This window comes from Macrotis lagotis, chromosome 2 (genome assembly GCF_037893015.1).
Source record: "Macrotis lagotis isolate mMagLag1 chromosome 2, bilby.v1.9.chrom.fasta, whole genome shotgun sequence".
NCBI lineage: Eukaryota > Metazoa > Chordata > Mammalia > Peramelemorphia > Peramelidae > Macrotis > Macrotis lagotis.
In genome coordinates, this window is record NC_133659.1 from 187,209,541 (window position 1) to 187,281,044 (window position 71,504).

The 71,504-nt window shown below is 40.7% G+C and overlaps 3 protein-coding genes and 1 pseudogene across 3 annotated transcripts in view; all 4 read left to right on the top strand.

The window, feature by feature from the left end:
- The first annotated feature begins 503 nt into the window (after window positions 1-503).
- LOC141512044 (keratin, type I cytoskeletal 19-like) lies at window positions 504-24,570 on the top strand (annotated as a pseudogene).
- Window positions 24,571-36,051: 11,481 nt separating this feature from the next.
- Window positions 36,052-41,626, top strand: KRT19 (keratin 19). The gene is made up of 6 exons (XM_074223945.1): window positions 36,052-36,609; window positions 39,556-39,638; window positions 39,946-40,102; window positions 40,525-40,686; window positions 40,822-40,947; window positions 41,208-41,626. Exons 1-6 carry the CDS (start codon window positions 36,187-36,189, stop codon window positions 41,451-41,453), a joined length of 1,197 nt encoding a protein of 398 aa, XP_074080046.1. The 5' UTR covers window positions 36,052-36,186; the 3' UTR covers window positions 41,454-41,626.
- Window positions 41,627-49,498: 7,872 nt separating this feature from the next.
- On the top strand, window positions 49,499-57,725 carry LOC141513779 (keratin, type I cytoskeletal 15-like). The gene is made up of 8 exons (XM_074223946.1): window positions 49,499-50,055; window positions 52,066-52,148; window positions 52,418-52,574; window positions 53,292-53,453; window positions 53,580-53,705; window positions 53,797-54,017; window positions 54,972-54,997; window positions 57,305-57,725. Exons 1-8 carry the CDS (start codon window positions 49,576-49,578, stop codon window positions 57,427-57,429), a joined length of 1,380 nt encoding a protein of 459 aa, XP_074080047.1. The 5' UTR covers window positions 49,499-49,575; the 3' UTR covers window positions 57,430-57,725.
- Window positions 57,726-69,982: 12,257 nt separating this feature from the next.
- KRT13 (keratin 13) overlaps window positions 69,983-71,504 on the top strand; it is a 4,466-nt gene continuing 2,944 nt past the window's right edge. Inside the window, exon 1 of the mRNA XM_074223947.1 lies at window positions 69,983-70,542. Within this exon, the coding sequence (XP_074080048.1) occupies window positions 70,063-70,542 (480 nt within the window). The 5' untranslated portion in view covers window positions 69,983-70,062. The remainder of the gene's footprint in view (window positions 70,543-71,504) is intronic.

The following is a 71,504-nucleotide window of genomic DNA, read 5'->3' on the forward strand; positions in this document are numbered from 1 at the left end:
TTCAAAACAGTTAGCATGACAATTGAGTGATGTACCCAGGAAAATGGCCTTAGTGTGTTAGGAATTCTTAGCCAAGACCATGAATCTCAAATGTACTGTGTTCCAAGACCAGGTTGAGGGGGGAATTCTGGGATCTAGGTCATCTCTCCTCCTCTCCCTCCCCATCCCCGCCACTTTCCTTTGGCAGCAGATATAATTTATGGTGCTCCTGACAGCTATCTGTCATTTTACTCCAGACAATAGAATAGAATAGGTTAAGCAGAGGGCTTGGGCTATTATAGGATGCTTTGCCTGGGGCTCCAGCCAGCTCCCAGATTTCACACTTCTTTTGCTGTGTTTGAGTGTTTTTGGCAAGGACAGGGAGGCAGACTTGGGAAGGGGTAACACCCTCCTGGAGCCACCCACTGCTAGTGGTATAAATAAGAAGCCAGGGGACCACAGTTTTGTATTTTCCATTCCAGAAGAAGGTTCAGGAGTATTCCCCAAATTTAAGGGACAATATCATGAGCTGTAGACAAAGTTCATCCTATTCCTATCGAACCCGCAACAGTTGGGGAAGTGGAAGTCTGAGAGGTACTGGAGGGGGACGTTGCAGCATGAGGGCCTCTTCTAGTTGATTTGGATACTCTGGGATGGGAGGAGGAAGATTTTCTTCAGGCAGTAGTTATGGTGGTGGTGGTGGTGGTGGCAGCAGTGGTTGGGGATCCTTTGGCATGTGGAGTGGAAGCAGTTCCAGTTTTGGGGGTACCCATGGTGGTGGTGGTATGAAGGGCTCCAGCTTTGGAAGTCACTCAAATAGTGGCTATAATATTTCCAAGGGCTATGGTGGTAGTTCTGGGGGCTTCAGCAGTGGCTCTTATGGGGGCTTTGGTGGAGACATGGGGGGCTTTGGTGGTGGCATGGGAGGAGGTGATAGCCTCTTGATAGGTGGTAGAGAGAAGGTTACTATGCAAAATCTCAATGACCAATTGACTTCCTACATGAATAAAGTACATGCCCTGGGGGATAGCAATACTGACCTGGAATCAAAGATTTGGAATTGGTATGATACCCATGGTCCTTGTTCAGGCAAAAAGAACTATTCTCACTACTATGACATCATCAATGACCTCAAGAACCAGGTAAATGGGAAGTGATATCTCTTTTCTCTATTTGCACTCATGTGTCATATTTTGAGATGAGACTAACACCTCTAGAGATGAAGGTCCTCAATGGTAGCTGCCATAGTAATTCTCTTGGTCACCAGAAGGACAAAGGACTGAGTGAGCATTGTTTCCAGAAAGTACAGAGAAAAGTCAGAATTTTTCAGACAATTTTTCAGCAAACATTATTCATCATCAACTACATGTTATTCTCTGTTGGGTACTAGAGTTGCAAAGACAAGTAGAAAATTGTGTTTTACTCTCAAGCAATTTGTTTTAGTGGAGGAGACATGTGCATAAATTTATGTAAAATATATTGCAAAGTTATGGGAGTAAAGGGGACTAGCTTAGTAGCTCAGAATAGCAGGAAGAGCTTCATGTTGAAGATAATGTTGAAGGAGGAAAAAAGAGGTAAATATGAGAGAATACATTCCAGACATGAGAGAGAAAATGCAAAGTGCAGAAGTGGGAAGTTGAGTGCTCTGGGCCCTTGACCTCAGTTTCTTCATATATATATATATTGGATTGGATCATTAGGTGTTCAAGTCCCTTCCAGGTCTAGATCTATGATGAATTTTGTCTTCTGTTCCATAGGAGAAGGGTGGGAGATGGAACTTCATGGCTTGTACATTGACCATATTTACCATTGCCAGGAAGATTATCTGTCAGAAAACTTGAATTTTATCAGAAACAAGCCAGAAGTCTATCCTTTTATCCCACCTCTCCCACTACATGTAACAGAACAGAGAAATCCAGTCTGAGGAATTTGTGGGATCCAAGGAAAGGTTATATTCAAAAGCAGACTTGGTGTCTATACTAAAAGCTAGGTATGAAAGTGTCCCATGCATATTTCTGTCTGGCTATTCCATTCTTGCTCATAACTTCCTGGCAAGGTAATACCTCCTCACTTTCTTCCTTGTACAGGCCTCTCTGGATCTTCAACGGATCTTTTCTTTATTGGGTTACTGATCCAGATCCTTGCATTAGCTCTCTTAATGTTTTGGGGCAACACTGGAGCAGGTGCAGATAGAAGGGACCCTGAGACAACACCCAGAAAGTTAATGGTATTGTTTACTCTGAACTTTTCCTGTGAAGGCAGTAGAGAGAACCTGGACTCTCTTGACCCCTGGTCTATAGTTCTGCTAGTATTGCAGCAATGGGATATGATGGGGGAAGGGAGGATGGAATCACCCTTAACATTTACCCCTGTCTCTTTCTCAGATTTTCAGTGAGACAATAGACAACAACAAAGTCATCCTAGATCTCGACAATATCCTTATGACACTTGATGACTTCAGGATGAAGTGAGACTTTGTTCATCTCTCTTTATAATCAAGGAATTAGATGGGGAAGTTGATAAAGTGTTGGGTTTAGAGTCAATAGATTTGAATTCAAATCCTACCTCACTTATTTAATTATGTGACCCTGGGCAAGTTATTTACCCAATTTTAGCCTTAGTTTCTTCATCTGTAAAACAGGGATAATAATAATATCTACCCTCCAGGGTTGTTGTAAGGATTAAATGAGATAATATATATATATATATGTATATATAAAGTGGTTTTATATAAATGCTAGCTTTCCTTCCTCTTCCTCCTTGTCCTATCATAATTCTTTTTCTTCTGGGGCTTTTCTTTAAAGGTTAAAAAATAGAAATAATTTTGGAAGGGGAAGGCCATCAGGAAGCAGATAGTCTTTTCTTTACATAGTGTCCTCCAGTCTTTGAAGGGGAGGTCTCTGTCCTTTTTTATCCCACTCTAACCCACCTGAACCTGTCCTGCAGGTATGAGATGGACCTGAATCTAAGACAAGGAGTGGAAGCAGATTGCAATGGGCTGCACTCTGTATTGGATGATCTGACCTTGCAAAAGGCTGACTTTGAGATGCAGTATGAGACTCTGAAGGATGAGCTACATTCCCTGAAGAAGAGGTAGCCTGTCTGATTCCCAGAAGCATGATGAGATGAACTAATAGGATTCACTGGGAAGGGGAGAGAAGACAAGTACATGGAGGCTGACCTAGAAAGGACTTAACAGTCCCAGGACCAGGGGTTTCAGTATTTTTCTTGCCCTGGTAGAGCTTTTTGATAATTGGGTGGAGTAGGTGACCTCTCAGTCTAGCCTCCTGAGATCTGCTCTAGCTGAACATTGGCTCTCCAGTTCTACAGTCTTCTCTATTTGAAGGGTTCAAAAATGGGGATAGTTAAAGGAGTAACAAAAGGGGATTAGTTGTCTCTATGTATTTTTCGAACTACTTAAACTGCCTCTTGACCATTCTTCTTTTCTGACAGGAGCTGAATTGATTAACTGGGCAGAACAGTAGTGATGTCTGTGGAAATGAATGCCGCTACTGGTGTGGATCTGACTGACGTCTTGAATAACATGTGTGAAGATTATGAGAAACTTGTTTCTAAGAATCACAAGGATATTGAGGATTGATTCTAATCCCAGGTGAATAATCCATGATGAGGGACTGCCAAGCCTTGGCTGAGAAGGCTGAACAAGATTGTCTTGGGCATTCATGAGGCTGGAGTGTGGCAGGACTCCTGAGTCCCAGAGAAACTAAGCTCTAGTCTCTCCCCATCTCCCACACATTTAGGTCACACTCTAGGAGCAATTTGGTGGGGATACTGGGTTCCCAATCTCTAATTTCAGTGGTGTGGGGATTTCCCTGTAAGGAAACTCTCCACCCAGAAGAAAGGCAGCTCCTTAATAAATTACAGTCAGTAACCTTCAAAAAGCAAGCATGTCTTAGAATCAGAAAGACCTGAGTTTTGTATCTTGCTTTTGGCATTTATTAGTTTAATTAATACTTGTTGCTTAATCACTTAAACTCTGTCAGCCTTAGTTTGTAAAATGGGGATAATAATACATAGTATTATTCTCCCTTGCAAAATGGGGTGAATAATGACTATGACCCTTAGAGTTATTTTGAGAATCAAATGAGAAAGTACTTCAGAGGTTTTCCAAAAACTTTAGTACAGTCTTAAACTTTATTAGTTTGAAATTGCATTAAGATTTTTATGGCCTCTCATATAAATTATTGTTGTTGTTATTTTTGCCTTTTGCCTTTTGACTTTCCTGGGATATCAAGATGCTAAGTGACTAGCTCAGGGTCATGCAGCCAGCAACAGGTATCAGTGGAGAGACTTGTATCCAGATCTTCTTGACTCCAAGAATGGCTAGCTCTCCCTGCCCCTGCCATATCATGCTTCTTCCCTATAGCATTTCAAATATTTTCATAAGGCAGTCCAGAGCTCAGAAGATATCCTTCCTCTACTCTCCCTTTGGCAGCCTCCCAGTTTGACCTTTGCTCTAGCAATGGGCATTCTAAACCTTGGCAAAACCCAATATGAAGGAAGTGACTGACAATTCTAGTCTTCAGTAAACTTTGGGTTTTGCTGATGACTTAAATAAGCCAACAAGTGACAACTAGCAGTCAGCAGATAGAGACCAGCAACAAGGAATTGACTCAAGTCCGACACAACTTCTAGAACCTGAAGATAGATTTGCAATCACAACTCAGCCTGGTAAGTAAATATGACCCCGATCTCTGGGGGAACTTGAGAAGGAGGGATGACCAGTCTCTAGTTATAAGAGGAAATGGCCTAAAACTTTCATCCTCAATATATAAATGGTGCCTTCACCTCTTAGCTCTTTGCCAGGAGATCCCAATGGACACCCTCCATCCTTCCACCCTCCCATCTACTCTTCTACTGGAAATCTGCTCTAGAGAAGAGTCTGGAGGAAATGAAGGGGCAGTCCTGTAGCCACCTGGCCCAGATCCAAGCCCAGATCAGTGAAATGGAAGCCCAACTGAGTGACATTCAAGGAGAGATAGAACGTCACAACCAGGAGTACAATGGCCTGCTGAATGTCAAATTGAGACTAGAGGAGGAAATTGCTGTTTACCGTCAACTGCTGGAGGAAGGACAGCAAGATGAATATGTAACTCATTTAAAAAAAATACCATTTCTTCACTCCCTCCTCCTTACCATCCCTAGGACAGAAAGACCCCCCCCCCCCGGATGCTGGGTTGTTGGAAAGAGTAGTGTCAGGGGTTTGCTTCTGTGCTTCAATGCTCATTGTCCCCTGGGCAAGTCTATCCCTGGTCAGATGGGAGCCCTGGGGAGGAGGGGACATAAGCATGGGAGAGGGGAGTCCATAGTTGGAAAGATTTCCATGGTCTTTAACATCAGAACAGAACTTAAAGAGAGCTTTGTGTGATTCTTCTTCATTTGAGAGAAAGAAACTCATCTAATTGGTCCCAATTTATGTCTCCTTTCCATCCATTTGGGAAGTACTGGCCATTGACTAAGTTTCAGCCTTGGTTCTCATGATGCTAAAACCAAGAAACTTGTAAGTGGAGAGAGTCATTGAGGCTCATTCACCCTGTCTTGCATAGTTCTAGCTCTCTCTTACAGGGAGGTCTCACTCATAAGCTCACCAATATCTTTTTTTTTTCTGTAGTGCCATTGATTTTGGATCTGGAGGAAGGAGAGGAGGGGGTAGAGGTGGAGGAGGCAGCAGGTATGGAGGGGGAAGTGGAAGTGGAGGCAGATATAGTGGTGAGGGTGGCAGTGGAGAAAAAAGCAGTAGCAGCAGGTATGGTAGAGGAAGTGGAAATGGAGGCAGTGGTAGAAGTGGAGGTGGGTACAGTGGAGAGAGTAGCAGTAGAGGAAAAGGCAGTAATGGGTATGGTGGAGGAAGTGGAAGTGGAGGCAGCTATAGTGGTGAGAGTGGCAGTGGAAGTAGAGGGGGTGGCAGCTCTGGATGTGTCCAGTCCTCCTCCCAATGTGGCTCTTCCATTTTCCAATCCTAGACTAGTGGGAATAATTTACAAGGTAAGAACAGTTACCCTTGAAAAGATTTATTTTTTTAGGTCTTTTTTTTTTTTTTTGCAAGGCAAATGGGATTAAGTGGCTTGCCCAAGGCCACACAGCTAGGCAATTATTAAGTGTCTGAGCCCGGATTTGAACCCAGGTACTCCTGACTCCAAGGCCAGTGCTTTATCCACTACACCACCTAGCTGCCCCTTAAAAAGATTTAAAAAAAAGTTTTGTGACATTCCTAATTAACTGGGCCAGAGTGAGATAATTCCACTGCCTAATCTCCATGCTCCCTACCTCTAAAACTCTCCTGGCCAGACATTCTACCCACTTTGTATTCAAACAAGTGACTCCATCTCTCTGGGTCTTAGTTTCCTCATCTGTGAAATGATAGTTGTTTTAAAGTCCTTTTTGGCACTAAATATTAGACCTCCCACTGAGCTTTCTTGTTGTCTATGAGCCCTTTGTTTTTACCCTTTCTATACTTCTCCTGTTCAGCCTCCTTCCATTTTCCCTCTGCCCTCCCACTGTCCCCAAAACCTATTGCTGGGCCTGGAAGAGCACATAGCCTCCTCTCTTAACCATTTTACTCCTATCTTTTTTCAGGGTCCCAGAAAAGATACTAAACTCCTCCAGAAATGCCCTACTCACTTCCACCTGAGCTACATCTGCACAGTTCCTGGAGGAAGTAATAGCTTTCTATTTAGAAGTCAGGACCAGCAGACAACATTGAGAACACTGGGAATAGTATCCTGTTGTAGCTGAGTGGATCCCACAGGGGAATCCCTGTCAGCCTTTTGGAGTGCTCCATTGGCTGCTTTGGACTCCCTTTGACCTTCACTTTTGACCAAAGTTGTTAATCCCTGCTTCACCTTTTTTTCCCTAATAAAGTTTCCCTGTTAACAAACCAGAACTTGACTTTTGAGCAGTTTGTTGGAATTTGTAACCTTATTCTTTGGATGATGATCCTTAGGAAGGACAAGATGGAGGAAGAGAACTGAAACTGAGAAAAGAGAAGAGGGGCAGGATCTAGAACCATGTACCAGGGAGCTAAGCAGAACCATATTTAATTCATAGTGAACTGTGAAGATGTGGGCACTGTGCTTTGTGGAGTCACTGTCTTACATTGCTTTGATTTATAAAACAAATGAATTGAAGGTACTTAACCCATGGAGGGGGATGAGGTAGCTTTATCAGTTGGCAACAAAAAGTACTAGAGGGACAAATACATAATATACATTCATCATTCCTCTGTAGGAGTGGTGGAATTCTCCCTTCTTTTCTCATACTAATGTGTTGCATTAGTCCTTTGGGGACTCTTTTTCCTTTTTACTGCATTTTCATGATAAAACAATTTTTCTTGAGCAGAAATGTTGGTGGTGGTAGGAGGCACACCATATTACTTTAAAACCCTTCAGGGTTAGCACAAGTGAAGAATACATCTTGGATGTGGGCCTCCAAAAAAAAAATACCAGGCAAAAGCTACTAGGCAATCTATGACTCATCACTAACTGGAAACATAATTCATGAGCAAATGCTAATGAATTTAATTTCACTGCCCAACCAAAGAACGTATCAATTTGAACAAAGGACATTTAATCAAATAACATAGCAAATTAAGGAATAAGAAAAAGACCCCCTCCCTATACATGTAAGGTATGTTTTCCCACCAGTGGGGAAAGAGGTACACACAGATCTAGAACTGATTGGCCACCTAGTCCAACTTCCCTTATTTCGAAGATAAGGAAACCAAGGCCTCATGAGTTTTCTTATTGTCAGAGACCAGGGGGAGAAGTCAGGCAACTGAATTAGTAGAGACAGGATTACACCTAGCGACCTATGGAGGTCAAAAAGATTGCCTGGACTTCTCTATTAGAGACAGCAATAGAATTCTGTAAAAGGGGTGGGAAATAGAATAAAGGGGTTTGCTATTGCTGCAGTCTTATTCTTTTGGAATTTGACCTTTGACTCACCTTGGGAATGTAGAATTTAGAGGAAGGAGTGTGGAGGAGGGAGGCCCCACCATGACAAGTCTTGGGGGGGGGGGTGGAGCTTGAGCCAAAGGGGAAAGAATTTTTACTGATAGTGATATATTGCTTTTATAAAGCTTCCAAGAGTCTATGTCTTCTTTGACCACAATGACTAATATGGTAATATTTTTGCATGATTGAACATGATTGCTTACTATCTCAGGGAGGTGGGAAGTGAGGGAGGGAGGGATCGAGAAAATTTGGAACTCAAATTTAAAAAAAATGAATGCTAAAAATTGCCTTTATATATAACTGAGGAAAAAATAAAACATGCTCCCAAGATTATTAACCCTGAGTAAATAGGTTTAATATTTAAGTTGTAGAAGAAATGTCTTGGGTAAAGAAACCAAGATACTTTCCCTAAGAATGGTCCCTCAGGCAAGTTCACTTAAGTCTGGTCTTCTCTGAAACCCATCTCCTCCTCAGTGAGAGGTGGAATGGAGGCATCAGCAAAGGATAATTCACACTTCATGGGTCTACTTAGGGAGAAGTTAGCAAAGAGAGGCTCCACATACTTTGAAAAAATAAAGGATTCAAATGAGCAGTAAATTACTGATTTGTCTGTGATACTAACCACCCCCAGCTGAAGTATCTCCATAATTAAGATTGCACTACATGATAGGCACTGTTAGACATGGGGTGACAAAGAGAGATGTGAATGTGTACCTACTAAAAGATGACTCTTAATGGTGTGGGTGGGAGGGGGAGATGGGAAACTGCAAACATAAATGACTATCAGACAAAGTAGAGTAAGATAAAGAAAGAAGAGGAATTTGAGGAGAAAGAGGTATCTTTGAGGGGAGACACTTCATGGAGGAGACAGTTTAGTTTGGTCTTCAAGGAAAGAAGGTACATCAATAGATGGAGATGAGGACAATCCAGGCCTGGAGGATAGCAGAACAAAGTCAAGGAGAAGGTAGAGAGCAGAGTAATAATGGAGACTAGAAAGTGACCCGGTGTGGAAAGAAGGAAACATATAATTATTAAGTACTGACTGTATACCAAGAAGTGTGATAAACACTTTATAAATATTTTCTCATTTGATCCTCCCAACAATCTTGGAAGTTAGGTGTTGCCATTATTCTTATTTTACAATTGAGGGAACTGAGCCCAAGAGAAGTTAAAATGGCTTACCCAGAGTCACATGGTTAGTCTGAATCTGGATTTGAATTCAAATCTTTCTGACTCCAAGCCTAGTACTATATCTACTAAACCATTTTGCTTCCTCAACTTGCTTTGTATGACTGAAATGAGAGTGTACAAAGGGTGAGTTATATCTTAAGATTTGAAAGGTGGTTGTAGCAAGATTATGAAAGAGTTTTGAATGCCAAGAGCAGGGTTGAATTTTATACAGGAGGCAATGAGAGTCACTGAAGGATTTTGTACAGAGGTGAGATCTGATCGTGGGGATAAATTAGGTGGAGACAAAAAGGATGGATCAGAGAGAAGACAGACTTAAGGTGGAAGAGTGAATTGTGTTGTTGTTCACTCATTTTGATTCTGTCAAATTCCAAGAAGAGAAATTAGGGGGCTATTATGATGGTCTAGGTTAAAGAACTGAGTACAGGCTATTGTAGAGAAACACAACCAGGCTAAATGTGCCAGGAAGCTGTTCTGAGACTGAAGGGCCACTTTACTAGAGATCTAAGACACCATAGTATTTAGTGTGATGTGAGAGGTGTGCTATATTTCTATAGTGACCCTGTGGATGATATTGGGCCTCCTTCACATTTTGTTGTTGGTTAGTCAATTCATGGTATCACCTCCCTGATGTCATGGTATTCTTTGAGAATAAAACATTATCATCATCATCATCATCATCATCATCATCATTATCAGTAGTATCTGATCCCATTTGGGTTTTTTAAAGATACTGAAGTGGTTTCCCGTTTTTTTTTTCCAACTCATTTTATACATGAGGAAACTGAAAAAATTGGGTTAAATGATTTGCTTAGCTAGTGTGTCTGATGCTAGATTTGAACTCAGGAAGATGAGTCTTCTTGATCCTAGACCTGGCTCTCTGTGCAGTGACCAGCCTTTCACGTTACCCCCCCCCCCCCCACCAGGTAATGAGATAAGTACTCAGAGGAGCTTGGGATGGCCCAGGGATCTTTCTTATAGGACCCTGCAGCCACAAACAGAGCAGAAGGCAGGTAGCCAGCTATGACCACACAGAACTCCAGTTGAGTGCCTGGGACTCTGGACAGAGCTTTTCCTGCTTTTCTCGTGTTACCTTTCATATCAAAGCAGGTGAAATAATCAGGACCAAATTCTAGGACCAAACTGGAAAACTGGAAGAATAAAAAGAATCCTAGTATCAAGACCCAAGGGGTCTATCTCTTGGGGCAGTAGGAGCTTGAACCAATTTCTTAAATTTTCTGGACCTCAATTTCTTCATTTGTTAAATGAGAGGATTAGATTAGAAGTCCTTTGAGGTCCCTTCCTGCTCTAAATCTGTGACCCCAGCCACCTGCAGTCTCAGGGCATCTTAATATTAGTGTGTGGAAATTGTGGATCTGTGGAATCAGTGACTGACAGCATTATTTTACATTTGAGAAAACTGTTTCTCAGTTTCCTTCTTTCATTTTGTTTCTATCTCTGTTTCTGTCTTTCTGCCTCTTTTTTTCTCTCTCTGTCTCTCTCCTCTGTTTCTCTCCATCTCTGTCTCTCTGCATATCTCTGTCTCTCCTGCCTTCTATTTTTCCTGGCAAGAATGATCTTTACCTTAGAAAAAATAGGAAAAACATAACTACTAGTAAATTGATTCCCAGAATAAGTAAAGAGACAATCTATCCCATGATAGATTCAAATCATCTGACTCAGAAGAATTTGCCTGCCTGAGAAAATTCTGGATTAGTTAAAGAGATGATTAATAATATTAAAAAACCAAACAACCCCGAAAGCTATAAGGACTATGATTAATACAATGCTCATTTATAATTCCAGAGGACCAATGAAGCAACTTATTATTCTTCATCTTCTGACCTAAAGGTAGCAGATGTATGGTGCTGAGTGAAACATATTTATTTTCATATACAGGTCAATGTGGAAATTTATTTTGTTTGAGCAGGCATATATGTTACAGGAAACCTGTTTTTCTCTTTTTATTAAAATTTATTTTAAAAGAAGTGTTCAGATCTTCATTCTCTCTCTCTCCCTACCCCAAGAAAGCAAAAACAAAAATCTCTTTTACAAACTCAAGAGAGAAGCAAACCCAATTTCCAACTTCTCCATGTTACAAAAAGGCTGTATCTGTACTTTGAGTCATCATCTCTCTATGAGGAAGTGGACAATATGTTTCATCTTTTTTTCTTCCCCCTTCCCTCCAGTGGGCAGCTAGATGGGACAGTGGATAGAGCACTGGGCCTGTAGTCAGGAATATCTGAATTCAAATTCATTCTTAGATACTTCAAGTCACTTCACCCTGTTTGCCTCAGTTTTCTCATCTGTAAAATGAAATGGAGGAGAAAATATCAAACCACTGCAGCATCTTTGTCAAGAAAATCTCAAATAGGATCACAAGAGTCAGGCATGGCTGAAATGATTAAATAACAGCAATCTCTGCCCTACAGAGTGATGGGAAGAAGGCAAAATATACTTCTGTTAATTAAAAAAAAGTGGAGGTGGTGAATGTACAGATGTGGAATATTGTAAACACTTTTAGATGAGGTCATGGTATTTCTAGTTTTACTTAATTGCTTTACTTTGTCATGAGAGACTGCCAGTGGAGTGGGGAGTAATCTGTAAATGTTTATAATATGAAAATAAACATCAATACAATTTTTAAAAGAGAGATGGTTAATGAATATCTAGAATACAAAGCAGAAATTATAACAAGCTAGCACAGCTTCATCATGAACAGGTTATGCCTGGCTAACCATTCCATTCCTCCCTTCCTCTCTCCCTTCCTCTCTCCCCTCCTCTCTCCCTTCCTTCCTTCCTTCCTTCCTTCCTTCCTTCCTTCCTTCCTTCCTTCCTTCCTTCCTTCCTTCCTTCCTTCCTTCCTTCCTTCCTTCCTTCCTTCCCTAAATGAATAGATCAGGGTAATTAGTAAATTGCCCTATAGCAAAGCATTTGATAAAATATAGTTCTATGACTTGAATTGATTGACTTGTCAAGCCTCAAAGAATAGAATGGTTCATTATCAATTTAGTGGAAGGTCTCCAGCTGAGTGCCCCTTTGACTCTGTGCTATTTAACATTTTTCTCTGTGTTTTAGATAAAAGCATATATTTTAGATGCAACAAATTTCCTTATAATACAAAACTGAAGGGAGATCTAATTCACTGGGTGGACAAAGTCAGAATCCAAAATATCTTGGCAAGCTAAAAACTTGGCTGGATAGAATAACATTAAATTTAATGGAGTTAAATATAAAGTCTTGTACTTGGGTTCAAAAGATCAATTTTACAAGTATAGAATGGGGGACATATATTAAACAATAGTTTGTCTGAAAAATTCTGGGACTTTTGAGAATCATAAACTTGATATAGGTTCACAATGTGATGTGACAACCAAAAAAAAAAGAGCAAATAGGACTATGTAAAGAGAAGCAGAACTTTGCTAATAAGTAGATTCTCCCCCTCTTTCTGTTTTACTGTGGCTAAATCCCATCTCAAGGCTTGTGTTCTGCTGTAGGAATCATAGGTTTAAAAACATGTTGATAAATTGGAGAGCAGCTACCCACAGGAGAGCAGTCAGAATGGTGAAGAGTTTGAGTACATGTCATATGAGCAATTGAAGATACTAGTCACTTTAACCTAGAGAAGAGATGGGGGTGGGGTGCTAGGGGTGAGCAAGGTAACAGTCTTCAAATATTTAAAGAATTGTCTGACAGGGGTAGTTAGGTGGTGAAGTAGATAGAACACTGGTCCTGGAATCAGGAGGAGCTGAGTTCAAATGTGACCTAAGACTTAAAAATCATTTAGCTGCGTGACCTTGGACAAGTCACTTAACCCCATTGCCTAGCAAAAACACAAAAAATCCCCCCCCCAAAACAACACCAAGAAACAATCCCCCCAAAACAAACAAAAACAAAAACTAAGACTTTTCTGGAGAAGGGATTAGATTTGTTCCGTTTGATCACTGAGGTAGAAGCAGGAATTGGTTAGAAGGTATAGAGAGGTAAATATAGGTTTGATTTTGAAGGAAGGAAGAAATTCCTTCTACTTGGCTGCTTCTAACCCTGGTTCTCTCCACCACTGTGGTTGCATTGCCCCCATGTGGCCATATCATGAAAGATCACAAGGTTCCATAATCCCTCATGGTTTTCTCATTCTCATCTCTAATATTACTGCAAGCTTTTATGAGAGTGTGATGGGAGGACCTGGCCCTGGGGTATCTACCTTTTGCTGAAAACAACAAGATTTGACAGATTTTTCTGGATTTATTCCCAGGAAACTGAAGGAGCAAGTCCAATTTCTGTGTGTGTGTGTGTGTGTGTGTGTGTGTGTGTATGTATGTATGGCCTTGTTGCCATTATAACAGTGACAAATTTTAGATAAGGACAAATAACTTTCAGAAGAATTTTACACATTTGCCTGCTCTTTGCACATGGAAATAGGCATTTGTATGCCCTGGCTATGTGTTTTTTTTTTCACCCCACGCCCAGCATGGGAGACACACCTGTGATCTTGATAAGGGTGTTTTTCATCTGGGAGGTAAGCTTGTAAATTCAAGATATCCCAGGATATCTAGATCTAATTGGTTCCCTCAGCCAGTGCTGGTTGTGTTTTGGGAGGTTCTCTCTCCAATTGGTTCATCCACCAATTGGTAAATGACCACTGACAGGGAAGATGAGAGGATAAGCTCAAACTGCAGTCTGGATTTTCCATGCAGGGATTTCATGGGGGATTAAAATATTCACCATGTTTTCATGTTTTAAATATCAATTTCACATGAAAATACATTAATGATTATCATTATTATATCATGTTTAAATTATTATCACTCATGCTTTTGAGTCTTTTGTGATTTTTAGCGTTCCTTTTGCAAAGAGAAAATGAATAGCTGTCCTATTGTTCATTGAATACTTCTTAAATCATTTTTTTGGGAGACCTTGCAGTTGAGCCAAACCTAAGTTTTATGGGTAATCTCAATTAATGCAAATAATGAATTCCTTAAAGTAGTCACATGCATTTGAATTTGCACTTTTCAAAGTTATAATTATGTAAAATATGGTAATTGAGTTTGGCTCAATGGAAATATAACCATACAAATTTGAATAAGCAAACTTTTAGGAGTTTCTTTATTGTATTAATCAGGACCTAGTAACCAGTTATAATTAATGTTGCCTTTATTGTGTGTGTGTGTGTGGGGGGGGGGTTCTAAAGATCCAGAATGAGCAAGGAAAAAAACCTGACTCCTTTCTTTCTTTTTTTTTCCAAAATTCAAGAAATCTTTTATTGGTTATTTTTTAAGACATTTATGCCATAAATTCATAGGGGATTGGTTCCAACAGCTCAGGTTCCTTGCCATTGGGTGGAGCAGGTTGACGTTTTAGTTGAACCCAAGTGCCATTTTCTTTGGCTTCTTTCTTCTTCTGATCATTTTCCTTTACTCGCTTCAGGAAGCTATCTCTGCTCTTAGAATGCTTAATTTGCTCAATATGCACATTAATTCTCTTGGCTAGAATCTTGCCCTTAACCTGTTTGTTTACAACAATGCCTACAGCATGCTGTGTAACATTATAGACTCATCCAGTCTTGCCATGGTAACATTTGTGGGGCATTCCTTGCTGAACTGTGCCCATACCCTTGATATCTACAATATCACCTTTCTTGTATATGCACATATATGTAGCCAGAGGGATGACACCATGTTTTCGAAAGGGCCTAGAAAACATGTATCGAGTCCCTCTCCTTTTTCCTTTTGTGTTTGTCATTTTGGCAACTCACTGGAATATGGCGGAGCTGGCAGAAAGCAACCTGACTCCTTTCTTTAGAGGTTTGGCTCAGAGCAAGCATGCCAGACCTCCATAAGCCTAGTAAGTCTGTTGTTATGCAAACATACTAATATGCTTCACTGGTTTCTCCCACACCTGGAAGATTATGCCTACCTTATTGCCACCTCATAGGCTCTCTCCCTTCTTTCAAGACAGTCTGAAATACTAACTTTTCCATGAAGCTTTTCCTGATTCCATCCTGGCATATATTTATTTTTATATGTTTGCATATATACCCATTATATCCCCCAATAGAATGTAAGCTTTGTGTTTCATTTTTGAATTTGAATTCCCAGTACCTAGCATAATGTACATAGTAGACCTTAACAAATACTTGGTAGATTAGTACAGATTAGTTATGTGTACAAATGATATTATTATTATGTTAGTAATTATATTATGTTAGTTCAACATTAGTTGAACATTAACTTTGGAAAGCAATTAAAAAATAGCAATTAAAATGTTCATATCCTTTGACCTAGAGATTTTACTTCTAGGTATATTACTTCCTGAGGGTCAAGTTCTAAGTAAAGTAAAATTGAAGTGCTTTTTGTGAACACAAAGAACTTAGTGAAGATTGTGGTACATGAATGTAATGAGATATTTGTTATATAATAGATTTATATTATTTAATAATTTATAATATATTTATTATAATATGAATATGAACAATTCAGAGAAACAAGGGAAAACTTCATGAAAACAGAAATGAAGTCAGCAAATCTAAGACAACAAAATTTATAATGACTACAAAACTGTAAAGAGAGGCATCAAAATGGAACCGGGCAATTTAATTATAATAGCTAAGAAGAGAAAAGAAAAAGTGCTTCTCTCCTTTTATTAAATCATGGGTATGAAATGTTTCATATATTGCTACAAATGATGAATATGTTGTCTTTTCTGAACTTTTTTGTTTTAAAACTAATTTTGCTAATTTATTTCATTTTTATTATCACCTTTGTTTTCCCAATGTGTTCTTATCCTCTTTGTCATCCAAAAAGGCATCCTTAATAATCAAAAAAGAAAAAGGAAAAAAATACAATGTAAAACTTTTTCTTTTAAAAAAAGTGTTAAAAGGGAAGACTTATTTGGTGAGGGGATTCTGAAATGAATATGTAAAAAACAAAAGGTATTCATAATGTTTTTAATAAAAGGAAAATATAAAAGAGATAAAGCAAAAGCAAAATTAAGGTCTCAATACATCTTCCAGGCCAGGATTGCTATTTCTCCATGAGACTTTGATGACCCAGGTTCAGAGGAGGGAGCCATGTGTTGGGTTGAGCAGTGCAGAGTCAATCATTTCTACTCTAAATGTTCTAAAGGATCTGTGGTAATGCCTTCCAAACACATATGGGTCTGATAAGTCATAGTTAAACACACCATCCCTTGACTCCAACATCATGATGTTATCAGTCTTCTTTGAAAATGAAGGAACACAACAAGATTGGGTTCTAGGCTAGATCAGGACTGGGTAAAATCATAAGAGCTCTCATCCCCCAGTCTTCTATTCATTGAACCATTCTGGAAACAGTCTCACTTGACTGTTATATAGGGAGCAATGAAGAGAAGAAAAAGGAAGTTTTGCTAGCTTGGAGGAAGCTAGGTCCTAGGCTAGGGGAACTTAGTGATGATTCCCTGAATGGCCTCCAGAGGATGCTGTGGCTACTGAATTATACTTGCTCTTTCCCTTTACTCTAGTGTTCACTACCAGGTAAAGGTAGCTTAGTTTCCCTGATGGTGGAGTGAACTGGAGAAAGCAGAAGTAGGGATAAGGAACAAAGGAGTGGCAGTCTATTACTCCAAGGCTCGGCAGCTCAGTGGAGAGTGGTTGGAAGACATGCACTGTGGTCACTGAGGGATCTTCCAGTCCATTAGGCCATGTCCATGATCTGTTCTGTACTAAGGTGCTTGTTTGCCATAAATTCTGGGTACATGCCCCTAGGCTTGGCCCAGGGACCTTGTAGGGACATATCCAGTATGTCATCCAAGAACCACCCAAGGGCCCAGAATGGGAACTCCAAATCCTCCTTGCTCTTCTAGGACTGGCTGAGACTCAGGTAGGAGAGTTGGGGAGGAGGAGACAAAGATGGAGCTAAGTGCTAGTGGAGGAAAGCAAGGTGGAGGGGAAAGCAAGGTCAACCAGCAAAGATGGGGGAGGGTTCCTGGGACTGTTTGAAGGATGAGTCACTGGTGGAGGCCCCAGGAAAGAGTTGGAAACTGGGCCAGGAAGCACCAGGTACACTCTGTCCCCTCTTTCCCTCTGCCCAGAGAGGAGGAATGCAACTCAAAGTCAGATCTAGCAGGCCCTTATCCTCCTGTCCAGCTAACTTGGGCCCTGTTTTCCCCTCCCTCTTCTCCCTAGAGATGGGGAGCAGTAGGAAGGAAGTGGTCGGATATCCATCACAGATTAAGGAACCCACCTAAACCATGTTTGAGTCTGGGAGGGGGCAGTGGGTCCTTTGGGATAGGATTGTGAGTGGGGGTTTCACAGGAAATATAGATTATAGATTGGAAGGAACTTTAGAATTCAGCTTCCTTTCTTTACAGATGAGGAAACAGAAAAAATTTAAATGCAGTTACACAAATGAACAGTTACATACTTCATGAGACAGAATTTTAATTGAGTTGTTCTTAATCCCCAAACCAGCATATTATCCACTAATTCATACTATTAAATGCAGTAGGCTTTGGGTGATGGTGGTTGGTGTTATGAAACTGGTGGGCTGGGATGTAGCTGTGGGGGAAAGGTGGGGCCCAGTAAGTTGGTAACTCCCTGAACTCAGCTAGAGAGGTAGGAGAGGAATGACAGAGGAAGCCTGATTTGGGAGGTTATAAAATTTGGCACCTTAGAACTTTAGTTAGTTTACAAGATGAGAAACTTTTCAGTCTAAAACAATCAGAAATAACTTGAGAATCAACAATCACAGCTACTGCTTATATAACATTTTAAGATTTGCAAAGCATTTTATATAAATTATTTTGTATGATCCTTACAACTATCTTGAGAGATAGATGCCACTACCCATCCTCATTTTAAATAGAAGAAAACAGTAGCTCAGCAAGGCTGTGACCAATCCAGTTTCCCATAGAGAGTGTTAGAGGCAAGATTTGAACACTGGCCTCATTTGACTCCAAGAATCCAGGTCTCACTTGATTCCAAGTCCATCATTTTTTGTAATATATCTTAAGTTTCTGATTTATGGCATGTAAATCTCTACTGCTTTCCTTATGCCCTTAGTTCTTATGAATTTACCTCTCATTGTCTGTCTCTTCTCTACTCACAGAGCTACCACCCTTGTGTAGGTCTCATCACTACTTACCTTGGAGAACTTGGTCTCTCTGCCTCAAATCTCTCTTTTCCTATCCAATTTAAACTTTCTACCAATATTTTCTTAAGGTGCTGGTCTGGCTACATGACTCCTTTCCTATAAACTTCAGTAATATATTTAAATCCTCTAATAGTCTGGTTTCCACCTTCTTATCCAAGTTTGTTATACAACACTACCCTTCACTTGGGGCAGTTAGTTGGCACAGCTGATAGAGAGCATTGGGCCCGGAGTCAGGGAGATCTGAGTTCAAAGTCAGATTCAGACACTCAGCTGCATGGCTTAGAGAAAATCACTTCACCCTGTTTGCTTCAGTTTCCTCATCTATAAAATGAACTAGAGAAGGAAATAGCAAACAATTCTGGAATCTTTGCCAAGAAAACTCTAAATAGGGTCATGAAGTGAAATGACAGAACAACATCCCTTACTCACTCTACCTTCCAGCCAATTTGATCTGTTGCTTTCCCCTATATGCCTTTCCTCTTATCTTTGCACAGATTGACTTTTCTATTCTTGAAATTCAATCCCTCCTTATCTTTTTTTGCTTAGAATCCCTAGCTCCCTTCAAAATCCAGTTCAAAGGGGACCTTCTATTGAGGCCTTTCCTGAACCCCCTATCAATTAAGGTTCTTCTCCCTACTTCTCCCAATACTTTGCTTTGTATTTATTTTTTATTTTTTTCTATAGATAAGTTGTTACCTTGATAGAATGGAAGCTGAAGGCAGGCTGTTTTTGTTTTTGTAACTTTATGTCCTAGCATGTTTTTTGCTGTTTAGTATTTTTCAGTTGTGTCCAACTCTTCATGAACTCATTTAGGGTTTTCTTTCTTGGCAAAAATTTCAGAGTGGTTCAGATGAGGAAATTGAGGCAAATAGGATGAAGTGATTTGCCCAGGGTCACTAAATGTCTGAGGGTCACACAGCTAATAAGTGTAAGGGATGATATTTGAACTTGGGGAGATGTTTTCCTGCCTCTAGGTCATGTTCTCTATGCTCTATGGAGCCCCCTAACACCCTTTTTAGCTCAGTATCTAGCACATGATAAATAAGCAATAAATGCTTATTTTTTGGTGCATTGATCTATGAAATGAGAAGGTTGGACTAGATGACCTTTAATTCCCTTTACTCTCCAAAGTGATTATCCTATGTCCTAACCTCATTCCAAGGACATCTTTGAGATTGGCCTTCTTCTTCACTAGCTAGGGATCTCACATGCATAACCCCTCCTTCCTTTATGTGTTTTCTTCTTACTTTAGAAAGTAAGCTCCTCAAGGAGAGGGACTATTTGCCTGCCTGTTTGACGTTTTTTTTTTTTTTAAACTTTAGTGCTCAGATTAGTGCCTGATACATAATATGTGTTTAATAAATGTTCAATCTATCTATTGAGCCATCTATCATCTCCTTATCTATTGTTGCTCTTTCATCTTTTTCTTTCTTCCTTTTTCCTCTCGTCCCCTTTCTGCTCTCTTCTCCTTCCTTCCTTTCCTTTTTTCTTTCTTTCTTTGATTCTTTCTTTCTTTTCCTTCCTTCCTTCCTTCCTTCCTTCCTTCCTTCCTTCCTTCCTTCCTTCCTTCCTTCCTTCCTTCTTCCTTCCTTCCTTCCTCCCTCCTCCCTCCCTCCTCTCTCTCTCTCTCTCTCTCTCTCTCTCTCTCTCTCTCTCTCTCTCTCTCTCTCTCTCTCCCTCTCCCTCTCTCCTTTTTTTTGGTACAGAAGGATAGACTTGAAGGCCCACATTGTCCTACCTGCCTGCCACCAGGACACATTCCCATGTTCTCATTTCCTGGACTGAGAGAGCCTTGGGCACAACTGAATAAATCATAACTGGAGGCAGCCACAGCCAGAGCTATCCCCTTGAGCAATCATCCCACAATAGTGTGACCCTGGAGGTTTACAATGGCAACTAGCCAATTCCCAAAAGAGCCAAAGGGCTATTATTATCCCTGGAGGGTCTAGGACTGGAGTCCCCCAACCAGTATATCAGGACATACTGGTTGCTTCAGAAGCAATCAGTGGATATCATCTCAGAGGACAGAGGACTCTTTAGAGGCAACCCACTTATTTTTACTGACTCTTGTAGAATAAGCTTATTGATCCAATAGTGAGGGTGGCAGAATCAGTGCTCTAGAATTTAAGATCCTTGGCTTCTAGTCTTTTGTTTTATTGTTTGTTTTTATGTACTGAATGTTTACTAACACTGCTCTTTTGATATTTTTGTCTTTTTATTTTCGTTTTTGGTCTTCCTAGTACTACTTATCACAGTGCTTGGTATGTAGTAAGCCTTTAATAAATACTGCCTGATTGAATACTTCTTTGTCTCTACTTATCCATCCCCCCTCCACTTAGCCCCTCCCTTTAAATCAGCAGGGGCCCTTCCTCCCTGGCTCTACTCAGTGACCTCATTATTTGTCTCCTTCCACTTTCTTCCTTGTACTCCTCTTCCTGGGGAGAACTTAATTCAATTAAAAAAAATTTTGAAGAAAATATAATATGTTTTTCCTGTGTTAGGCACTGGGGCAGAAAGTAAGTAGTAGTAGTAGTAGTAGTAGTAGTAGTAGTAGTAGTAGTAGTAGTAGTTGTGGGAAGTAGTAGTAGTAGTAGGAGGAGGAGGAGGAGGAGGAGGAGGAGGAGGAATAGTGGAAGTAGAGGGAGTACAAAGAGTGATGGAGGTAATAGTAGCAGTATTAATTGTAGTAGTTGTAATGCCGGGAAACTATGGACACAGAAATATTTTAATCTTATATCTATTGGGAACAAATTTTTGTAAACTTTCCTTTACTGCTTTTTTTTTTTTTACCTTTTTGAACCCCATTCCTGACAAATAGACACTCCTATATCCTTGAGAATTCTAGGCCACTTTGAATGACCTGAGCTACACATAATCTGTGGGCCAGGCTAATTATGCAGACATGATAAATGGTACCTTAAACCAGGTAGAAGCCCCTCCTATAGTAACGCTTCCAATACCAGATGTGAGGATATTTAAGGAGAGTCTACAGAATTTCTCAATCTCTTGCCTTGCCTACCATACCTGATCAGGTAGCTGGACTGCCTGATTTAAACTTCTGAACATAATTCCATATGTAGTTCTTAAAGAGTTCTTAACTCTCTATAAACTAGTCTTAACTGATTAGCTTTCTTTCTTTCTTTCTTTCTTTCTTTCTTTCTTTCTTTCTTTCTTTCTCTTTATTATTTATTTATTACCTGATTGTAGTAATTTTTCCTCATAAACTTATTTTTAATATATATGATTATAATAGTTCTCTGTACTCATATTCTCAATACATAGTACATCAGTAGTAATGGTAGTAGTGGTAGTGGTGGTCATAAAAGTAGTGGGAATAGTAGTAATTGTAGAAGTAGTAATAGTGAGTGGTGGTGGTAGTGGTGGTGTAATAATAGTGGTAGTGTAGTAGTAGTGATACTAGTAGTGGTAGTAGTAGTCGTGGTGGTAGTGGTACCAATAGAAGTAAAAGTAATAGTAGTATTGGTAGTAGGTAGTAGTAGTAGTGGGTAGTAGTAATGGTGTAGTGGTAATGGTAGTGCTTCAGTAGTCTTCATAGTAGAAATGGCTGATATTTATATAGAATTTAAAGGTTTATAAAGTATCTTATTTATATTTTCCCAGTTGATCTTCACAGTAATATTGTAACTAGGTGCAATTATCATCCCATTTTACTGAAGAGATAACTAAGGTTCAGAAAACAGTGCATACTTTGCTCAAGATCAGGTGGCTAGTAAATGTCCAAGGTGGGATTTAAATCAAATAAAAATTTGAATTTTTATTTCAATCCTAGAACATTATGCTCCATTGCCTTTCCAGGTAAGTCAGATAAGACACATAAGTTATTTGGACCAAGTCATATACATTTATATATGTATATTTATATGTATATTTTAAGGATGGATTACAAATACCTAAGTACAAATTTGGCCTCACTTCTGAACTGATTAACCCTGGGCAAGTCACTTACCCTTGTTTGTCTCAGTTTCCTCATTTGTAAAATGAGCTGGAGAAAGAAATAGCAAAACACTCCAATATCTTTGCCAACAAAAACAGGGTCAGATACAGCTGAAACAATTAAACAAAAACAGTCATGTTTCACTTCACTCACATTTGTACTCTCTCCAAAATACTACTCCTGGCTTGTGAATACATTGTAGGTACTTAACAACAACAGTTAGCATTTATATAATGTTTTAAGGTTTGCAAAGGGCTTAACATCATCTCATTTGATCCTCATAACAACTCTGGAAGCTAGAAGTTATTATTATCCTCATTTTATAGGTGAGGAAATTGTGATAGAGATGGATGAAGTTAACTGATCAAGTTCTCACAGCTAGAATATGAGATTGTAGGTCTTCCTAACTGCAAGATCAGCTCTCTCTATCCACTGTGCCACCTAGCTATCCTTAGTACATAGTAGTTGATTGCCTACCTGCCTTACTGGTTTTGAGTAGGTACCTTTCTTTCCTCCTTTGTCATTCTTTGTCTTATTGGCTTATATTCAAGTCTCTAGCCTCACATAGTTAAGTGTTTAATAAATTCTCTGTCTTCTCCACACACACACACACACACATACTCCCTCCAATCAATTTCTCTCTCTCTCTCTCTCTCTCTCTCCTCTATCTCTGTCCTTCCTCCCTTCTTCCTATTTCTCTTTCTTTGTCTCTCCCTCCCTTTCTCCTCCTCTTCCTTTTTTCTCCATCTCCCCCCCTCCTTTTTCTGCCTGTTTATAGCTCTATCTTTGTCTTACTGTATGCCCAATTTAAAGTACATATCACAACTCATCTTGTTCTGTGTCTTGTCCACCCCCCCCCCCCCAAACACAGATGATCTATTGATAATACTGAAATCTTTCTACTAAGTTGTTTGACATTTTGAGGGTCGCAGCATATCCCTCCACAACTCACTTCATTTTCCAATCAGACATCTACTGGATGGCTTCATCCTCACTGACCTACAGCTACTCAATCCTCCCAGAAGTCATTGCATTGCCCTTCAGGCCACCTATATTTGTGCTTTTCTGGAGACTGCAGCACAGAGAATATTGAGGTTAAAAAGACCATATCTTATGTTAGGGAGTTGTTACTTGGAGTTATTGAAAGTTGTTGCTAGGTGTTATTGAAAGCTCTATGTTTATTTTCCAAATGCAAACCAGTCCATTCTGAGTCCTTTGAATTGTCATCAAAGCACAGGCTGATTAAGTTTTGTCTTGGCTTCTCAACACTTACCAAAGTGCCTTGCACAGAGTTTAACTTGAACATTCTATAATTTTTTGAATTGAACTGAATTGCCCCTAGATTCTTTGCAATGAAGTCAATAGTATCCAAGGTCTTACAGTGTTACCCTTATATTTATCAAGAAAAGGGTATGATTGGAAAAGGTGGTGGACAGATGGACTGAGAGCAGGGAAAACAAATAGCCTATATATATACTGGCATCCACAATAATTCAAAGTACAAAAAAGATATACATATATATATATATATATATATATATATAATTTTATACTTTTTTTTATGGGCTTAAGTGGCTTGCCCAAGGCCACACAGCTAGGTAATTATTAAGTGTCTGAGGTCGGATTTGAACCCAGGTACTCCTGACTCCAGTGCCGGTGCTTTATCCACTGCACCACCTAGCCGCCCCCATATATATATATTTATATCGCATTACTAATTTCATAACAACCCCGAGCTATTGTCCTAGAGATATTATCTCTATTTTATAGATGAGGTCCCAGAGACCTAGAAGGATTGAAAGACACACAGTTAGTGAGTGTCAGGTGGTGGTGTTCAAACCCAGGTGAAGAATTTTTGTTGTTGTTGTTCAAGAAGGGGAATGACATAATCCGATCGGTGTGTTAGAAGACGATACAGATGAGACGGCAGGCCGACCGAGCATTTCTTTGGTCAAAGTGACCCTGAAACAGATCCATCCAGAAGTAATTCTAAGAGCTGGATGGAGTCTTAACTTCAGAAGCTCACCGTTTCAAGGCCCTGAGAAGCGTAGGTATACTCAGCAGGCCCAGCCCCACAAGGGAGTTTTACAATCACTCGGTTCCAACTTTATCATCAATTCCCAACAGCTTTACAAAACTCAAACAAAGGCTGCCAACCCCCAGAGACGCGAATCCCTGGCACACTCTGCTTGGTGGGAGGCGGGGCACCCAATTAGCGGGGGAGCGGGTAGAACTTGAGTCAAACGGGACGTGGTTGCTGGGGCGACACTACCGAATTGAATCCACTGGACAGCGAGCTCCGCCTTTGACCATTTGTGCAACCTACCTACTTGAGGGCAGTTGAGGAACTACCTGTTCTGCTCTTTTCTAACTTCTCTCCTTCCTGCTCCTCCTCCTCCTCTTTCTTCTCCCGCTAACTCCATTGTCCCAAGCGGACATTCGTTCTGTGATTCCTTTGACTAGGGAGGTGAAAAGCTCTGGCGTCTGAGGAGATTTAGGGGAGCCGGCTGGGAGCCGGGCGCTGGCTGACCTGGCGTCTAGGAGTTTCTATAGTTTCAAGGTTCTGCAAGGCTTAATTTGCACCTTTACAATATATATTTTGACTGTTGAATTATAATCTAAATTATAATTTTTCTTAGCACATCATGTACATTCTGTAACAGTTCTCCTGGAGCTATGCTTTTCATGTGTGGCAGTGGGTACATATAGATTAATGTTCTTGGTGGGATAGGGGGAGGGGGTTTGATTTTCTCAAATGACCTTTTTGCAACAAATTCAATAATTGTAACATGCCCCGAATTCATATCTATATAGTCTACAACCCAGCTGAAAACAGGACATCACTCTTAATTACAAAAAAAAATGCTTTTTGAGACCAGGTCTTCCTATCTCATCCAGGCTGAAAATATTACCTCCAGTCATATACCCAATTTCACTACTGGTGGGTATGGAAATTTTGACCTGTTGCATTTCCAACTTGTGCCAGTTCAACCCTCCACCCTTTGGGACTTGGGTTCACCACTCCAGAGAGCCAATCAGATTTATCCCTCCTGCATCTCAGAACTCCCAATCTCCAGGGATCTCCCGGGTTCATCTCAGCGTGTTATAAGGCTTAATAGGCATGAACCACTAGGGTGGTCCATGCTAATTAATTTAACTGAGCAATGAAAGAGATCTCAATGTAGGTTTGCAAGCCAAGTACAGAAAAGAAGTTTTTCTTCCCTAAGGTCTGGTTTCTATAGATATGAAAAAAAAAGATTACCGTTCTGAACAATGGGAAAGCAGTAAGACAATCTCCAACGTATTGACTCTAGGGCCTCCATGTTCAGATCTTCTCTGAGAGTTTCCTTTCTCAATCACGACTTTCTATATTTCTAGTATTATTGTTGTGCATGCGAATAATTTTTGTGAAATCATATGATTGATTAAATATAGTTCAACTATAAGAATTTCATTGAATTCTCTTCATGTGCCAGATCTTTTTACTAGGTTTCTTGAAAAGTAAGGGGAAGGGGCGGCTAGGTGGTGCAGTGGATAGAGCACCGGCCCTGGAGTCAGAAATACCTGAGTTCAAATCCAACCTCGGACACTTAATAATTACCTAGCTTGTGTGGCCTTGGGCAAGCCACTTAACCCCATTTGCCTTGCAAAAACCTGAAAAGAAAAATAATAATAAAAAAAGTAAGGGGGGAAAATCAAGGAAGGATTGTAGAAATCTGGCATTCTCCTCCCTGCCCCCCAGCAAAATTCTGTGAGCCAGAGGGAAAAGGGAGTGCCTTCTATTTGCAAACTTGCTATTGTTTTTTTTTTTAAATTAAAAATATTTCAGCTGGACTTGTGAGTTCTCTGGTACTTTCCAATCAGAAGATTTCCTCTACCAGTGCAGATTTGCACCTACCCTGCAAATGACTGTTTTAGAACCAGTAGGGACATAAAGATTGGATACCTCTCTGCTTGCCTCTCCCTTTCCATACCCATAAAACTTCTGCCCTTGAAGTACTTTCAGTTTAAAAGAGGAATGTGATATGTTGTGAAATCAGTTTAATGGATACTGAGAATGAATATTGAGACTTATTAGCCCTAAGCAATACAACAAGCTTTATTATAGGAGACAATCTCTAAAAGGGGGTTGTGGACAATTTTTTGCTGCTGTGGTGTTTGAGGCGATGGAGCAGAGAAACCCAGGGGAGTTCATATTTATAGGGTCCCTTATCTGCACTGTCAACTAGCTTTACTAGGAGAGAGTATGAGGTAGCTCCTGACTTCCAGTGTTTAATTAGCCCCCTAGTGCTTTTAAGGGTCAAGTCTTGGTGTAGTCTCTGCTGGTACCATAATCACTCAGGGGTCTCTACAGATAGATGCACAAATAAACAAGATACAGAGAGAATGTAAGAAATGCTAAGTATGGAAAAACTCAGTCAGAAGGTGGAGAGAAAGCAAGAATTAAGCTTTGAGGCACTGTGTTCAGCACTTTACAAATATGTTCCTCACCATAGCTTGGGAGGTAGGTGCTATTATTAATCTTATTTTATAGACAGGAAACTGAGACAGATGATTTGCCCAGGGTCACAAAGCAAACATATCTAAGGTTGGATTTGAATTTAAGTCTTCCTGATCCAGGCAGGATACTCTATCCATTGTGCTACCTAGCTGGGATAAGAGAGGGAGAATTGGGGTGTTGATCAGGAAAGACTTGGAGAAAGAGGCATCCGAGTTGGGGTCTGAATGGAAGAGAAGGATTTCAATAGATGGAAGTGAGGAAGATGTATTTTTTGGGAATGAGGGATTAATAAATGATAACTAGCATTTATATGGCATTGTAAAGCAAAATAATTTGCATCTGTCTTCTTATTTGAACCTTGCAATCTATAAGAAAAGTATTATTCCCATTTTACAGATGAGGAAACTGAGACATAGGGAAATTTTTTTTTTTTTGTAGCTGAATTGTTCAGGTTATTCAACTAGTATCAAACTCAGGTCTCTCTGATGTTGAGTCCAGCCCCTCGATCCACTGTGCCACTCAGCAATCTTCAGAAATGTACAGATGTAAGGAGATGAATCAAAGACTCTCTGAATCTGAGAGCTGGAAGGGATTTCAGTGGTCAGCTTGCTGAGAGGCAGCATGTTTTAGAGCAGGGGTGCGGTGTCAGGAGCCACTTGGACATTTATAACACCATTCTAGGGCTATATTTGGTCAAACATTTAATAATTGACCCCTGAAAAGCCCCTAGATTTATTGAATTTTGAATCCCATCAGACTATGGACTTATGCAACCCATTGGTCAAGTAGGAATTTCCCTACCCCTATTCTAGAAGATAGAGTAGTGGACTTGAGTTGAGAAAACCTTGTAATGGCTGTGGATAAGTTATTTAACCTTTCCAGGCATTAGTTCATTTTTATGGTAAGTTTGGACTAGACAGCCTCTAAGGTCCCTTCTTGTCTCTAAATCTATGATTTGATGATCTAGTACAACTCCCACGTGAAAGGAACTTCAATAGGAACATACCTAACAAGTTACTATTCATGGGGGGACAAGAAGAGATTGGATATAGCTGGGGGGGGGGGTTGTCTCCTGATTCTTACTCCAGAACCCTTTTCACCATCTCACATATCCTCAGCATCTTCATGATTGTTGTTTGGTCATTTTTCAGTCATGCCCAACTCCTTATCACTTCTTCCCAGATTATAAATTGCAGGAATTGCTACAGTGTCTTCAGTTCTTCAACAAAGCATCCTTGCCTGCTAGTTAAACCTCCCTAACATAACTCTGATCCCAGCACTGGCTGGTTGAAAAACTTCAATAATTTTCTACTGCCTACTAAATAAAGACCTCACTCATTCACCTGGCACTCAACACCTTCCATGTTCTGCCCAGTTTCATTTCACACTAATCTCCTATAAATACCATGTGCTCCAGCCAAATTGAGCTATTTACCATTCCCCAAATATGAATCACATTTTCCTGCTCCTGTGTATTTTGTCTATATTATACATATACTCTCTCTAGAATAACGCAAAAAGACATACATTTGTAATCTATTAAAATCTAATAGATGAAAACATTTTTAATTATTTTTATCGATCAAGCTGATTCTCCCAATTCAAAAGTTATCTCTTCCACAGGGTATTTCTGTAACATTTATGCCAAGAAAGAAGAAAATAAGAATTAATTAAGCACCTACTATATGTCAGAACCTGCTAATTATTTCCCAAATATCTAATTTGATTCTCACAACTATCCTGAGAGGTGTGTGTTGCTATGATTTGCCCATTTTACAGTTGAGGAAACTGGGGCAGGTGGAGATTTAAGTGACTTGCCCAGGGTTTCCCACTTAGTGTCTGAAGTTAGATTTGAACTCAGGTCTTCCTGACTCCAGACATGCTCATAGGACACTTTGTTTATTTGTCATAAATCAACACTGTGTATAAAGTGTCAGGCCTGGAGTCAGGAAGATTTGGGTTCAAATCTGGCCTCAGACACTTGAGGTATGACCCTGGGAAAGTGACCCTCACCTCTGTTTGATTCAGTGTCCATATCTGTAAAATGAGCTGGAGAAGGAAATGACAAACCACTCCAGTATTCCAGTATCTCTGTCAAGAAAACCCCATAGGGTTTCCATATTTCCCTGAGAATAAGGACAGAGTAGAAAGCGGTTGAAGGGCTGCAGCAATGAATTATCTCTTTCTTTTTTCTTTCTTTCTTTCTTTCCTCCTTCTCACTCTCTCTTTTTTCTCCTTCCTTCCTTTCTTCCTTCCTTCCTTCCTTCCTTCCTTCCTTCCTTCCTTCCTTCCTTCCTTCCTTCCTTCCTTCCTTCCTTCCTTCCTTCCTTCCTTCCTCCCTCCCTTCTTCCCTCCCTTCTTCCTTCCTTCTCTCTCTCTCTCTCTCTCTCTCTCTCCCTCCCTCCCTCCCTCCCTCCCTTCTTTCTTTTCTCATTTTTGTCCTTTCTTTAGGGAAGCTGTTTGTTTAGTTTCCTAGTGTTATCAGATATCTATGTTGATATTTGTTCCTAATTTATTGGATGGGGGGGTAAGTTAAGAATAATTGCTATTTGTGGAAAGTTAAGAGTCTCTCTTTCCTAGCCTCAGACCCACTGATAGTGAAGAGGATTGCAGCCCACCCAGCTGTAGGCTTGGTTTTCAGGATGAGCAGGACCAGGAGATGGGAGGGGAGTTCCTGCATTCCATCACTTCTCTCATTTCATGGAGACCAACCAGACTTGAGGGTGGCCTTTAGCCTATGGACTCTAGACCTGGCACAGGATTAAGGCATAGATAGATAGAACTAGCTTCAGGGTGGGTCTTAGTCAGAATGGCAGCCAATGGAATCTTGCCACTGGTCAAGGCTGAATCACTGAGGAGTGTGTTGGAGGGAGGCACTATTCTTTCTTTCAGGGACTCCTCACAGTAGAGAAGAAGCAAGCTATAGTTATCTTACAGATCTTTGGGTGGAGTTTGATAGATGTGCCAAAGCTGAGCTGGCACTGCTTTTCTTCCTCTTCTTTTCCTCCCCCTAAGGATAATAGGATAATATATATATTTAAAGCCTCTGTTGCTCTGTCCTTTTGGGCATAGAATAAGAGTCCAAGTTCCCCACTTAGGTTGACGCCTCTGGTTTAGATCAGCTGTGGGTACCATGATATTTCACTTGGAACTCTCTAGAAGAAATAGCCAAGACAAATTTTTCCAGCATTAGTGCCTAGTGACAGTTTCTAGTAATCCATTTTTTAAAAGATATAATCTATCATCTTTCTTTAATGAGCATTTTCATTTAATCATGCTGGGGGTCCAATGTGCCAGGCTCCTCCAGGGATTGCTAGAAGGTATTATGGAAGAAAGAATCTTGAGCCATTTTTAGCTGAGGCAGATTCTAAGAATGCTCTCAGGGAAGAGAAATAGGCCTGGGACACCTACCTTCCTTCCCAGGTAGCTGGGTTTGGTGATTGAATCCTAATAAATGGTCCAATTCAATTCTTGCAAACGTTAGAGTGTCACATTAATATGAATGAATATATTCATGTACACGTGTACCTAGGAACAATTTAGGATTTAGGATCAGCTGTCTAACTTCAGGACTAAGAACATACTGGGGAAGATGTTAGGTATTAGGAAGGACTTACCGGCCGCCACGGAAATAATTAGATTGCTATAGTGGGAGGTAATTGTCTACTTGATGTATCAGAACACTTTAGTCCTTATCAATACTCCTACCCTTGGTCACCTCTTTCTGATTGGAGGGTGTGAGAGGAGAGCTCCTCCCAAAAGAGGTTCCCAGGCCTGTTCTATTTCCCTTCCATCCCACTTCACTCTTTGTGGCACATCTTAATTCCTTCCCCTGTCCTCCAGCTTTTCAGCTTTTTTTGAGTATCATATTCTCTTGTTAGTTCTTGAGGGAACTATCTTTTGTATTTGTATCCTCAGCTCCTATAATAGTTCTTAGAATACTAATAGACACATAATAAATGTTTACTGATTGAGTGACCCAGGAAATGATGAAAGAAAAGAGTATGACTGATTGGAAGGGTGGTGAATTTGATATCTTCTTGAGGATTCTGGGAAATTAGAGTAGAGATTTTTTGGAAGCTTCCCCTAGCTTTTGCTTCTTCTTTCCTTATAAAGATTGAATTTCTGTAGCTAGGCAGTCAATAGGCATTTATTAATTTTTTTTATCATTTATTACTATGGACTGAGGAGATACAAAGAAAGGCAAAAACAATACAAATTGTCTAAAGTGGGAATTAAACTCAAATATTCTTGTCTTTAAGTTCTGGGGATTCAACTTCACAGTTCTATCTCCCCTTTATCCCTCTACAGAGTATAGCCAGATCCATGTATGCCAACAAAAAACAAGAGTTTCAGGAACTTGGGAAGGGGAGTGGAGGGAGACTCCAAAGAAGAACAGGTATTTCATTGGAACAAAGTTCTTAACTTTTTTGTGTGTGTCATCAGTTTGGTGAAACATATAGATCCCCTTCTCAGAATATTATTTTTAACTAATTGAGGGAAAGGCTAGATTTCAGTCACTGGTTAGTGCAAATAAAGATATTATTATTTTCTATCTAAATTCACAGAAGCCTAGAAATCTATTTAAGGTCTTCTTAGGGGTCTGCAGGCCAAGGTTAAGAATCCCTGCATTAGAATGTATGAGATTCTTCAGGACAGGGGTCAGGTTTTTTTTTTTTTTGTATCCTGGTATAGGAAATGAGACGGGCTCTATCTGATCACTAGATTTTCTTTTCCTGTTTTGACTTTCTTTGTCCCTCCTTTCTCTTCCCATGAACTAGAGAGAGAGGAGGGCCCCCTGAGTGACTTGACTGCAGTTTAGGGAATGTGTATTTGTATATGTATGTGGATGGGGGCATGCTCTGGAAAAGTCAACTGAATATACAGCCAAAGGGCTTCCTCTGGTCCCTGCTAATCTAGTTAGAGAATGTGTCACCTGGGTGAGAGGTTGGTGTGAGCCACATCTTCTCCTAGCACTGACCTCAAGCAGCAACTGAACTTCTTCCTCCTCCATCATCACCTCCTTCCAGGACTTCCCATCTCCCAGGGTTCCCCACTCCCCCATCAAATCCTCCAGTCAAAGATTTTGGCTCCAGATTCTAGTTAGGCTAGTTTTTCCTCCTTGGGAGCTATCAGAGAACTATGGGAGGCTTCCAGGACATCACCAGTACCCCTTCCCCTGGGTCTGTTCTCTTACTTCTGGAAATGACATGGATCTACTTCGAAGGTGGGTGAAGGCAACCCCACCCAGAGCATATAGCCAGAGAGTAACAGGTAACAGTAAGTAACAGGTCTAAACTAAAATAAGCTGGAAAAAGGAATGACAAACTACCTCAGTAACTCTAATAAGAAAACCCAAATGGGATCACAAAGAGATGGACACAATTCAAAGATTAACCAACAATAAGAGGGATAATAAGGGGCAGTGAGATGGTCAGGGATAGCTTTAGAAATATTAACTTGGCAGCTGTCTGTAGAGGTGCATAGAGGGTTGAGGCAGGGAGAGCAAGTAGAAGGTTATTGTAGTAATTCAGGAAAGGCATGAAGAGTTTCTGAACTAGGAAGGCAGGTGTATGAGTAGAAAGAGGGGGACAGATGCTTTAAAAATAGGTTTGAAGATTTGGCAACAATATGAAGGTGAGGAAATCTGAGGAATCAAGGATGACAACTTGGAAAGTTGGTGATGCCCTTGACCTTTGGTGGATGTGAATTGTCATCATGTGGATACTTCAAGAGCCTATTATTTCTTGGTTTGTGAGAACTCCTTCTACCAACAGATCTTAGAGTATCTATGATTTATCACATTAGAGAGTTACTTGAGAATTGAGTGATTATAATCCCATGGTTTTATTGCTTTTGTCAATAAAGTAGAATTTGAAACCAGGTCTTCTGACTCCAACATGCTATCTAGAGTATGATAAAAACTATTAAGTTATTGCTACTATTATCAATTTTCATTGATAAAGATTAATAGATTTTTCAAGTTTTCTCTTCTTATTCTATCCCTGTTGACTTCCCTCAAAGAAGGACACTCTCCCTCCAATTCTATTTCTTTCCACTTTAGGGACTAGGACTTGTATTCCATGCCTCTCCCCTCCAGGTGTTATGTCCCCATGTTCTAACCTGTGATTGATGTCTTTCTTTCAAGGATGAGGGAACACTTTCCTAGATCCTAAGCCCTCTCTTCCTCCCCAATCCTAAATTCCTTCCTCAACTCCTCATCTTTCTCATCCCACTCCATATCCATTTTTTTTTGCCAGGATCTCTTAATTTCACCTTTGCAGTATCTCTTCTATATGCCTCCTTCTTTCCTCTGACACTTCTATTAGGTCCTCATTCTCTCTCATCTTGCATTATTGCAATAGCTTACTGATCTGTCCTGTTTGCCATAAATCTCTCTACTCTATTTCAGATTCCCTTCAGACCCTAAAGTGATTTTTTCCTAAATTGTAGGTGTGAACATGACATCTTTCCTGTCAGTAAACTCCATAATCCACCTATCACCTCCAGGATCAAATATAAAATCTGGTGGGTGAGCATAACCTACCTCCCCTACCCCATTTCCAGTCTTCTAAAAATCTTTCATTTCCATACTCTTTGATCACTGACCTCTTGAGCTCAAACAAGACACTCCATCTCTCAGTTCTGGGCATTTTCTCTGACTGTTCTCTGTGCTTGGAATGATCTTCTTCATCTCTCTTACCTGACTTCATGATCTAGCAAAAATCTTATTTTCACAGGAAGTCCTTCATTATCTTCCTTAATTCTAGGTCTTCTCTCTGTCAAGTTTTCTCTCCTCTCCTCTCCTCTCCTCTCCTCTCCTCTCCTCTCCTCTCCTCTCCTCTCCTCTCTCTCCTCTCCTCTCCTCTCCTCTCCTCTCCTCTCCTCTCCTCTCCTCTCCTCTCCTCTCCTCTCCCCTCTCTCCCTCTTTCTTTCTTCTTTCTTTCTTTCTTTCTTTCTTTCTTTCTTTCTTTCTATCTTTCTTTCTTTCTTTCTTTTTCAGGTCTTCCACACTCTTTCACTGGAGTTTTATCCACTACACTGCTAGCTGCCCCCCCCTCAAGAATTTCTAATTTGTCCTGTCCATATCTTGTTTGTAGATCTCTGGCATGCTGTCTCATTCCTTCCACTGAATTCCTTGAAAATAAGAACTATCTTTTACCTTTCTTTGCATTCCCCAGTGTTTAGCATAGCATCTGACAAACAGAGATGATAAATACTTGTTGACTGAATGATATCCCTTCAAACATACAAAACTTTATCCCAGTTCTTTCTCAGTATTTCTTTCTTTATCAGGAATCAGGAGATTTCTACCACCAGCCAGCTATGCACAATCTTAGGGATTAGATGACACTTAAATTCCCCTTTCCATACTTAACCTTTAATTCTTTCACTTCATTACATTCCCTCCAAGGACTATGGCCTTACCATTGAATGTCTCTCCCTTTCAGGAAACAATATCTTTAACCACAGGCTCCTACTTCCTAGAGACCTTGAACATGTAGGTAGCTACTAAAATTAGGGCTCAGTTCTAGTGGGATCAGTGACAGGTTAGATACACTTGGACCCTTGATGGGTAGGGATCAAGACTTATTTCTCTATAGAAGAATGCTGCTCTTTTGACTTTCTAAATGTCTCAGAGAACTTGAGGGACCCGTCCATATCTACCCAGAGTAATAGGGGAAGGCTTACTTTTTGATGTCTTCTTCCCCACCCCCCTCTCCCCACAGCCCCTACTTTGGAACTCTCCTGATGAAGCTGCAGCATACAGGGTCTTCACTTCCTGCTAGTTCTTGTTGGGGAATCCTCTCTTACAGTTCCAGGGCTAAGAGGAGGTTCAGGCCCAGGAATTTAGGAACTAGTTTTAAGTGGAGATGAGGAGTGGGGTAGGTAGAGACAGTGGGAATAGCCTCTTTGTTTTCTCATTCCAAGATTCCTTGGCCTCAGCCTTCTGGTGGAGAAGGGGCAGCTCTGACTCCCCACCAGAGCCTGAAAAGGTGGCCATGGTAACTATCTGTGCAGCATAGCTCTCAACACCTTTCATTAGGGGCTAGGCCCAGGGAGAGATAAGGGAAGGAGTGACGCAAACATGGTTCCAGTAGGGATCAGGAAGCTCTAGCCTTTGTGAAAAGGCCAGTGGCTCCAGCCCAGCAGCCCCAGATTCACAGGCCTACCTGGACTTCTTGCCCCATTTTTCTTCTGCTCTCCCCCTCCTCTTCCCCATCTTGTGCCCTGAGTGACACACCTTCTGGGTTCTTACAAAGCAGCCTTTCTCTAATCTAAATGGCCTGGGAGTTGGCTTGGGGGTAGGGGAAGGGTGGTTTTTATTGTGAGGAGGGTTGTAAGGTGTTCCTGGGAAGGGAAACTGTTAGCTTGGGACAATATGGGGATGGGGATGAGTGTGAGATCAGGGTCAGCAGGATTTATGTATTGGGGAGGGGATGAAGTACTGCTTGCAGTCTAGTCCTTAGTTGGAATTAGGGTTGCAGTGGGGCTGTTGAAAGGTTGGAAAATTTCACACATTCTTGGAAAGGTCAATGGATTTATAACCCAAGGATGGGGGAATCAAATCCTGGTTCTATCATTAACTACCTCTGTGACTTTCATCATTTGTAAAAAAAAAAAAGGGAGGATGAACTTACAGGGCTTCTAAAGTCTAAATATATGATTTTATGATCCTGTTCTCTTCCTTTAGAAGGGTTAATCTCCTCCATCCCTACTTCCAGTTCAAAGACCAGCATGAACAGAAGGAGAATTTTCAAAAGTAAAAGTGGTGGATCTGGGCCATGGAAGTTTTGGGGAGGGGAACTCGATGATAATGCTATTGAAAGAAGAGTCCCAGTGGTCTGGAAGACTAGGAAAAGAGGGTTTCCAATGGCTTCAAATTGAGTTGAACAGCCCAGCATTGTCCTGCAGCTGACTCCAGGTGTCCTGACCAGAGTAGTTCCTCATGGGCATGGCACTGGTATAAGGTGGGGCAGTTTTTGTCTCCAGGGAATAGCAGGAGTCCTGTGGTTCAGAGCAGACCTCTCCCTCCCCCACCTCTCCTTTGTACCCTTTTGTTGGTGGGGGCAGAGAAGGAGGAGGCTCTGGGTATGGGGGATCTGAAAGCGGGGGGATGGAGGGCAGATGGGAGTGTGTGTGTGTGTGTGTGTGTGTGTGTGTGTGTGTGTGCGCGGGGGGGTGTTTCGGGTGTGTCTGAGCCTGGGACTGACCAATGGGGAAAGGGCCAATGTTTGCACTGTGCAGCCAGGAAATTCCTCAGGGTTCAGATATCGCTTCTGACACCACCCACTGTCCCCAGCAATAAAAAGAGCCTGCACTTTCTGCTCTTAACTTGCGAGCACCAGTCCCCCACCAGCGCCCAGCTACTCACCCTCCAGGGTCCCAGCCTCTACCCTCCAGGGTCCCAGCCTCTCCCCTCCAGGGTCCCAGCCTATACCCTCCCAGGCCATCATCATGACTTCCTATAGCTTCCGTCAGTCCTCCGCCGTCTCCACCGTGGGGCTGGGGAGCAATAACTCGGTGCGCTTTGGTGGCAGGTCTTCGTTCCGGGCTCCCAGCATACACGGAGGCTCCGGGGGCCGGGGCGTGTCCGTGTCCCGCTTCGCCTCCTCGGGCCTGAGTGGGAACTACGGGGGCAGCAGCAGCAGCTTCAGCTCGGGCTACGGGGCTGTCGATGGGCTCCTGTCGGGTAACGAGAAGATCACCATGCAGAACCTCAATGACCGCTTGGCCTCCTACCTGGAGAAGGTGCGCGCCTTGGAGGAGGCCAACAGTGGCCTGGAGGTCAAGATCCGGGAATGGTACCAGAAGCAAGGACCTGGACCCGCCCGAGACTATAGTGCCTACATGAAAACCATCGAGGACCTCCGAGATAAGGTAAACGGGGTGAGCCCTCTGCTCGGGCTGGGTGAGACACCGAGGTCAGGGATCTGCCCGCCCCTGGAGCACCTGCACCTGCTGCTGCTGCTGGCACGGGGCAGGCCAGGGAGAAAGGCGGGGTTCCTGGGGAACCGAAGGAAGGAACTGGTGGTTAGCCACACCCTGCTGCCCTGCCCCTGGAGCAGAGCAGGAGAGGGAAGGAATCAGAGTGGGGGAGCTGGAGCAGAAAGGAAGGGGCCCCTTCAACTCAAGGCAACGATCACCTGTGACGTACAAATTGAATGGTGTGGGTTGCAGGTCTGACTTCGGACACGTGGGACCTGAATGAACCTATGTCACACCTTGATGCCCCTTATCTCTCAACTTTAAATTGCAGAATGGGCACTTTACGTTGCTGCAGAGGGGAATCTCTCTCTCTCTCATCAGTGCAATCCTATGCCTCTTTTTCTTTTTTGAGGGCAAAGCGAATTGTAAAGAAAAAAAGACGTTTTACTCATTTTACAGATAGTAACTGGGGTCTTAAAAGAGGAAATTATGTGTTCTAGGAAGTTAATAAATACATTGAGTGAGGTCTCAGGGCAGTTGTTAAGAACAGTCTAGGACAAAGAGTAAAAGCTTTTTGTGACTTCAATCTGAAGACTGGGGTTTAGGGCATAAAAAGTTTGGATTGACTGTCCCTTCCCTCACAGAGTTTATAGTCTAACCCTTTCATGGAGTGAATTGGTTTTAAGATGATGAGGCAACTAGGAACCATTGTCCTTTCTGATGACCTCTCCCAGCCCTCCCTTGCTCCTCTCCAAAGCCTGTCTAAGTACCCAATGAATTTAGGATTCTGAGGATGCTGGGAATCTTGAGGCTCTGATGGGAGATTGGACATGGTTTTGTTTATAATCAGATTCAGGTACACATCCTACTATACTCTTTCCTATACCTCTCATTTCTTTTGGAATAGGGATTATTTAATTAAATGTAACCGAATGCATTCCCACATAGTGCCATTGCACAGAAGATATATATATATATATATATATATATATATATATATATATATATATTCATGGATTGATCATTATTCCAAGGTGTCCCTGATCAGACTTGTATAGCAGCTTTGGGAAATAGCCTAGTCCATTGGGCGGGCTCTGATAGAATCCTTTCCTGTGGAGGTCAGGTGGGAGTGGGGTACAAGACTTAAAAGGGTCTTTATTATTTCATGTTGTCACTAACTAGAGAGGTGAAGAGGAAAATCCAGAGTAGACTGTTTCCTGTTTCCATGACCTATGTTAGTCCAAGTGTCTCCTGAAGTCTCTTTGGGAAGGACTGTATGGATGCTCCATGATCTTGGAGCTGCTAAAATAAATAATAATGATTACCATCCTAACCAGCACTTATATAATGTTTACTTTGTGCTAAATTCTTTACAAATATTATTTCATTTAATCTGTGCAATAACCCTGGGAAGTAAGTGCTACTAATTATCCTCATTTTATAAATAAGGAAACTGAGCTAAAGTGACTTACCTAGTGTTACACATCTAGGAAATATCTGAGACTGAATTTGAACTCAAGTCTTTCTGATTCCAGTCCCAATGCTCTATCCACCACACTAGGACTTTCCTTGGTCATGCTTAACCCTGTCTTTCCCTGTTCTTTTTAAAAGGGTTTAGGAAAGAAAACTGGGACCACAAAGCAGAGCTCCCTAATCTTAGAACCAAAGCCACCTGGAATTAAAAAGGACCTTTTTCCCCCTACCTCTTCATTTTATAAAATTGAGACCCAGAGAAAGTGAGCTTGTACAAAATCCCTTAAGTTAGTTGGTGGCAGTTGGCCCTGAAGAAATATTCCAATGTTGATGTTGACTTATTTATATCCAGAAATGTGGGACCTGGGGAATGAGCTCATCCAGACTTCCTTTAAAACCCTGGAAGTGCTTCAGGATTCAGGGTATCCTGGACAAAGGTATCTCGGGCCTGTATGAAACTTTTCTGGGGAATCCTTAAATCTTTCTTGCTCACTGCTTTTTTAATGTTCAATCCCTAGGTTCCTTGAGTCCTCCTCATTCCCATTCTCAGCATTCTCATTCTAAGCTTGAAAGATAGAACATTTTGTGATCAGATCTATGATATTTTTTGACATTGATTATTCCCAGTGTGAAAGCCCCTTATACCAATTCAGATTGACACCCCCTCTGAAATTTAGTGTTGCTTGGTATCACTGAGAAATTAAATAATTTGCTCAAGGTCACACAGTTAATATGCAGCAGAGACGGAAATTGAAACAGTTTTCCTGACTCTAAGACCATTTCTCCAGTTTTTAAGACAGACTGTCCCTTGTAAATATTTAAAACAAGGAAATAAAGTATATTGAAATACAGTTTATATATATATATATATATATATGTATATATATATACACACACATTAGCACATACACATATAAATATTGTGTATATATATTAGACACACATATATAGATACATGTATATACATATGTTTATGTATTTATATAAAGTTCTTAAATCTCAGGTTAAGAGCTCCTGACCTAGTTCAACATTTTAAAGATGAGAAAACAGAGGGAATAGAGAGAAGAAATTGTTTCAGAGGTTAGCAAATCGGTGGCAGGGCCTGGATTGGGATGAATGCAACCTGATCCTTAATCCTGTGCTCTTATCATTGGATCATACTATCTCTTCTCTTTTGCCATATCAACTCTCTCTTTCCCCTCTTGCCTCTGACTCACTTCTCCAACTCCAACTCCATTTCCACCCTGCCTTCTGCAGGATTTCCCCCAGTTGCATACCTGCCACCCCTGATTAAATAGCCTGTTCCTCTTAACTCTGCACCCTTCACAAGCAATCTGAGAGCGATCAGTGTGATTTTGTGTGCTTGCCTTGATTGGCCTGAATAATGCCTGCAGACTCAGTCTGTGAAAATAATCTGTCTTTCAGATTCTTGGTGCCACCATCGAGAATTCAAAGATTGTTCTGCAAATTGACAATGCCCGACTGGCTGCAGATGACTTCCGAACCAAGTGAGTGGCTCTGCTGTTCAGGATGGGTGCAGGGAGCCTCAGGAAGTTGGGATGGGGGCAATGCCAGGTATCTGCCATAAAAGCAGTGTGTGCTATTTGATGATGGTTATGCTTTTCTGTCCAAGGGACTAGAGGGTAGAGTGGGAGGTTCTACCTTTCTTCTTTTTGTAGGATTTCCCCCTGTGACTCTTGAACTCTATGAAAACAGGGAAGCCCCAATCACACAGGAGTGGGTGATATCATTTCTTGGAAACACAGTTAACACACCTTCCTTCCCCCCATCCCACTTTCTTTACCTGTTTGCAAGGTTTGAGACTGAACAGGCCCTGCGTCTCAGTGTGGAGGCCGACATCAATGGTCTGCGCAGGGTGTTAGATGAACTGACCCTGGCCAGGGCTGACCTGGAGATGCAGATTGAAGGCCTGAAAGAGGAGCTGGCCTACCTCAAGAAGAACCATGAGGAGGTAAGGGCAAGGTTCAGGTCAAGAGCTCTGAACCTTCAACTTGCACTCCATCCTCTAAGTTATTTTGGCATCCCAAGTACCTGGTCTCCCATCCTAGGGGCTGGTGGAATCTCTCAGCATACATTTTAAAAGTCCCCAGGTTTTTAAGCACCTTTCTCTATTATGATCAAACTTTCTGAACAAGCCTGACCACCATCAAGGAAGGCAGTAGAGTACCATGGATGGTAATTAAATTTACCCTGAAACACCAGTAGTATAGTATAATGGAAGAAAAACTCCAAATCTGAAGATAACATTTCTGAATACAAATCCAGTTTTGTCACCTAGGAATTATCTAGAAGGACCTGGAGAGACCCCAAGGCCCATCTTCCTCTTGCCAAAGCCCAACCAGCTAGAATGTATTTCCTTGTGTGTCTCTGCAGGAAATGAGTGCTCTGAGTGGGCAGGTGGGTGCCCAGGTTAATGTGGAGGTGGACTCGGCTCCAAGCATCGACTTGGTCAAGATCCTGACTGACATGAGAAGTCAGTATGAAGCCCTGGTTGAGAAGAACAGGAATGATGCTGAGGCTTGGTTCAATAGCAAGGTAAAGAAGAGTTTGGGAGTCAAAGGGGGCATGTCATGTGGGAGGACAGTTTAAGATTTGATAGTGTTTTGGACTGGGCTATTTATTCTCCTGAAAATTCTACCTAAAAACCTTCTGGGATTGTCCTCATTTCAGACAGAGGAGCTGAACCAAAATGTAGCTGTCCACACAAAGCAGCTCCAAATCAGCAAGACTGAAGTCACTGACCTCCGAAGGACCCTTCAGGGGCTAGAGATCGAGTTGCAATCTCAGCTCAGCATGGTATGTAGGGTCTTCACTCTTGAGTGATCATCACACAGCACTAATTCCTGGAAGAGATACTTTCTACTGATACCAGAACTTGAGGCAGGGCTGGAATCTCAAAGTTGTCCTCTTATCACGTGCTCTAAACCAATAACCCTGGGAATCTAGGCTGTGTATGTCTCCATTAGTCATTTCTCCTGCTTGAGCTGGTTTTTTCAGACAAAACTTTCCATCAATCCCTTCTCAACTTGCCTTCTCTCCTTCTTTCCTCTCTTTAGAAAGCTGCCCTCGAAAACACACTGGCAGAAACAGAGGCCCGTTATGGGGCTCAGTTGTCACAGAAACAAATCCTGATCAGCAGCATTGAGGCTCAATTGAGTGACATCCGAGCAGATATAGAGCGCCAGAACCAGGAATACCTGCTTCTCATGGATATCAAGAGTCGACTGGAACAGGAAATTGCTACCTACCGCAGCCTCCTGGAGGGCCATGACAACGTACCCCAAAGCCCCAAAGCTCTCTGAGTCGCAGGAGGCTCCTGGCTATGATGATCCTGGTTACAGGCTCTCTGTAGGGGATGTGAGGAAGTAACCAAGGGAGGGCTCCCCTATTAGAGGGTATCTGTGTAGGAGAGGGTAGTACCTTGGATGTATTCCCATGTCCTCCCTAATAAAACATTTCATCTTAAGGAAATCATGTTTGTTTTAGTTTCTTTGAGTCCACAGAGATGAACCTAACCTTAACCCTTCTTGGTGTCTCCCTCTTTCAAATCTCTTTTCCTTCCTTTTTCTCTATCCCTCTTCCTTCCTCTTTCCTCCTTCTCCCAATTGTCTCTCTCTCTCTTCTCTTTCCTCCCTCTTTTTTCCTGTCTCCTTTCTTTTTCCTTTCTTTTTTACTTCTTTCTTTTTTCCAAGAATGTTCATAGTTCCTGGACTTAGGATGATTTTTATGGTTACCTTTAAGATCTTCCTATCCCTGTGTGTTGAGTCGGGTATCCTTTGGGCATACTACTTGTCCCCTGCCAGCAGGCATCAGAATGCTTTTCTATAGCATATTGAGATTTCTGAACAAGCCTGAACACCATCAAGGAAAGCAGTTCTTGCCTTGGAGCTAGCCCCCTGCTCTGCTTACTCCTATGTAGCACCCTTCTTTGTTCATCTTGATCTTTTCCTACTTTTATTTTTTTTTATATTCCATTAAGTTCATTTTCAGGACCTAAAAATGCAATTCACTTAAATAAATATAAAGTACAAGGCACAGTGCTAATTGATCCTGTGAATTTATTTTGTTAGACCTGTGATTTCTGCAATGTGAAGAGCTCCTAGTAGTGGAAACTCCCTTCACTGGAGCAAGTTGGAAACTTGTCCATAACTTAGCTTCCTCAGACACTGAGGGTTTAAATTATCTGCCTATAGTCTGGATTTGAATTTAAAACTTCAATGTAGGTTCACTTATTCATTGCACTGTTCCCTCTTATAGGCAGAGGTTACAAAGACAAAAATTTAAAAACAAACAACAAAAAACCCCCAACTTTCAGATCCCAAGTATTCAACTGGAAATATTGGCTGTGGGATAGACTATATAAAGAGAGAAGTAAATAGAAGATAATTTGAAAAGGGGTTGAAGAGTTTGTAGGGGAATGAGGAAAGGCTTCCTGAAAGTGGTACCATGGTAGAACCTTGAAGAAAGTTGAGGATTTTTATGAGACAGAAGGGCTGGTGAAGAAGCATGTCTGGAGCATGGGGGTCAGCAGGTACAAAGGCACCTGCTGAGATAGGAGATAGGAGGTGGAATGCTGAATTCAGTGAAGGAGCTTGTCTGGTTCCCTTGGAACTGAACAATTCCCCTGGAAGGGGGAGGTGCACAAAAAGGAATAATGTGGGATAATCCTGGGAAGAGTAGGTTGGAGTCAGATTGTGAAGGGTTTTAAACACCAGATTGATGAGTTTGCATGTTATCCAGTACTCAATAGGGAGTTATTGAAGTTTCTTGACTAAGAGAATGACATGGTTTGACCTGTACTTTATTTTTTTATTATATATATTTTTTGCACACCACCTTAATTTCTCCTGTAATAGTTGCAGGTGGTTATGTGGAAAAAATTAGTGTTTAGTTCAAATAAATAATAATTCAATACTCAGTTCACTTGTCATCTCCTCCCACATTCTCCAACTGGAACTATTTTATCTTCTAGCCATACATGTTGATTCAATAAACCTAAACAAACACTATAGCACCTGCCATGGTAACAACAATACTTAGCATTTATATAGAACTTTTAGATTTACAAAGCACTTTATATCTTGACCTGTACTTTAGAAATTATTTTGGAAGCAAAATAATTTGGGATCAGAGGGAGAGAAAAACCAATTTGAAGACTGCAGTTGTCCAGAACAGATGTGAAGAGGACCAGAATAAGTATAGTAGTTTTGTGAATGGAAAGAACTGAAAAGATAGGCAATCAGCATGCATTTATTAAGTTCCTACTCTTTGTGGAGGTACTATGTTAAGCACTGGGTATATACAAAGAAAGACAAAAATCCCTTCTAATATATTCTAATGGGGGAGAAGACTTGCAAATAATGCTGTATATAAAGATATATTCAAAGTAGGTGGGAGGGTCTAAGAGGAGAAGGCATTAGCAGCTGGGGAGAGGAGAGAGTTTTTGAATGTAGAGCTGACTAAATTTGGCAGTTGATTAGGCACAGGGAATGAGGGAGAGAAAAGAGAGGAAATTGGGTCAACATTAGATTAGAAGGATAAGGAAGGCAACATTGTCTCTAGAGAACTGTAAGGGTTGTGGTCAAAGACAGGCTGGAGAGAATAGAGAGGCTTGTATACCCTTGAAAATTTTGCCTGTGTGTTATTGTTCTTTGTCAGTAGTGCCATGGAGATGAGAATTTTTAAGGCAGTAAAGATATGGTCTTGTAACAAAGAAAGTTAAAAAAAGGTTAAAAAGCTGCCAAATGGGCTATCCCCAGTTAAGAGTTGAGGCTCAGTTTAGCATTTGGGGAAAATGTCAATATCTTGGCTCCAACACACTGGCAACAGGGTGGGAAGGGTTTTTCCAGATTAGGGAAATCTAGGATTCAGATTAAGGAGATCTAGGAGAGACTTCCAGTCTCTCATTTCAGAACCCTGGTAGTATCCAGCTGCTTTTCTAACAACCAAAGGTCCCTAATCCAACTCCTCCCAAATCCTTGGACTGAAGTCTGGGCCTAATGGCAGTTGAGGATTACAGAATTCCTAGCTTCCTGGTATGAAGTGCCCCTGCTGGGGTAGAATTCTGCATCCATAGATTGTAACTGAGTTCCCAATAACAATACCAATCAGGGGTATATAAAAGAAGACTGTTGTGTTTGCAAGGTGTAGATCAAAGGAGAATAGCTCTGCCTTTTTGATTTTGGAAAGGATAATGAGGGGCAGAGAGAAAGGAAGGAGAGGGATTAAGGGAGCCCTTAGCTCCCTGTTGGCACTGTTTAAAAAACTAGCCAATAAATCAACAGGGCAACTAATCAAGTAATCAAAGAACCTATCCTGAGATCTAGAAACTATTGTTGTTTTGTCCTGTCTGGACTTCTTGACTTCATTTGGGGTTTTCTTGGCAAATGTTCCATTTCCTTCTCCTGCTCATTTTAGAGATGAGGAAATGGAGACAAACTGGATCAAGTGACATGCTCAGGGTCACATTGCTGGGAAAATCTGAGGCTGGATTTGAATTCAGGAAGATAAGTCTGACTCCTATTCCAGCATTTTATTCACTTTCACATATGAGTACCTTGAAATCTTTTTTTCCCTTTTGTGTCCTGAGACAGCTTTAGTCTTTTCCTGTCCACTCCCTAGTCCTTTTCTCCATGACTTATTCTCTCTTCTTTTTCTCCACTGGTCCTTCATTCTCCAAGATAAATTCTCAGAAAACCTTCATCCTTCAACCTTAGGCCCTGAGTTCAAGAAGATTGCATGCTTTAGGCTGCAATTAGTAGATTTTGACTGATCAGTCAAAACGTGACTCTAGGATATGACTCTGCAGAATCTCCCCTTACCCATCTGTCACCTCCTGGTGTAATGGCTCCAGAGGTGGGGTTTGGGTACACAGAGACAGGGCAGGGGCTGGGAAATAGGTCTCCAGGGCTGGTGAAAGAGTCTATTGTGTGTGAGTGTCAACAGAGGGTTCAGATTTACTGAATTGCCTGCCCCCAGTCTGTAGGAGCTGAGTCAGCATTGGGGAAGCTTCAGAAGGTATCCAGTGACAGAAATGGAAGTCTCAGAGGCAATAGCAGTGGTTTCTGTCAGGAGGCCAGAGGGAAGGGGTTGAAGTTGGTTTTAATTAGACAAGAACCTCCACAGGATCTGTCAGGAATGTCCTATGCTTTCCATGGTGAGGGGCATCTATGTAGCAGCCTTGAAAGGATCTGGGACTGGACCCTAGCTTGGGCCAAAGGAAGTTTGATTGTCTCCTACTTTTAACCTTTGGAATGGGGGTGTGTAGGTGCTCCCCCTCCAGGCATGTGCTAGTTAATGTTTAACTCCCTGAAGGAAAAAAAAATGTTTTCAACATATTTTTAAATTGAATCTGTTATTGCAGATTTCTCACTTTCTTAAACATAATATAAAAAATATAATATACAATTTAAAATAATATATTATAAATATTGCATAAATTACATAAAATACAAATATAACAGAATATATAAATACAATATAAACAAAATAATTGTTTTGTTGTAGTTTGCTGATGTTTGGTGTAAATGTTCACCTAGAAAATTTTGCAATAGGTTTTCTGCAGCAGATTTAAGTTGGCTTCAACGTACTCCTGGCTTCTGCCCTATCCCCAGTTAGAGAGCCTCACCCAGACCTTGAACACAAAGCAACTGTTTTTCAGGAAGATCAAACCTCTGGTTTTGGGGGGGAACAAAGTTTTCCACTTCTCCTCACTTGACAAAGGGGGTTTTCCTTCTTTGTGTACCCTTAGAGGGGCTCTCCCAGGTCTGAGAGGGGAGAAAGCTTTGAGGGGAGCTCAAGGGTATAGAGAAAGACAGATTGGGCAGGGGTCCAGTCATATTTTCTCCCTGGGGCCTAGAGAGAGATGAGAGTGATAATTACTGGTCCCGTAATGTCTGTGGAAGCTTTAATGAGCTCTGGCTGATCCTGAGTTTGCTTATTTTTTTTTCCCTATGAGAGACAATACCCTACTACCCTTTCTCATTTACAATATGCCACTGTCTGGTTCACCAAGTGCCAAGAAATGAAGAAAACCCAGAGCAAATTCTGGCTGGAGGAAGAGCCTGGATATTCCTTTTTCTTTCCTGCACTGAAATCTGTGGTGAGATGGATGAAACAATGGAGAGCAGATTCCTGGAAGCCCATACTCCTCTTCGCCAGCAGAGAGAATGGGATGGGATGTACCACCCTAACCATACTCCAAGATGTCCCTGCCAAGAGTTTGTCTTCTTCTACCTTGGGATCCAAATAAATTCCATTCAACAAATATTTATTAAACACCTTTTTTTTTTTAGACTTTTTTCCAAGGCAATGGGGTTAAATGGCTTGCCCAAGACCACACAGCTAGGTAATTAAGTGTCTGAGGTTGGATTTGAACCCAGGTACTCCTGACTCCAAGGCTGGTGCTCTATTCACTGCGCCACCTAGCCGTCCCAAAACACCTTTTGTATAACAGGTGCTGTGCCAGGCACTATTGAAACAAAGAAAAAAATGAAATAGTCTCCACCCTCAGGAAGTTTACTTTCTATTTTGAGTGTGTGTAAATGTAGCACACCAACAATTTGCTACAGTTTAAGGACACAATCTATTTTTAAGAGAACTGGGATTCATATACTGCCTTTAACTCTTATTATATGATTGACTTTGGGTATGACCCTTAAACTCCTTGGGTCTCAGTTTCTCCATCTGTAAAATGAAGGGAGGTTGGGTTAGAGGGTCTCTAAGTTTTCTTCCAGCAGTAGAGCTATGATTCTATGGACAGATCAGGATCATTATACCTTTCTTTGTCACCATATTGCTTGGTATAACGTCTGACATCCAAGTATTATTTACTGCTTTTCTGAGCTGGCCCATCTGAATGGGGTGACTACTCTCAGGAGCTAGACTTGATATATATTTTGCATCTGAAAGCTGCACTACCTGATCAGTGAATCTGAGTGCCCTTCCCAGCACCTCAGAATCCTTACATCCTAGTATTTCCGACATCCAGGCATCCCAGTTGAGCATTTACTTATGGAAGACAATCTAGTTGCTTCTGGTCCTATTGGGAATCCTCTGAACAGCTGAAGAAGGGATGAGAAAACTAGAAGAATGCCAGAGAGTGGCTCCAAGGGTACATGAGGATCAGTGACGATCGAAGATTTTAATAATAATAACCATAATTAGCATTTATATTGATCTTTAAATTTGTGAAACATTTTAGTCATTTGATCCTCACAAGAATCCTATACAGTAGATGCGATTATTGTTCCATTTTATAGCAAAAAATGGAGGCTGAGAGATCTTAGATGACTTGCCTAGGGTCACATCGACCAGTAAGTATCTGAGGCAGTATTTGAACTCAGGTTTTTCTGACTTCAAGTCCAGACAGATGACAATGTTGAGGAGGCTGAGAAATTCCCTCCTGTTCTTCTATAGGGCCATGACTTCTTCTCAGGGAATTCCTGCAACTCTTATTCCTCAAAACAGGGACTTCTGTATTGGGATACTTCCCAAGTCTTTCATTTCTTGAGACATCAAGCAGGGGTTAAGTTGAGCCTCTAGGTAGTGACATGCCTCTGGGGAATGGGGAGGAGTGAGGCAGGGGTTTTCTGGAACAAGCCCCAGTGTTATCTTTGGGTGGTTTGCCTCAACCTGTCCCCAGAGCAAGTAGTGTTCAGTGATATATTCAGTTGGCAGGTGGCAAGTTCTCAATCAACTTCCTGTCAGCCTGGAGGCTGTTCTGCATTACCTGGAATGCCAATGTCAATGGGGGACTGGGGAAAGTTGAAGGATTTTATTGGTGATGCAGGATTGGGAGCTTTTGGACTCCCTTCTGCTCTGTGGCCTGGAAGCTCTGCTCTTTAAATTCTGAAAATTGGATGAAGAAAACAATAGGGAGCAGAATTTTGTTCTGAGATGTGGGAGATGTCAATCTGTTAAAATAATGCATGCTCTTTCTCTCCATATGTATGTGTGTATGTGTGTGTGTGTAAATCATTTAAAGATTTGCAAGGAACTTTACATGTTATTTCATTTAAACACACACAGAACACACATACACACATGTTATTTCATTTAAACACACAGAACACACGCATGTTATTTCATTTAAACACACACAGAACACACACACACACACATAAATTGTTCTAAGGAACAATTTATGTGTGTGTGTGTTCTAAGGAACAATTTATGAAGAAGATGCCATTATTATCCCCCTTTTTTAGAGATGAAGAAACAAACTCAGAGAGGTTGTGATTTACCTGGGGTTACACAGTTATTAAGTGTCTGAGGTCATATTTGAATTCATGCTTTCCTGACTTCAAGTCTAGTAACTCTATTCACTTGATGTAGCTGCCTAAATCTTTAACCAGACTCTCCTTGATTTTTCCTTGATCTGCAGCCCTCACTCCGTCGTTCTAATTTTGTGTATATTTTAAAATACTAATATATGTATATGTCATCTCCCCTGAGAGAACATAAGCTCTTGAGGAAAGAAACAGTTTCATTTTTGTCTTTACAGCCTCATTGGGTAACATGATGCTGATGCAGAGTAGATTTTTAATAAATGCTTAGTGATTGATTCAGAAGTGGGACTTTCTGGTGGCCAAGTACAACCTTAGGCAGGCCTTTTCCCTTTCACACTACCTCTCTTGGTTAAAACTGCCCTTCTGTCTTGCCTTCTATGAGGTCAAGTTCAACAATTCTTGGTTTTTTAGACTGGTTTCCCCAAGGGTCAATAAAAAGAAATGGAGACTAGAAAGGGATCTCAGTTTAAACAATGGAGAAGACAGAGCTTGGTACAGGCTAAATCCATAAACCCAAATGGTGCCAAGGGATTGAGGCTTCTAGGATGGAGTGGGCATCAGAGAGAAACTCTAAACACAATGAACAACTTGTACACAAAGGATCCTAAGTGTCTTCATGTGGGCAAAGCTATCCTGAAGCTGAAAGAGTGGCAGTGTTCTCTCTTTTTTTTTTCTTTTGGAGTGTGGAGTTAAGACTGTAATCTAAGTGTCAAAATCATACCCTCCAGCAAAACATCATTAATTCTGAATCATCTCTTTTGTTTAAAAAAAAAAACCCACACACACACACACACACACACACACACATACCAACACAACAATCCAACCCTACAGGACTCCTTGAGGTATATGGGCAGGTGTGTGTGTGTGTGTGTGTGTGTGTGTGTGTGTGTGTGTGTGTGTGTGTGTTCTGTGTGTGTATGTGTGTGTGTGTGTGTTTGTTTGTAATTGTAACTGACTTGGCTTCTTTTTACAGGGGAGGAGAATTTGGGTGGCGAGGAATTGGGGGGCGCGGTCACCCAGTACCCAAAGGAATCAGTATAAAAATAGCTCTGACTTAGGGGTAAGAGAGTCTTCTTGATTCTCCTTGAAGCTCTCTAACTCCTGACTGCTGAGGTGTGGGACTACTGAAGCCATGAGCACTACCTTCCTTCAGAGCTCTTCTTCTACCTATGGGGGTGGCTCAACCTCTCTCCTGGCCAGTGGGGGATATGGAGGCAAGAGTGGTGGTGGTGGCCCCTTTTCTGCCTCCTCAGCTAGGTTTGTGTCCTCTGGGTCTGCAGACGGATATGGTGGGGGAATTAGCTATGGTTTTGGTGGAGGGACTGGTGGCGGTTTCAGTGGAGGGGTTTGTGGAGGATACAGAGGAGGAGGCTTTGGCAGTGGCTTTGACTTGGGTGGCAGAGATGGTGGTCTCCTATCCGGCAATGAGAAAATCACCATGCAAAACCTCAATGACCGCCTGGCTTCCTACTTGGACAAAGTGCGGGCTCTGGAGGAGGCCAATGCTGACCTTGAGATTAAGATCCGAGACTGGCATCTAAAGCAAAGTCCCACTAATCCTGAGCGGGATTACAGTCCCTATTTCAAGACCATTGTAGACCTCCGGGAAAAGGTAAGACCATGAGCCAGACAAAAATGTCACTCAACCAGGCATCTAATTGAATTATACATATTTCTGCTTTCAGGATTACTGATGACACAAAGCAATTATGTTAGGCACAGACAATGAGTGTATTAAACATGAGGCATCTTGAGATGTAAGAGCTACTTATCAACTGTCAAGAGTTAGGGATATTTGTTCTGATTGGCAGCATGAGAATATAAGGGGCAAGCTATTCATTCCTTATGACTGAGTACATGATTAGAATATGGGACCTTCCAGGACAGAAAAAGCAATCCTTCAACTTGATTGTTCTCTGCAACAAAGTGCTTTGGTTTTGTCTACTAGCTTTTCCTTAAAGGGAAGTATTGGTGGGTGGTCACATAATTGGAGCCAATAGGAAATGAAGGAGTGCAATGGTCCAATATGACAACTGCTCACAGAGTCACAGATTCAGTCAATCAGTCAATAAACATTGATTAAGCACCTACTATGGGACAGACATTGTGCTAAATTCATAGGAGACAATAAATGGGAAAGGATTGCCTTAGCTACCCTGATGATGAGTAGGGTCCCTTTCTTAGAGTACTTTCCTCATGTCAGTTCTGTATAGTAGTATAAATAACAGTTCCATTCTGTAGATGGAAAAAGTCAGGATTTGGACAGTCATGTCTATTTTCATATACTTAGTAAATTTCTAAGTCATGCCTGAACCCAGATCTCCTATCTCTAAGCCTACAACATCATGTTACAATCTCAGATGAGAAAGCTGGACCAGATTAGGGGTTTCTTACCTGGGGTTTGTGGGAAGATTTTGGGCATCCTTGAACTGGGATGGGAAAAATGACATTTTAGTTCAAAGTAATTGTTTTCCTTTGCAACTTCATGTATTTTATTTTTTTGCCTTTAAATTCATTCTTCTGATGATCAGAGGTTACTTCAGAAAAACTTAGAAAGACTTACATAACCTGATGAAATATTTGATGTACATAACAGCAATATTGTAGGATGATCAGCTGTGAATGATAGCTTTTCTCTGTAGTACTGTAATCTAAGACAACTCTGAAGGACTTACGATAGGGTGCTATCCATCCCAGAGAAAGAACTGATGATGTCTGAATCAGATAGAATTATACTTTTTTATTTCATTTTATTTTATTTTTCTTGAGGTTTCTTTTGGGGGGGAGGGTGGTCTGTGTTTTCTTTCACAACATGATGCATATGGAAATATTTTTCATGACTACGCATTTATAATCTATATCAAATTGCTTGTTTTCTCAATGAGGGGGGTTAAGGTGGTAGGAAGGGAGAGAATTTAAAATTCAAAAGTTTAAAAATGAATGTTAAAAATTGTTCCTACATGTAATGGGGGAAAATAAAACACCAAAATAATTAATTAAATAATGGAAAAAAAGACAAAAACCAAAAAAACAAAACATTCTCCTGAGGTGTCCACAGGGTTCACCACGTTGCCCAAGGGGTGCAGTCTATGATGCCCAAAGGTTAAGAACCTTTGACTTAGATGATATCTAAAGACTTTTCTATCTCTGACTTTTTGACACCTCTGGCATTCCATAGGCAGTGTAGCCTCCTGGGGAAGTAAAATGGAGAGATTAGAAATAGGAAACTTGCTTATTGTTAGGTCTCCCCCTACCCCACCCCAGGGCATCAAACAGGCTTCAATTCCTTATTCTATAGACTCAGAGTTATCTTTACTGGCTCAGCTGAGGATTCCTGAGAGCAGCTTTATCTCTCTCAAATTCCTTTGTGCATAGTTGATGGAAGGTGCCTGGTTTTGGACCTTGTGGGGGAGGGAGGAAAAGGGACTGAGTAGGGCTGCTATGCAGTTAGATTGAAGGGACTGAAGGTAGATTCCGAAGACTATTCTGGGTAGACTCAACCAGAAGAATTAGTGTCTGCTAAGGGAGATGCCTGGGGTAGAGGGGGAGGAGGAGACCACCTGAGACAACAGATAGGGGACAGAGGAACCTTCAAGGAGGTTCAGGTCTCTCCTCTTTGCAGATCATAGAAGCTAGCATTGGGAACTCTCAGGTCATTCAGGAGATTGACAATACTCAGCTGGCTGTTGATGACTTCAGACGCAAGTAAGTTCGTAAACCACCCTCCCCCTCACCTCCCCCTCCCCCCACCTTTTTTTAACCATTTTCCCTCCCTCTCCTCCTACTTTCCTTCTCTACCTTCCTACCTCCTTCATTCCCTCTCTCCCTTACTCCTTCCCTGCTTCTTTCTCTTTCTCCCTCCCTCATTCCTTCTCTCGCTTCTCCTTCCTCTTCTATTCCCTGACCAGACCCCTCATACAAAGAAATGCAACTGCTCCACTATTTCTGGTTCTGAACTTTTTCTAATCTCCCAGACTGGAGAATGAAATAAACCTTCGTCAGCTTGTGGAGTCTGACATCAGTAACCTGCACAAACTGGTAGATGAGCTGGCCTTACAAAAGGCTAATATGGAGCTAGAACTCGAGAATCTGAATGAGGAGCTGGACTTCCTCAAGAAGAACCATGAGGAGGTGAGAGGAAAGCAGGAGGCAGGAAGAAGAATTAATTAATTAATCCTCCATCTTGTGGGAAAATAGGTTTAGATTTAGTTAGAAGGAAATTTATAGATTGTTTCCTCCACCAGTGTCCCACCTCACTCTAATCCAATTTGCTCAAAGACTCATGGGTAGAATTAGGATTTGAATTTTCTAAATCCAGCTTTTCCTTCCTGTTCAGAAATGTATGAGTGAGCCGGGGAAGATCTAGGGGATAACAGGGCAGTTTCTGAATAATCTTATTTATAACCAGGTTGTATACTGACTGCATCCACAACCTGGAGGAAGAGCTCAGCTCTTAAGGAATGTAGCTATAATGTGTGGTCAAACTGGGGAGCCAGGGGAGAATTATGATTCAAAGTTTCTCTCAGATCTCAGTGGACTATTTATATCTAGACTTGCTCAATTCTTCTCCCTTAAATAAAAAAAAAACAGGGGAATGAGGGTGTCTAATATGACTTGGTTGCTGAAATGAGAAATAATCTTGAGTAAACAAACCACTATGCCTCAGCTGGTCCCTCTGCAAACTTGGATGATTAATCCCCTCCCCTGATTCTGAAGGAAGAAGCACATTCTCTACCGTTCCATGAATGATATAGCAAGATGCCCACAGAATACATTCTTCCTTTCCCTATTCCTAAACTATGGGGCTAGAAGTATGACGTTCAATCTGAGTTCTTTTCATCCCTTCAGGAAATGAAAGAGTTTAATAATCAGCTGGTGGGCCAGGTCAATGTGGAGATGGATGCAGCCCCAGGGGTGGACCTGACCCGTGTGCTTTCTGAGATGCGAGAGCAGTATGAAGCCATTGCTGAGAAGAATCGTCGAGATGCTGAGGCCTGGTTCTTTAGCAAGGTGATTCCATGTGCAGAACCCCCTCTTTGAGACCCTCAGTGCTTCCTTGCTGGTCTTTTGGCATCATATTGCCTCAGGGAACTGCCTTTGGGATTGGGACTCATCCATCTTTGTGGGGTCTTGCAGACTGAAGAACTGAACAAAGAGGTGGCTTCCAGCACTGAAATGATCCAGACCAGCAGGACTGAGATCACTGACCTGAGACGCACATTCCAGGAGCTGGAGATTGAGCTTCAGTCCCAGCTCAGCATGGTAGGCACTCCCTTCCTCCCCCAGACTCCTTGCTTCTGCATGTCTCCTGGCTTAAACCCTTTTTATGCTTTCCTCTCTATTGTGTCACCAGAAAGCTGGACTGGAGAGCTCCTTGGCAGAGATGGAATGCCGCTATGCTACTCAACTGCAGCAGATGCAGGGACTGATTGGCAACATTGAGGAACAACTGAGTGAGATCCGCAATGAGATGGAATGTCAGAACCAGCAATACAAGATGCTTTTGGATATTAAGACCCGACTGGAGCAAGAGATCGCCACATACCGCAACCTTCTTGAGGGCCAGGACTCCAAGTAGGCAAAGGGTTTTAGGTCCACCCTGTGAAATGGGGATTATTCTCTTGGTGGAACCATCAATGGGGTTGTGATTCTCAGGGAAGTTGAAGGGTCTGAGAATCCAATCTAGAGAGTGACCTAACTTGAAGCTTTTTTTTTTTTTTTTTTTTTTTTTTTTTAGCTTTTTCAAGACAATGGGGTTAAGTGGCTTGCCTAAGGCCACACAGCTAGGTAATTATTAAGTGTCTGAGGTCAGATTTGAACCCAGGTACTCCTGACTCCAAGGCCGGTGCTCTATTCCCTGCGCCACCTAACCACCCCTAACTTGAAGCTTTGATGGTTTCCAGATGGGAAAAAAAAAGAGACTTTGAGGACATTTAGGCACTGAAACTCGGAATGATTTGGTCTAATCCTCTCATTTTACAGGTTAGGAAACTGAAGCTCACAGAGATAAATGACTTGCCCAGGGCCATGCAACTAATAATTGTGTGAGGCCAAATCTGAGTCAGCCTTTCCTGTCTCTAAGCCAGGTACTCTATCCACTGAGCCACTCAGCTTCCTCAAGTTTGAAATGATTGCTGTCCGGCTCTTACTTATGTGGATCCCAGTAAGGATAATATAACCACTTGTCCTCATCACTGATTGGTGGGTTTGAATCTTGGCTTCAAAATTTACCACTTTTGTGACTGTTTCCAAATTATTTATTCTGGCTCAGTTTTCTCACTAAGAGAGAGAATTGGATTAAATGATTTCTACTAAGATCCAAATTCTATGAAGTCATTTAACCCCTCTGTACCTCAGTGATTCCTTATTTGTAAAATGGGATCAACAATAATTTAATCCTGTATGTCACAAGGAGAGAATGTAGTAGACCAAACTTAAAGAAAGTGACTACAGTGAGTATTTTTTCCATAGTGGGCAGTTAATATTTGTTATACTTGAATTGAATCTTCCCCTTTTTTTCTTTTCTAGGATGATTGGCTTCAGTAACAGAGAAGGTAAGGGGATTTGACCTGTCTGGCTTAGACAAGGGCTGGATGAGATTTGGGGAAATGTGGAGATGGCTATGGATTCTTTCCCTGAAGCCTGAAGGACAGAGCTTTGGAGACATCTTTATATCTATTTACTGTGAAGTGGTTGCTCCCATTCTGTTCTATATTTACTTTCCCATTAAACTCCTATTTTTCCTTCTGTTCCCAACTCCTCCAAGTAAGAGGTGTTCTTCCTTCCTTCCTTCCTTCCTTCCTTCCTTCCTTCCTTCCTTCCTTCCTTCCTTCCTTCCTCATTTATTAAATTAATATCCTATATAGGAAAGGTACTGGGCTGAACTGAGGGGAACGGGACAGATGACTGTTAGTGAGAATAAACTAAGGAGGTGACAATCTCACTGTACTTGTTTCCTGGCCAGAAATGAAGACCTAGGATTTTTTTTTATAAAGATTTTATTTATTTTGAGTTTTACAATCCCCCCCCCCCATCTTACTTCCCTCCCCCACCCTCCAAAGAAGGCAATTTGTCAGTCTTTACATTGTTTCCATGTTATACATTGATTCAAACTGAATGTGATGAGAAAGAAATCATATCCTTAAGGAAGAAACATAAAGTATAAGAGATAGCAATAAGATATCAGACAATAAGATATCGGTTTCCTCCCCCTGCCCCCAAATTAAAGGTCTTTGTTCAAACTCCACAGTTCTTTCTCTGGATACCGTTGATATTCATATATATCACAGTTTGCTAAACCATTCCCCAACTGAAGGACATTTACTTATTTTCAATTCTTTGCTACTACAAACAGGGCTGTTATGAATATTTTTGTACAAGTGATGCTTTTACCCTTTTTCATCATCTCTTCAGGGTATAGACCCAGTAGTTGTATTGCTGGATCAAAGGGTATGCACATTTTTGTTGCCCTTTGGGCAATAAAGACCTAGGATTCTTAACCTGAGTTCCTTGACTTTGTTTTTTGGATAATTTGATAACTGTATTTCAATAAAATGGATTTCCTTTATAATTCTATGTATATTATCTTAGTTATTTAAGAACATTATTCTGAGAGGGTCTTCCTAGACTTTACTAGAGTGCCCAAAGGGTAATAATACAAAAAAGGTTAAAAACCCATTCCACCAATGTGCTAATAAATATTTAACAATCAACGCCCCCACCCTACCTCTTTAAAATATATGTAGAAGGCACATTAAAGTTTAATCTGCATTATTAAATTTTCTGCATCATTTTCTTAAGTTTAGACTATTAACAAAATAATAAATCAAATTGTTTGTAGTTAGCTAATTCCCAAGGTGTGTGAATACTCACACAGAAAGTTAAACATTTGCCTCTTTGGAGCAAATTCAAGCTGACTCCAGCACATCCCTGTGTTGATCTAGCTTATTGTGTTCATTTCTGGGTATTACATTTTAGGAAAGAGGTTGACATTTTGGAGGGTGTTCAGTGGAGATCAACTATTGGGGTATATTGTAAAAGGGATTTATATACAGCTATAAGTTGGACTGGATGGTTTCTAAGTCTCATATACTTCTTAGATTCTGTGATTCATGAAATTCCTTCCACCCAGTCATGAGCAAAGGACTCTCCAGAATTTGAACCATTACACATCCTCTATTCATTAAGGGGTTTAATGAAGTTGTGTCTCTAGAATCTAACCAAAAGTCTGACAAAAAATTGGTTAAATAAATGCCTGTTGATAGATTGCTGACAATGATGCAGCAATTCTATTTTTCATTATTTTTCAATAGCTTTCTAATATTACAATGGAAATAGCTGGGCTTTGGAGTTGGAGAATAGGGGTTCAAATCCTACTGATGTTTATTCCTTGTTTGATCTTGGACAACTTGCTTAAGTTCCCCTTTGCCTCATTTTTCACACCTATAAAATGAGGGTCCTGGATTAGAGAGTTTCTGTGGTTCCTTTCAGCTTAAAATGTGTGATCTTATGATTAAGAACAAGACAGCCTGGAATACCCCAATTTTATGATTCCGCTCTCAAGACATGTATGTGTCATCTCTTTTCCAGTTGTATTGCACTAAAGACTCCTTTAGAGATTTAGGGATAGTTAAAGGCAGGGACTCAGTCTTATCCATCTGTATCTCCCTCAGTGCCTTGCATACTGTCATATTGAGTACGTGGTAAATAAATGTTTAGTGGATAAATGAATGGTTTCATATCAAGAATGCTTTCAGAGTCTCACCTTCTCTCTCTGATCTAATCAAAGTGCTAGCTTGAATTTAGAGAAAGATGAGCTTCTGTCCACAGTAGTTTTCACTCTGCTTTTTTATTTTTTGTAGGTTCCCTTAGTGGAGAAGGTGGTCGTAGCAGCAGCATCAGCAGTAGCAGCAGCAGCAAAGTCCTTATCACCATGGAGGAAACAGTGGATGGGAAGGTGGTTTCTTCCCAGAAAAGGGAAGTCTAAATCTTCACTGTAGGGAAGAGAGAAAGTCTCTCAGCTGCATGCCTGAGAGTATAATCAGCCACAGTGGGGAGGAGGATGGGAAGTTCAGTCTTTTCTTTGGGAAGGGAATAGCAAATGCAAACCCTGCCATGCCTTGTTCAGTGGTCCTGATTGTTTCTCTCCTCTCCTTTCTCCAACCCATTATACCCCCCTTTCAGTAGTATATTCCTAGGGTGGAAGCTAGGGGAAGCAATTGTATAGTATAACCAGTGTTCAACTGTACTGTTTCCTTCTGTGAAATAAAATGTTCCTTCTTATGTTTGCAATTCCTCTTTTGCTGTGGGTCCAGTTTTTCCTTGAATTGGTATTTTTTTGGGGGGTGGTGATGGTGGTGAATTACTGAGCTATCCTAGGGCTCACACTCAGTCTTCTCTCCCTTCCTCTTTTCCCAAACTTTACTAGCCACTCATTCATGGAGATTTCCAGGGACTTGTCTGAATATATTGCTGCCTAATGGAATAATGTCTTCTCATGTATTACATCTAAAAGAGAGACATCTTGGATGGTATGAGGATAGTATGCTGGACAGAAAGGCAGGAAAACTTGGACTCAAAGTCCACCCTAGAGACTTATGAGCTATATGACCTTATACAAGTCATTAGGATCTTGTAAATGTAAAATAAGATCCCTTCTAACTCTTAGTATGATGGTCTACTGCATTTAGCATGGGTAGTATGGCATGGAAGATAGAATTCTGGACTTGGAATCAGGAAGATATGAGTTCAAATTACATCTCTGATACTAATATACTGTGAGAACTTGGAGAAGTCATTCAGCTTTTCTCAGCCTTAGTTTCCTCATTTGTAAAATCTACAATAGCGTGAAGTGTTGCATGTAAACAGAAAAATAGTGGGATATATCACATAGAGAGGTTGACTTGGAGTTATGATGTTCTGCATTCAAATTCCACTTCTGAGACTTGATCATGCATGTTCATGGATTTATCTTCTCTAAGCTCTAGGTATTTCTGCACTGGAGGCCATATATTTTTTTTTGGTAAGGCAATGAGGTTAAGTGACTTGCCCAAGGTCACACAGCTAGGTAATTATTAAGTGTCTGAGGTCATATTTGAACTCAAGTCTTCCTGACTCCGGGGGGGTGCTCTATCCACTGTGCCACCTAGCTTCCCTGAGGCCATATATTCTTGATCTATTGATAGTATTTAGAATTACACACATACATATGTATATCCCATACATATATATGCATTCACACACATATATGTTTATACATGCACACACATTATATCTATATATCTATATATCTATGTATCTATGTATCTATATATCTATCTCTCTATCTCTATCTATCTCTATCTCTATCTCTATCTCTATCTCTATCTCTATCTCTATCTCTATCTCTATCCCTATCTATATATCTCAATATTAGCAGCTGGGGAATGAGGTGGGCAGGGAGCTTTTCAATGAGTATACAGAGGTCCTATTTTTTTTTCTGTCCATTCCCTACAGCAATCTGTACCATCTCTTCCCATGCCTCTATTCTTCATTTCAGCCAGGAAAACCCTTTCCCCAGCTCAACCTGATTCTCAACCCTTTGCTCAATCTGATTCTCCCTATGACCCTTCACACACCCATTTTTTACCACACACACACCCATTGTCACTCACGTTCCCTCCTATTGGCTAAGCCTCTTCCTTCTGTCTTTCCAAGCACTGGTGAAAAGATATCTTCTAGGAAATTCTCTCTGATTCAGCAGTGTGCAGCTCCTATGTGTTACTGATTCTCTCTAATGGTCATAACAGCTCTCCCAGACACCTTTACTACCCAAATTCCAGCTTGTAGGAGTTGTATGTGTGCATGTGCAACTATATTTATGGTTTTAGGGCTCTCTTCCTGAATTGAGTTTCTTTTCTTTCTCTTCTCATTTCTGTTCTTTTTTCTCTCCTCTCCTTTTTCTCCCCTCCACACTCCTTTTTCTCCCCTCCCTGCTTTTCTCCTCTTCTCTACTTATATTGAAAAAATGTGATATGATATGAATATGTTGCATCATGGTGGTCTTCGGATCTTAAAGGATTGGGGGAAATCTTTCCATTTCTCTTATTTTGGACCAAGGTCCTGTGAAGACAGGATTGTGAAACTCTAGGAAGGCACTTCCTCTAGGAGGCCACTTCCTCACTAGAGAATTACTTCAGGATGTCTAAAGTGCTCCGACCCTGGGCAAAGGATCAGAGTAAAGAAAAAAAGATTACTTAATTCTGTAAGGCAGAGCCTATCAGTGGTATTGTTTTAGACTCAACTGAGAACAAGAGAGTTTGGGGGCAGATGTCAAATTCTCACATGTTCCCTTTCTGCTTTGCCAGGGCTGAGCACCTACATGGCTTTCTCTTGCTTGGGGTAAAGCAAAGACAATTTATGACTGATGGCTATTTAGTTCAGAACTTTATGGCAGGAGGACTCTCACTGGGAGAGGACAAGGTAGTAGAGTGAGGGACTCAGAGATGATAGAGCTGGGAGGGACATCAAAGAAAGATAAGTTAAATTACTTGCCTGAGATCACACATGTAATATACAGCAGATGCAGATTTGATTTCAGAATCCTTCTTATTGAACCAGCTCTCGTTTGGTCTCTCTCGCTTCCCCATTTCCCATTTCCTAGTACTTGCCAGTTCCAGTCTGTTGATACAATCCATTCTGTGAAAAAATTCCTTAGTTTCTTTCAAGTAATCTTTTCTTCTTTTTGTTGCTGTTCAGTCATGATCCCATTTGGAGTTTTCTTGTCAAAGCTACTACAGTGATTGTCATTTCCATCTATAGGTCATTTTCCAGATGAGGAAACCAAGGCAAACAAGGTTAAGTAGCTTGCCCAGAGTCACACAGCTAGTAAGAATCTGATGCTGGTTTTGAATTCACAAAGATGACTGACTCCAGGTTTGGCACTCCATCCTTCTGGACACCTAGCTGTTTTAAGTCTTTTCTAGTCTATAACTATCAGAAACCTTTTTATGTCTAGTTCAATTATCTCTTGCTGCAACTTGAGATTCTCTAAAGATATTTACAACATCTAGCTTTTTCAGTTAGTGAGGTTTCTGTTGTTCTTAAAATCAGAGTTCTTTTTACCTGCCCATTCTGGCCTTGGACTAGTTCAGCCTGGCTGCTGAAGCTTCAGTTTCTGCATCTGTAAAAGGAGTATCAAATGAGATGATCTATAAGGTTTCTTCTAGTCCTAACATTCTAGGCTTCTATTTCCTAAAGTTCTTTCCTGCTCTGTCATTTTATGAATCTATGACTCAGAAGGTTTATAGGTATTCTCCCTTTTAGCTCTCTTCAACTCTGAACCATTTAAATAAACAGTGGTTTTAGTTTGCAAAAGCAAACTGTTGGAAAAGTGATTAGAAGGGGGCGGGAACTTAGTCTTGGGAAAGCAGTTAGTTGTTCCTTTCTTCCTAGAAGATTTTAACTTACAGAGCACCTGGAGATGGGTGAGGAGTTTCTCTTTCTCCTCTCTTTTAGCTGTGGATTGTCTTTTCTGGAGACTGTGCAAATAAGCAGAGAAAGTCTTGGCAATTAGAGATTCCTACTTTCTTTCCTGGTGATAGATATTTATATATCCCACCTAGAGGCCTGTGGTTGGGTGAATCACAGTAATTCTGAATGGGTTTGCCAGGGCTGATTTATACCTAGGTTGTACTTTTAAATAGATTGTAGACACACCCCCTGCCTGCCTCCTGTGATGAGGTCAGGTCTTCATTGATAATTAGGTATTAGGCAAGAGCTGACCAGTCCTTATCCTTTCTTGTCTTTCAGAGAGAAATAGAATTCATATTTGGAGAAGGAAGGACTGAGAATATGATCTTGGAATCATGAGATGCCATGGAAATTATTGAATAAGGTCTTGGCCTTTGAGACAGGATAAGCATAGGGACCAATACTTCAAAAAAGGCAATATTTCTCTACCATATTATAATCTAACAAGACAATCCGTTGTCAGATCTATTCTTTTTCATTGGCCATATCCTATACCTGGAATTCATTTCTTCATCTCTTTTACTTTTCCTGTTGTTCTTTTGTTTCAGTTGTGCTTGACTATTCATGATTCCATTTGGGGTTTTCTTGGCAGAGATAGTTCAATGTTTTTCTCTTTCTCCAACTCATTTTTTTTTATTTTTAGATTTTTATTTACTTAAGACAATGGAGTTAAGTGATGTTCTCAAGGTCACACAGCCAGGCAATTATTAAGTGTCTGAGAATGAATTTGAACTCAGGTCCTCCTGACTCCAGAGCTGGTGCTCTATCCACTGTGCCACTTAGCTGCTCCCTCTCCAACTCATTTGACAGATGAGGAAACTGAGACTAAAAAGGTTAAGTGACTTGCCTAGGGTCACACAGTTAATAATTGTCTGAGGATGATTTCAACTCAGGAGGATGAGGCTTCCTGACTCCAGGCCTGGCACAATGAGCACCATGGTGCCACTTAGTCTCCCTCTCAGTTTCCCTGCTTTCCTTCTTGGCTAAATCTCAGCTAAAATTCCAACTTTTATGAGAAGCCTTTGCTGATGCTGTCTTAATGCTAAGTCTCTTCCCTTCTTTGTATCCCTGATGTATCTTGTTTATATATAATTATTTGCATTAGTCTCCCCCATTATACTATGAACTCCTTTAATGCAAAGAGTATGCTTTACCTTCCTTCCTTCCTTCCTTCCTTCCTTCCTTCCTTCCTTCCTTCCTTCCTTCCTTCCTTCTCTCTCTCTCTCTCTCTCTCTTTCTTTCTTTCTTTCTTTCTTTCTTTCTTTCTTTCTTTCTTTCTTTCTTTCTTTCTTTCTTTCTTTCTTTTTCTCTCTCTCTGTAAGATGAGTTGTAGAAGGAAATGGTAAATCACTCCAGTATCTTTGTCAAGAAAAGTTCAAATGGGGTCATGTAGAGTTAGAAAAAGACTGAACAATGACAACAACAAAAACAAATGCTTATTCCCTTTCCCATTCCTTGAAGTCCTTCATAAATGTTGGTTATTATTATTATTATTTTAATTTTTTATTTAAGACAATGGAGTTAAATGACCTGCCTGAGGTCACACAGTTAGGCGATTATTGAGCATCTGAGTCTGAATTTGAATTGAGGTCCTTCTGACTCCAGGGCCGCGCTCTGTCTACTGTGACACCTAGCTGCCCTATTATTATTGTTGTTGTTGTTGTTATTATTATTACTATTACTATTATGAGAAAACCTCCCAAAACCTGTCCCACTGGAGACAACTAAATCTATTCTGTTTCATGTGCTTCAGGAGATTGGCTAGGAGGAAGGTCAGATGTTAAATTAGAGCTCATGCCCCCGGCAAAGGTATGATTGAGTTCCTAGTCCATCATCTATCTTTGCTCCATTGAAGGTCCAAAATGCCTGAGGAGATTGAACTCCTTGAGAATCCTATGGTCTTTACCATGAATTGGGATAAAAGCCGTTCTCTACTCAGTGACCATCTTATATACATTGAGTGTCACTACAGGATTTGGGAACCCTGCTACTCACTTTTGGGGCACTCAAAACACGAGTTATACCTAAGTGTCTCAGGGGTCAAGGCCATGAGAGTTAGGTTCGGAAATTTGAAGGATTGTTTTATGAATCTATTTTTCTTCAGAGATCTGAATCTGGAATAATGAGTATAAATTTCAAAGAGGCAATTTTAAACTTGCTGCCAGAAAAACAACAATGTACTGAAATGTGTTGTTGTTTAGTTGTTCAGTCATGTTCAACTCTCTGTGACCTCATTTTGGGTTTTCTTGGCAGAAATAGTGGAGTGGTTTTTCATTTCCTTCTCTAACTCATTTGACAGATAAAAAAATTGAGGCAAACAGGATTAATTGACTTACCCAAGATCACACAGCTGGTAGGTATCTAAGGTTGGATTTGGACTCAGGTTTTTGGGACTCCAACTCTATTCACAGGGCCACCAAAAGCCATCCAAAAACGGAATGGACTAATTTTGGAGGTGGATTTTTCTTCCTTAGAAACCTTCAAGCAAAAGCTGGACAGGTCCAATAGAATGCATTCCTTTTGTGGATGAGACAGACTAGACCAACCCCATGATTCCTTCCAACTTTCATATTCTATGATACTGTAACTTTTATTCTAGAGACTTTTCTGGATAAATTTAGGTGGGTACAATGGACCAAGAACTTTGAAGTCCAACCCGTGAGATCCTTTTTGGAACATGTTAAGTTCAGAGTCCTTGGGGTTCCTGGACCACAGCTCAAGTTTTGGGCCCAGGTGATTGTCTGGCTTCCTTGGAGAAGGACCCCATTTTGGAAGAAGACCCCATGGTAGAAGACCTTTGTATATATCTGGAGCTCAAATTTTTTGAGGACTAGAGGAAGTCATTCTCCTATGATGTGTGTGTGTCAGCAAAACTTGATCCCCAGGGAGGGTAGAGAGTTGAACTGACCTAGGTGAGGGCACGCTATTCCTGTTCTGTTTGTATTACAGGGGCTTTGGTGGATATACCACATTGTTTCACTAAGAGGCGTTGCCCTAACCTGTTAATCAGCCTGGAAAGGTTTGGTGATAGACTCTATGGGACTGGTAGTTTCCAAGATCACATTAATCATTCCCTTGTCAGCCTTGATCCTCCAGAAATCTCAGGCTTTTGTGTTCAGTGATGATTTCTAAAAGTTTGGAGAGGTCTCCTTTTCTTTTCTCAACAGAGAAAGAGCTGAGCTGTCAGATTAGGGAGGACTGGGCAACATTCAAGGGTCAGACTTAGCCTCTTGTTTTACCTGGGTCCTCAAAAACCTCAGGCATCCTTCAACTTTTTTATTTTAATTTTTATTTGTGTTTTTTGTTTTTAACCATACTTTTATTTTTGAATATATTCCTCTCCTTCCCTATCTAGTGATACAGAATAAAAAATAGAGAAAAAAACAGATACAGAAAAAAGTGAGAAAAAATATCTGTTCAACAAAATCAACCAACATACCAACTGAGATAGCACATGAGAAATTTCAAACTCCTATTTCCTCACCTTGACAAAGAGGACAGAGAAATACATTGCCTCAACTCTTTTCTGGGGTCCAGCTTTGAAATCCTTTTTCTGTGGCAACCTGTCTCTGTAATCAGAAATGTCACTCACAACTCAGACATGGGAATTTTCTCAAGAACAAAAAAATCTCTGATGCTGACAATTTCATTTTTCTTCTTTTCTTTCTCTATTTTTCTGCTTATTTGCTTCTTTAATCATTTTTTATTAAAGATTTTTATTTTGAGTTTTACAATTTTCCCCCCATTCTTACTTCTCTCCCCCCACCCCCAGAAAGCAATTTGTCATTCTTTACTTTGTTTCCATGTTGTACATTGATCCAAATTGAGTGTGATCAGACAGAAATGATATCCTTAAGGAAGAAACAAAAAAATGTAAGAGATAACAAAATCAGACAATAAGATATCTGTGCTTCTGTAATCATTTAAAGGACTTGCAAGTATGATGAGGTAGAACAAGAACTAAATTTGAAGTCATTTCTTTTTAATATTCTGGACTCACATTTTCACAATGAAGTCAGATAAATTTCTTTTAGGGTTCTAGAGACACCCTAAGGAAATGAGGGTATATCTTTTCTGATGCCAATAGCTCAAGCTCCCATTCTAATGTAGTGACCTCAAAGCCAGTCATTAATGATTAGTGCTCCAGTTTCATTTAATGAATTAACATCAATCAGTGGTTACATGGGGATATACACTGAACAGATCTAGCAGCAACAGAAGTTACAAAGCATTTTATTCCTCAGTTCCTAGAGTCACAATTTCCCCTATATCATCTTGATAAGTGGACTAAGTTTAACTTAATTTCTATAAAGCACTCAACCTTCCAAACTCATTTCTAAATTTGTTATAACCAATGGATGAGTTGTAAACCAATAAACATTTATTGTGTTTACTATGTACTGGGTATCTTGGGATGTGTTGGGGATACAAAGAATGATAAAAGTGTTTGCTTTCTAGAGTTCCTGATTGAATGGGGAGGATAACTATGAATAAACTGGGAATAATCAACAGAGGGAGGGCATTAGAATTTCAATCTATGTTGGGTTAAACAGATTGCTCAATACTTCTGTTATTGCTAGTAATCTCTTTGGTGTTTCACCATTCTGATCTTTATAAACTCACAAGATCATAATCATCTCTTCCTTCAGCCCAAAGATGAAAGAATAGAGACAAGAGTGTTGGGCCTTGGCCCTACGGCAATGGCACCAGTAGTGAGATCAAAGCCCAAGTCCTCTCTCTCTGACATATCAATCTTTGCCTCCTCCCTTGAGCACAGCTAGGTAGGAATGAGGACCACCTTTGTTTTGATTGGTTAGCACCTTTTGATCTTTGGTTTTGGCTCTGTGGTCATTCAACAACTTTTCTCTTTATCACATGCTAATAGACCAGAATCCGTTAAGAATGTGCAAGTCACTTAACCCCATTTGCCTTGCAAAAACCTAATCAATATATACATATACATATATATACATATACATATATATATATATATATATATATACACACATACATACAAAACAACACTGGGAAAACTCACTGCTATACTTCATTCTTTCAGATAGTTGATCAACAGACATTTGTTAAAAGCTTACTATATGTCAGATGGCTATGGCTAGATATAAACATGATGTATACAAATGTCCTGCAGCTCCAACCATTCTATAGTCTTCAAAAAGGTCCAATTTAATAGTCTGTGCCTAAGACAATTGTGCTTTTTATACTATAATTTTAACAGTTTTTAATAAATAAAAGTTCTTTCTTTGCTTCTTTAAATCTTCAAATTGTTTATATATGAAAGGAACTTTATATAACATCTTTTATTAGTTAATTTAAATCTTTTATTTAATGACATAGTTCATTTTCTGATACTTCTACACTATTCCTTGCAACTGTGAAAATTATTTTCAGTCTAAAAATTGTACACACACCAATTTTAATTTTTTTTTTTGTTGAACCAAAATAGCTTTTCCATTCCTTTTAGGCACTAAATCTCTATCTATTAAATTAATAATATCTTACATCAGTTTTTTTACTTTGTTTTATTTCTTTGTAATTATACTAAGATACTTTTTCTTGTTTTTGAGCACCAAGCTGTTCCTTAGGAAAGGCAATACCTTCAAGGGACAGTAGCTTTGAAAAATTGAATAGAGGGTAATCTCAAAGGAGTGTACCCCAGCAGCTTTGGGGGACTGAAAAAATATCTTATAGAAACAAAACTAGGAAAGAGAGATGAAAAGAAAATTTAATTATAGGGGACAACTAGTACAATGACATGGAAATGTAGTATTGTAGAAAGTAGACTTGCTGAATTGTAGGATGCATGAAGGAAAGTAAAGTGTATGAAGAATGGCAGCATCAGAGGTGAACAGATTGAGAATTTTAAATGCCAGCTAACTTTATATTTGATCTTGGATATAAGAAGGAACCATTTGGCCTGGTTCAAATCCAAACTTTGTTACTTAAACCAATGTAATTGGGCAAATTATGTGGTCTCTCTGGGTCTCAGTTTGCTCTTTTGTAAAATGAAATACAAAACGCAGATGTCCTTTGAACCCAGGTACTCCTGACTCCAAGGCTGGTGCTTTATCCACTACACCACCTAGCCGCTTCCTTCCAGATGTCCTTTGGAGAATGGTCATATGATGCTAGTCAAAGCTTGTGCTACTCTATACCATCTCTTTTGTCTTCCATCCCCCAGGTTTGCTGTGAGAATGAGTGGGAACAAGATACATCTTCTGTAAACTAGACTCTTCAAAATGGGCATGATGCTTTCATCATGTAAGGGATTGGGGGACATTGTAAGAAGGGATTCTTAGAGCTCTGAGGCCATATTATTCCATTCTTCCTCTTGGTTCTCTCCTCATCTTCTCCCTTCCTGAACCCAGGAAGGTCTAAGAGGGCATGACAAGTCTTTGCTTTTTCTCACTACACTATTACTCCTTCAAAGCCCTCATTCTTCAAGAACACTCCCATATCTCTTTTTAGTGTGTAACTCTAGAAGGCTACCCATCTTTGAGATTTCTTCAGTGACTTAATCCTGGCTTCACATCTCCATTATGACCAGAGCCCCAAAGTTCTCAGTACTCTCATTTCTAATGTGAAAAATTCTGGGTAACTCTTGTTTGATTTGGAACAAGGGAGAAGAGATGCTTTTTATTTTTGTTCTCTCCTTTTGGACAAAGAACTTACTCTTGAAATGACCCAGTCATTAGGAATCTGAGCTGTGAAAACCATTTTCACTTCAGGACTCCTGCTTTGGGAATGTGTATGGCATATTTCACAGATCAAAATAGAGGTTTTTGAGGGAATATCCCCAATCTGGACCAGGTTCCTAAGACTTCTCTTCTTTGGTGTCCAGCATAGGAAATGATAACTCCACTCTGATCCCAGTTAAAGGAATTCATTTTTCTTGCTCTATTTCCAATTGGGCATCTTTAATCTCCCTGTCAATGCTTCTACAAATCCATGTCTCATGTTTTCTTCATTCTATGATTTTGGAGCTTTTTATTGCTCCTCAGGATTTTTATCATTCCAGAAATTCCAGCCAGGTGAGTAGGAACCCCTTAAAATGCTTTGTTATTTTGATAAGATAAAATATTTTCATTAGTATTATAAAAATTAACATTGCTCACAAACACAACCAATTTAACTTGCTTAGTCAGGGACACTTTTTAATTGGCTACACTCCTCTTCTACAATAATAATAATAGTTTAATTTAAATAAAATTTCATTTAAAATTTTATTTTTAAAATATTTGAAAAAAAAATGTAAAATTTTTTAAGTTCCTTGAGTCAGTGGCTATGTTTATATATCATCATTGCTTAGCATAATGCCTGACATTATAAATGCTTAATAGATATCTGCTAACTTTACATGTATTATTTTTGATGTAGCTATTGACATGGTCGATGCTAGATAAGAAGTCAGGAAGACCTGGGTTCAATTACGATCCTGGACACTTATTAACTATATGATGGTGGTCAAGTCACTTCATCTGTCTATCTCAGTTTCCTTATGTATAAATTGTGGATAACACTAGTCCCCATCTCCCAGTGTAGTTATGAGGGCCAAATGAGACAACCTTAGTAAAGAATTCAGCAAACCTCAAAGACCTTTGGAAATATTAGCTATTATTATTATTATTATTATTATTATTATTATTATTATTATTATACAGTATTAACTTCTCTTTGCCCTAGTTTCTTAATCTATAATATGTGTTCTCTAAAATCCCCCCAGTTCTAAATCTCTGACCCCAAGATCCTTAAGGAAGTAATCTTGATTGGTGGAGCAAGAAGTAGAGTTGGAATTAGGAAGACTTGGGTTTTACTTTTTCCTTAGGCACTTACTAAATAATAGCTAATATTTATATAGTAGTTACTATGTACCAGGCAATGTGTGAGACACATTGCACTTATTATCTCATACGACCCTCCCAACAACCCTGTGAGGTGGAGGCTGCTATTATTTCTATTTTATGATGGGGAAATGAAGGCAAGCAGAGGTTAAATGACTTGCTTGGGGTCACTCAGTGAATAAGTGTCTGAGTCTACATTTGAATTCAGGTCTTCCTGACTCCAAGTTCAGTACTCTTTCCAATGAGATATGAAGCTGCCTTACTAGCTGTATGACCCTAAGCAAGTCAGTTAATCTCTCTCAGACTCCCTTGCCTCCCTGGTTGTTTTGAGGATCAACTATTGCAAATCTAAAGTTGTAGAAAAATATATGTTACTATTATTAAAACTACTTCCTACTAGAGTGACTTTGAACAAGTTACTTGGGTTCTTTTGATTCCCAGGGTCAATGGTTCTCTTTCTACATACTAAGAGGGTTCTACTGAATGTCTTCTGGGGTCCCTTACATCTTTGATGATCCTACAATCCATTTCACTGAAGAAACTGAGGCTCATAAGAAGTCATGATTTGTTCAGGGTCACAGAATTAGTATCAGAAGTTGGATATTGGAATAGCCTTGGAAATATGAGAATCAACTGTGTATTATTGCATTGTCAATGTGTTTATATGTATATATGTATTCACCTGATTCTATAACACTAAGAAAGGAGTGGGATATCTTGGGACCCAAAATGGAGGGAAAAAGATGGTAGTTAATGAGGCATGGGAACACAAAAAATCATAATACTTGTTGGAAGTAACATCAGGGAAGACTTAGGTCCTGCTGAAAAGCTGTGAATGCTTTCCATTGACAAAGCATCTCTGTAGGCATTTGTTTCCATGGTGTCCTTCTAATATTGGGTGGGGCTGGAAGACCTGTGGAAGTTTGCCTCCTAAGTGCAGAGGTGAAGTGAATTCAATTGTCAAAAAGGTAGTCTCAAGCAAAACATCATTCACTCTGAATCATCCTCTTTGTTACAGGATTAAAAAAACACCCCAAAAAGCCACTACCCACCCTGAAATACAGAAAGGCAACTGAGCTTTAGGGAAACAGGAGTGTCATTGGCATGGACCTCGAGGGTGGGGAAGGGGGGAGGGGCCACCTCCATGGAAGGTGTATAAAAGAGGCCCTGTTTTAGGGAAGAGTCACATACCCTTGGGTCTAGCTCAATCTAAACAACAGCTAAAACCAGGATCTCTAGCTACTATAGCCATGAGTTGCCGTCTTCAGACCTCCTCTTCCACTTATGGAGGTGGTTTTGGTGGTGGCTCTTGCCAACTGGGAGGAGGTCGGGGTATGTCTAGCTGCTCCTCTAGGTTTGTGTCCTCTGGGTCAATGGGGGGCTATGGTGGTGGAATAAGCTGTGGCTTTGGTGGAGGAGCTGGTAGTGGTTTTGGTGGGGGCTTTGGTGGTGGTGCTGGAGGTGGCTATGGAGGAGGTTTTGGAGGTGCCTTTTGTGGTGGCTTTGACATTGGTGGTGGAGATGGTGGCCTCTTGACTGGCAATGAGAAGATCACTATGCAGAACCTCAATGACCGCCTGGCCTCCTACCTGGACAAAGTACGGGCTCTAGAGGAGGCCAATGCTGACTTGGAGGTCAAGATCCGGGACTGGCATCTAAAGCAAAGCCCCACAAGCCCTGAGAGGGATTACAGCCCTTATTACAAGACCATCGAGGATCTCCGGGAAAAGGTAAGACTTTGGGGTATAGAGGTAACAGTAGACTATTCTCTCTATATCAGTCTCCAAGGTCAAAGGTCATAGGATCTTAGGAAACAATGACAGCTATATTGGGGATAGAAACTCACCCTCCCTTCAGGCTATGTTCTAATGACTTGCCATGCTGATCTGGGCTCCTAATGGATTTATTTATGATGTGTATTTTATCCCACAGTTAATTTTTACTACAGTTATTACTCAAGTGGAAAGCTTTACTTCTTCATAAACATTCAGTTTCTAAGGGACTCTATCCTTGTAATCCAGGCTTCTTTAGAAACTGATAACAGTTTTGAGAAATGTTTGCCAGGTCATAGATCAAGGAATAGCTGTACATTTCATGCTGTCCAGTTAACATTTTTATGAGCAATTGTGACTAAAAGATAAGGAAAACATTAACAAAGAAAAGCAGATTTCTTTGGGATTCCCAATCCTCCTCTTGTGAGTTTATCATGTTCATGACAGCATGCTGAGACAAGAGCAGAGCTCTGGCTTAGGATAGGGTCGGTTGGGTCATCAGCATTTCTGGAATGTGGATAAGAAGATGAATCTTAAAGTAAGGGGCTGCTGTTCTATGTCTCTCTGATGCCAACTTAACCTTGTTGAGTCTCAATTTCTTTCTTAAAATGAGGGAGTTGGACTCGGTAATAAAGAACCATTTATTTAGTATCTGGAGGCTTGCAAAGTGCTTTGTTTTTTTAATTCTTAGAATAGCCCTAGTTATATCATTCCCATTTTACAGAGGAGGAAACAGAATCAGAGCGATTTAAGGGATTTGTCCAGCTAGTAAATATCTGTGGTATGATTTGAAGCCAAGTTTTTCTATCTTCTCCAGTTCTAGTGTTCTACTACTCTGGCATGTTGTCTCCCCTCAGATGACTTTCCAGCACTAAACCCTATGTTCTTAGGAACCTCAGAGGTCTGGCTCTAATTGAGAT

What these genes read in the sequence shown, in the direction of transcription:
- LOC141513779 (XM_074223946.1), top strand. Translation starts at nt 49,576, where the DNA reads ATGAGCACTACCTTCCTTCAGAGCTCTTCTTCTACCTATGGGGGTGGC. An exon ending in TCAAGAAGAACCATGAGGAG is followed by an intron (nt 52,575 to 53,291) that starts GTGAGAGGAAAG and finishes TCATCCCTTCAG; the next exon opens with GAAATGAAAGAGTTTAATAA. An exon ending in AGGCCTGGTTCTTTAGCAAG is followed by an intron (nt 53,454 to 53,579) that starts GTGATTCCATGT and finishes GGGGTCTTGCAG; the next exon opens with ACTGAAGAACTGAACAAAGA.
- KRT19 (XM_074223945.1), top strand. Translation starts at nt 36,187, where the DNA reads ATGACTTCCTATAGCTTCCGTCAGTCCTCCGCCGTCTCCACCGTGGGG. An exon ending in TCGAGGACCTCCGAGATAAG is followed by an intron (nt 36,610 to 39,555) that starts GTAAACGGGGTG and finishes TCTGTCTTTCAG; the next exon opens with ATTCTTGGTGCCACCATCGA. An exon ending in TCAAGAAGAACCATGAGGAG is followed by an intron (nt 40,103 to 40,524) that starts GTAAGGGCAAGG and finishes GTGTCTCTGCAG; the next exon opens with GAAATGAGTGCTCTGAGTGG.